The sequence below is a fragment of the Manihot esculenta genome, chromosome 12 (assembly GCF_001659605.2).
Source record: "Manihot esculenta cultivar AM560-2 chromosome 12, M.esculenta_v8, whole genome shotgun sequence".
Lineage (NCBI taxonomy): Eukaryota > Viridiplantae > Streptophyta > Magnoliopsida > Malpighiales > Euphorbiaceae > Manihot > Manihot esculenta.
In genome coordinates, this window is record NC_035172.2 from 28,481,179 (window position 1) to 28,553,267 (window position 72,089).

At 41.1% G+C, this 72,089-nt stretch overlaps 1 long non-coding RNA gene across 1 annotated transcript; it reads right to left on the reverse strand.

Annotated features, from left to right (window-relative positions):
• Nucleotides 1-25,159: 25,159 nt before the first annotated feature.
• LOC122721349 lies at nucleotides 25,160-30,712 on the reverse strand. The gene is made up of 3 exons (XR_006347958.1): nucleotides 30,486-30,712; nucleotides 29,481-29,666; nucleotides 25,160-29,173 (listed from the first exon to the last, which is right to left on the reverse strand). It is a non-coding gene; the product is annotated as an uncharacterized LOC122721349 (long non-coding RNA).
• Between the last annotated feature and the right edge of the window lie 41,377 nt (nucleotides 30,713-72,089).

The following is a 72,089-nucleotide window of genomic DNA, read 5'->3' on the forward strand; positions in this document are numbered from 1 at the left end:
CCTTGGTTCTTTTCTTCTCAAAACTCTTTTCATTTTACCTTGCAAACATTAAAACATACTATCGTATTTTTAGAAAACATACATTTTACCCTTCTATAGATTCCGACATCCGGGATTCTACCGGATGACAGGAATTTCAATGCTAGACTCTAGCCGGGTATTACAGCTCGGAGGATGGAGGCTAGTGCAATAATCGAGGGAAAAGTTAAACAGTCAGTGGCACAGCCTTTTGGTTCCAAGACCCTAGGTAGGGGAAGGTTAGACCCTTCTTCTTTGAGTTCAGGCAGTAAGAGGTGGAGCAGTACCACCAAGAAGTCAAAGAAGAACAAGTTCTGGAACAAGATCAAGTTAGGTCTGGGATTAGGAAGTGGCTCGAGCTCAGGTACAGATAATGCAGTATGTATGAAGTGTGGGAAGCCGCACAAAGGAGTATGTCGATTTGGGACGACAGCCTGCTTCAGATGTGGGCAGGAGGGACACATGGCACGGGAGTGTCCTAGAGCAGCTTTTGTGGCACAGTCCCAGCAGACAGCTTCGGGTAGTGTGGCTCAGCCAGCAGCTCCAGCCGCGACTCAGGCTAGTGGCAGAGGTAGAGGGAGAGGGGCAGCCTCTTCTTCAGCGGGTTTCAAGGGTGAAGGTCCATCAGCTCCAGCACGGATCTTCACCATGACATAGCAGGAGGCAAATGCATCAAACAACGTGGTGTCAGGTAATCTCATCATTGGTTGTTCAGATGTTTATGCCTTATTGGACCCTGGTGCATCTCATTCTTTTATTGCTCCGAGGGCCGTCGAGAGGTTGGGTTTGATGGTCTCTGGGTTAGAGTGTCCCCTATGGGTCAGTGGACCCAAGTGTGACCCGTCAGTGGCAAAGTCAGTCTACCAGTATAGTCTAGTTTTTGTTGAGGGGAGATGCCTTTCAGCCGACCTTGTGGTTCTAGATTTGACAGATTTTGACGTCATTCTAGGGATAGATTGGCTATCTACCCATGGTGCTACCTTGGACTGCAGAGACAAGGTAGTCAAGTTCAGATGTCAGGATGGGTCACAGGTTATCTTCAGAGGAGATAGGAGGGGTACACCTAGAGGTTTGATATCAGCCCTACAGGCTCGTAGGTTGCTCAGGAGGGGTTGTCAGGATTTTCTAGCTCATGTGAGAGAGCTGGATAGTCATGTTAGAGAGCCCGCCTCAGTGCCCGTGATCAGAGAGTTCTTAGATGTCTTCCCAGACGAGCTGCCAAGACTACCACCTGCTAGGGAGATAGAGTTTGAAATAGAACTGATGCCTGGAACAAGACCAATCTCTATCCCTCCCTACAGGATGGCGCCAGCAGAGTTGAAAGAACTGAAGAAGCAGTTGCAAGAGTTAGTAGACAAGGGTTTCATCCGACCGAGTACCTCACCTTGGGGTGCTACAGTGCTATTTGTGAAAAAGAAGGATGGATCCCTCAGACTTTGTATCGACTACAGGCAGTTGAACAAAGTCACTACCAAGAATAAGTATCTGTTACCTAGGATCGACGATCTATTTGACCAGCTAGGAGGAGCAGGTTGTTTCTCCAAGATAGATCTGAGATCCGGGTACCATCAGCTGAGGATAAGAGAGGAGGATGTGCCGAAGACGGCGTTCAGAACTAGATATGGGCACTATGAGTTCCTTGTGATGCCGTTCAGGTTAACCAATGCCCCTGCAGCATTCATGGATCTCATGAACAGAGTTTTCAGTCAGTATCTGGATCACTTTGTTATTGTCTTCATAGATGATATTTTAGTGTACTCCAGGAATACAGAGGAGCATGCCCATCATCTGAGGTTAGTTCTGCAGACCTTGAGGGAACATGGCTTGTATGCCAAGTTTTCCAAGTGTGAGTTCTAGTTGAGGAGCATCTCATTCTTGGGGCATGTGGTGTCAGAAAATGGAATTGAAGTGGACCCCAAGAAGGTAGAAGCTGTGGCTAACTGGCCTAGACCCACTACAGTGACAGAGATCAAGAGTTTCTTGGGTTTGGCAGGTTACTACAGGAGGTTCGTTCAGGACTTCTCTAAGATTGCAGCTCCTATGACCAGACTGACTAAGAAGAACTAGAGGTTTGTATGGACTGACCAGTGTGAAGAGAGCTTTGAGGAGCTAAAGAAGAGGTTGACTTCAGCACCGGTGTTAGCTCTGCCAACTAGTAATGAAGACTTCACAGTGTTTTGTGATGCGTCCCGTGTGGGACTGGGTTGTGTGCTGATGCAGAATGAAAGGGTGATTGCTTATGCTTCTAGGCAGTTGAAGAAGCACGAGTTGAATTACCCAACACATGACCTAGAGATGGCAGCAGTAATCTTTGCACTCAAGATGTGGAGGCATTACCTCTATGGGGTAAAATGTGAGATCTTCACAGATCATAAAAGCTTGCAGTACATCTTGAGTCAGAGAGAGTTGAATCTGAGGCAGAGAAGGTGGGTAGAACTGCTTAGTGACTATGATTGCAAAATTCAGTACCATCCGGATAAGGCGAATGTTGTGGCAGACGCCTTAAGCCGGAAATCACTTGGCAGTCTATTCCATATCATGGCAGAGAGAAGACCAGTGGAGAGGGAGTTCTTCGAGCTCCTTAATGAATGTTTGCAGTTGGAGTTGTTTGGTACAGGTGCTTTGATAGCCCAGATGAGAGTGACACCTGTGTTTTTGAAGCAGGTGGCTCAGAAACAGCACGAGGACCCAGAGTTAGTGAAGATTGCCAGGACTGTACAGTCAGGCAAGAATGAAGAGTTCAGATTTGACAGCAAGGGGATCCTCCGCTATGGGAATAGATTGTGTGTACCAGATGACATGGGTCTGAAGGGAGACATTATGAGGGAAGCTCATAATGCCAGATACAGTGTTCACTATGGAGCCACCAAAATGTATCAAGATCTGAATAGAGTTTATTGGTGGCCAACTATGAAGAGAGAAGTGGCACAGTTCGTGTCAGCCTGCGAAGTATGTCAGAGGGTGAAGCTGGAACATTAGAAGCCGGCTGGAATGCTTAACCTACTGCCGATTCCAGAGTGGAAATGGGAGAATATTGCTATGGACTTCGTAGTGGGGTTACCGGCGACGTCCAACAGATTGGACTCCATATGGGTGATTGTGGACAGACTGACCAAATCTGCTCACTTCATCCCTGTCAGGAGTGGCTATTCTGTGGACAAGTTAGCGCAGGTGTATGTTGATGAGGTTGTCAAGTTGCATGGGGTTCCTGTTTCAATAGTGTCTGATAGAGGACCCCAGTTCACCTCCAGGTTTTGGCGGAGTCTGCGGAACGCTATGGGTACTAGGTTGGATTTTAGCACTGCTTTCCATCCTCAGACTGATGGACAGTCAGAGAGGACCATCCAGACCATAGAAGATATGCTCAGAATGTGTGTGCTAGATTTTGGCGGTTCTTGGAGGCAGCATCTACCTTTGGTGGAGTTTGCCTACAATAACAACCATCATGCTAGCATAGGGATGGCTCCTGTAACGACCCGGAAATCCGAACCATTACCGGCGCTAGGATCCAGATCGGCTTAAGGCCGCCGGGACCCGTAGCAAGCCTACACACCTCCTGTGAACCTGTGGAATCCCATACATAACAACATATACATGATCTGTAAAAATTTTTCTTTTCTCTTATCCAAGCAAAACCTGTGCATGCACAAAATCATACATAAACCCCACACTGGAGTCCTCATCAAATACTCCAATGGGGTATCATCATCATACATATCAGCTTGGATAATCATGGTCATTAACATCATTACTCATTAAACACTCTGTACATAATGGGGATTCACACACCTCTAGGTCAAGCACTACTATAAACCTCAATACATCATCGAATCATTCATTACAGTACATGGTCATAAATACTCATTACATCAAGTTCATGTCCACTACTATCTATTACAACGTACAAGGCTTGACTTCACTCTAGCCGACTTCTTGATCTATCCTGTACCTGCAACTCTGGGGATAAAGGGAGTGGGGTGAGCTACTAGAGCCCAGTGAGCAGAAACTAAAAACATTTGTTTTAATTCCTCCCTTTTTAGGTATATTATTATTCATTTTATTATTATTATTTTAATTCCTCCCTTTTTAGGTATATTATTATTCATTTTATTATTATTATTATCATTTAACTTTTTCTTTCTTTTTCTTATTCATGCTTTCATGTATGCGCCATAACACAAACATTTCACAACAAGGATGAACTTGTCACCATTTAGCCCCTATCTTTCTTACTTATACATGCCGGGGGCGTAGAGCCGTAGCAGGCACACCCGGACTTTCATAATCAGTCATAGTGCCAGGGGCGTAGAGCCGTAGCAGGCACACCTGGACTCACATAGGCTATCATGACATACAAGGGCTAATGGATCATTCAACATTCATCCACATTAACAACAAAGTATGCAATGCAACATATTCGTGAATTCTAATGCATACAACCTAATATTGCATAGCATAATGATGCATGGGCAATGCTTTACGATTCATTCATTTATTCCTTTACTTTAAAGCTTAAGGGGTTGTTCCACTCACCTGGTAACTGAAGCTTTAACAACGAACTCTGAACGACTATCTCACAACCGGGGGTCTCGGTTCCTCGGGTCCGAACCTACACAGGTGGACTCAAATGAGGCACCAAACGTACATGAACATGACTCCAAAATACTCCCCAAAAACCCCCTAAAACATCCTGAAAACATCTCAGAAAATATGCATGAAATGGCTGAACAGGGCACTTTCGGCGGCACCTTCGGCGGCCGAAAGTCCTGGACAGAGACGAAACTCAGCTAGGTTCGGCGGCACCTTCGGCGGCCGAAAGTCCCAGACAGAGACGAAAGTCTCTTTTCGGGGGCACCTTCGGCAGCCGAATGCTGCCTCCACAAGAGGGGTTTGGCGGCCGAAACTTCCTTCGGCTGCCGAACCTGGTTTCTGCCAAACGGGCAGAAACTTGGTTCTCATGAACCTCCTGCCTCCCAAACCCACAAATCATGCATATACTCCAACCAAATCAGGCATACAAGTTCCTAGGGGCCTCAAACATGCTTATACCCCATCTACAACACTTCAAACAACACATTTCCAACATACATTGTTCAAAAACATACTTTATACCCATAAACATACACATAACCTAGGCATGCATTCTCACCCATATATCTTGCATAAAACTTATTTAAAACATAACAAGAGTTCAAGATCGACCCTTACCTCTTGAAGATCGAGAGGAAAACGACCTTGACTCAAAGATGGGAGGATTGAGCTCCTTGAACCTCAAAGTACTCAAACGTGCTTAAACTTGTAAATCTTCAAAACAAAGTTATAAACTTGTTAAAAACGTGAAAGATTGAAGGAAAATGCTCAAGATTGGTGAGGGGCGGCGAAGGTTCACCTTGGCTGACAACGGGGAAGAAAAGCTCGCCCGTGCGGACCAAAGAGACCCTTTTATAGTGGCTGGCCAGGCCACGTTCGGGGGCCGAATGTGCCTCCGCATGCATGCCATGTTCGGCGGCCGAACATGAGGTTCGGCGGCCGAACCTGGACTTCCCTCACTCATGCTTTCGGGGGCCTAACGTGCCTCCAAAACGCATGCATGTTCGGCGGCCGAACTTGACTTTCGGCGGCCGAACCTGGGTTTTCCTCCAGAGACTTTTCATGCAAAAACTCATTTAATTTTCTTACTTAAAAACATGAAATACATGAAAACATTTTATAAAACCATAGCTTTACCCTTCTAGAGGTTTCCGACATCCGAGGTCCCACCGGACGGTAGGGATTCCGATACCGGAGTCTAGCCGGGTATTACATCCTCCCCCCCTTAAGAACATTCGTCCCCGAATGTTCCTCAACTAACATACAAAGCATGGCATCAATCATAACATACAACACATAGAACAACTAACACTCACCTCAAAACAGATGGGGGTATTGCTGGAGCATGGACTCCCGTGTCTCCCAGGTGCATTCTTCAATATTGTGGTGGTTCCAAAGGACTTTCACCATCGGAATTTCCTTGTTCCTCAGCTTTCTGATCTGAGTGTCTAGGATCCGCACTGGCTGTTCTACATAGGTGAGATCCTCATGGATCTCCATATCAGGCTCACTAAGAACCTTACTCGGATCTGACACGTACTTCCGTAACAGAGAAACATGGAAAACCGGATGGATTCTCTCCATCGAAGCAGGCAAGTCTAGCTTGTACGACACATTACCGACCCTCTGAAGCACCTCGAAAGGACCGATGTACCATGGAGCTAACTTACCCTTCTTCCCGAACCGAACCACTCCTTTCATAGGAGACACCTTGAGTAAAACCAAATCCCCCTCCTGAAACTCTAGCTGTCTTCTGCGGATATCTGCATAACTCTTCTGCCGACTAGCAGCAGTCTTGATCCTCTCTCTGATTATGGGTACTACCCTGCTGGTAAGCTCTACTATCTCCGGACCCGCAAGAGTCCTTTCTCCTACTTCCTCCCAGCAGATAGGTGATCTGCACTTCCTCCCATACAAAGCTTCATATGGAGCCATCCCTATGCTAGCATGATAGCTGTTATTGTAGGCAAACTCCACCAAAGGTAGATGCTGCCTCCAAGAACCGCCAAAATCTAGCACACACATTCTGAGCATATCCTCTATTGTCTGGATGGTCCTCTCTGACTGTCCGTCTGTCTGTGGGTGGAAGGCAGTACTGAAGTCTAATCTGGTACCCATAGCGTTCTGCAGACTCCGCCAAAACCTGGAGGTGAACTGGGGCCCTCTATCTGACACTATAGATACCGGGACCCCATGCAGTCTGACAATCTCATCTACGTACACCTGCGCCAACTTGTCCACAGAGTAACCACTCCTGACAGGGATGAAGTGAGCAGATTTGGTGAGTCTGTCCACAATCACCCATATGGAGTCCAATCTGTTGGACGTCGCCGGTAACCCCACTACGAAGTCCATAGCTATATTCTCCCATTTCCACTCTGGAATCGGTAGTGGATTCAACATTCCAGCCGGCTTCTGATGTTCTAGTTTCACCCTCTGACACACATCGCAGGCTGACACGAACAGTGCCACGTCCTTCTGGCCACCAATACACTCTCTTCAGATCCTGATACATCTTGGTGGCTCCAGGGTGAACACTATACCTGGTATTATGGGCCTCCCCCATAATATCTCCCTTCAGACCAATGTCATCTGGCACACATAATCTGTTCCCGTAGCGGAGGATCCCCTTACCATCAAACTTGAACTCATTACTCTGGCCTGACTGAACCGTTCTGGCTATCCTGACCAGCTCTGGGTCCTCATGCTGTTTCTGAGCTACCTGCTCCAGAAACACGGGTGTCACTCTCATCTGAGCCACTAAGGCACCTGTGCCAGACAACTCCAACTGTAATCCCTCACTCATAAGTCTGTGGAACTCCTTCACCACCGGCCTCCTCTCTGCTGAAATGTGGGATAGACTGCCAAGTGATTTCCGGCTTAGGGCGTCTGCCACAACATTCGCCTTACCCGGATGGTACTGAATCTTGCAATCATAGTCACTCAACAGCTCTACCCATCTCCTCTGCCTCATGTTCAGTTCTCTCTGACTCAGGATGTACTGCAGGCTCTTATGATCTGTGAAGATCTCACACTTTACCCCATAAAGGTAATGCCTCCACATCTTGAGTGCAAAGATCACTGCTGCCATCTCTAGGTCATGTGTGGGGTAATTCAGCTCATGCTTCTTCAGCTGCCTAGAAGCATAAGCGATCACCCTCTCATTTTGCATTAGCACACAACCCAGTCCCACACGGGATGCATCACAATATACTGAGAAGTCATCATCACTTTTTGGCAGAGCTAACACCGGTGCTGAAGTCAACCTCCTCTTAAGCTCCTCAAAGCTTTCCTCACACTGATCGGTCCATATGAACTTCTGATTCTTCTTTGTCAATTTGGTCATAGGAGCAACAATCTTTGAGAAGTCCTGAACGAACCTCCTGTAGTAACCTGCTAAACCCAGAAAACTCTTGATCTCGGTCACTGTGGTGGGTCTAGGCCAGTTAGCTACAGCCTCTACCTTCTTGGGGTCTACTTCAATACCCTGTTCTGACACAATGTGCCCCAAGAATGATATGCTCCTGAGCCAAAACTCACACTTGGAGAACTTGGCATACAAGCCATGCTCTCTCAAGGTCTGCAAAACTGTTCTCAGGTGATGGGCATGCTCCTCTGCATTTCTGGAATACACTAAGATATCATCTATGAAGACAATAACGAAGTGATCCAGATACTGACTGAATACTCTGTTCATGAGGTCCATGAATGCTGCAGGGGCGTTGGTCAGCCCAAACGGCATCACAAGGAACTCATAGTGCCCATACCTGGTCCTGAAAGCTGTCTTCGGTACATCTTCATTCCTTATCCTCAACTGATGGTACCCTGATCTAAGATCTATTTTGGAGAAACAACCTGCTCCTGCTAGCTGGTCGAATAGATCGTCGATCCTCGGCAAAGGGTACTTGTTCTTGGTAGTGACCTTGTTCAACTGTCTGTAGTCGATACAAAGTCTGAGGGATCCATCCTTCTTCCTCACAAACAAAACCGGAGCACCCCAAGGTGAAGTACTCGGTCGGATGAAACCCTTATCTACCAGCTCTTGCAACTGTTCTTTCAGTTCTTTCAATTCAGCTGGTGCCATCCTGTAGGGAGGGATAGAGATCGGTCTGGTACCAGGCATTAACTCAATCTCGAACTCTATCTCCCTAGCAGGTGGTAACCCTGGCAGCTCGTCTGGGAAAACATCTAAGAACTCACTCACCACAGGCACTGAGGCGGGCTCTCTGACATGACTATCTAACTCTCTCACATGAGCTAGAAACCCCTGACATCCCCTCCTGAGCAACCTACGAGCCTGAAGAGCTGAGATCAGACCTCTAGGTGTACCCCTCTTGTCTCCTCTGAAGACGACCTCTGACCCATCCTGACCTCTGAATCTGACTACCTTGTCTCTACAGTCCAAGGTAGCACCATGGGTCGATAACCAATCCATCCCTAGAATGACGTCAAAATCTGTCAAATCTAGAACCACGAGGTCGGCGGAAAGGCATCTTCCCTCTATGAAAACTGGACTACATTGGCAGACTGCCTCTGCCACTGACGGGTCACACTTGGGTCCACTGACCCATAGGGGACACTCTAACCCAGAGACCATCAATCCTACCCTCTCCACGACTCTCGGAGCAATAAAAGAATGAGATGCACCCGGGTCCATTAAGGCATACACATCTGAACAACCAACGATGAGATTACCTGCCACCACGGTGTTGGATGTGTTGGCCTCCTGCTGAGTCATAGTGAAGATCCGTGCCGGAGCTGATGGACCTTCACCTCTGTATCCTGCTAATGAAGAGGCTGACCCTCTCCCCCTGCCTCTGCCACTGGCCTGTGTTGCGGCTGGAGCTACTGGCTGCACCACACTGTCGGAGGTTGTCTGCTGAGACGGTGCTGCAAAGGCTGCTCTAGGACAGTCTCGAGCCAAATGACCCGCCTGTCTGCATCTGAAACATGTGTTTGTCCCTGCCAGACATACTCCTTTGTGTGGTCTCCCACATCTCATACATGCTGTAACCTCTGCGCCAGAGCTGGAGCCACTGCCTAAACCCAGACCTGACTTGATCTTGTTCCAGAACTTATTCTTCTTAGATTTTCTGTGGCCTCTGTCCCACTTCTTACTGCTTGCACTCAGAGAAGAAGAGTCTAATCTTTCCCCACCTGGGGTCTTGGAACCAGAAGACTGTGCCACTGACTGTTTTACCTTCCCCTCAACGATAGCACTAGCCTCCATTCTCCTAGCCATATCCACTATGGCATGGAAACTCTCCCTCTCTGCTGACTGTACCAAAGAGGAATACCTGGAGTGCAGCCTCATAATATACCTACTTGACTTCTTTTGATTTGTGTCCAAATTCAGCCCAGCATATGGCAGCAACTCCAGGAACCTGTCTGTGTACTCCTCCACACTCATCTGATCAGTTTGCCTCAACTGCTCGAATTCTATCATCTTCTGCTCTCTAGAGCTCTCAGGGAAAGCCCATCCTGCAAACTCATTTGCGAACTCCTCCCAGGACATACTGTCCGCTCTCGGGTTCACATAGTTCTTAAACCAACTACGTGCCTTCTTGCACTCCAGTGTGAACCCAGCCATCTGAATGGCTCTACTGTCATCAGCCCCTATCTCATCTGTAATAGTCTTGACCCTGTTCAGATACTCGAATGGGTCATCACCTGCTCTGTACTGAGGAGCACCCAACTTCATGTAATCGGTCATCTTGACCTTGCTCCCTCCAGATGAGGTAGGTTTGGGTACTTGTGTTTCCGGGACAGTAGGTACTGGTGGTGGTGGTGGTGCAACATCCCCTGGGTTAGGGTTTGCTGTACTGGTATAGGGAGGTGGAGGTGGGTACATGGGGTACTGAGAGTATGGTGGGTAGTAAGGTGGGTATGGCATATGTGGAGAATAAGGGCTAAAACTGGGGTAATCCGATGTACCTCCCATCGAATACCCTGGATGGTGTGAATAGGGTGGGTAGTGATGTGGCTGGACATAACTCGAGGCCTGAGTGCCTCCTTCTGATTCTCCCATGCCCTCTTCCGGCATGCTCACACCGAGACTGCCATCCCTCCTCTGATCTACTTCCATATCCTCAGACATTCCTCCCTGCACTGTTCCCCTTACTGATCTGCTTCTACCCAGATCCAGAGACCTTCTAGGGTCTCTAGCTACTCTGTCTCTGTTGGACCTACTGGACATTGCCCTAGGCAAAGCTGAAGGACGGGCATCAGCGCCCTCGTCCTGAGGTGGCACTCCAGTCAATCGTGCAGATCGACGAGTTCCTCTCATTCTACTTTCTGAAAAACAGCACATAGCATAAACAATCATTAGCATCATATGGTTCATGTGGAAACACATGAACCCTCATCACATACATAGCATCATATCATAGCATTTATGCACATGCATATCATCATGGCATATCATATCATCATATAGACAGGACTCTACATCCTATCCTAGTGGACATGATTTTCCTAGTGTGCTTGACCTTCTAGAACATCTATGAGCCCGACACTCTAGGTCCGACCATATGAACCTAGGGCTCTGATACCACTCTTGTAACGACCCGGAAATCCGAACCATTACCGGCGCTAGGATCCAGATCGGCTTAAGGCCGCCGGGACCCGTAGCAAGCCTACACACCTCCTGTGAACCTGTGGAATCCCATACATAACAACATATACATGATCTGTAAAAATTTTTCTTTTCTCTTATCCAAGCAAAACCTGTGCATGCACAAAATCATACATAAACCCCACACTGGAGTCCTCATCAAATACTCCAATGGGGTATCATCATCATACATATCAGCTTGGATAATCATGGTCATTAACATCATTACTCATTAAACACTCTGTACATAATGGGGATTCACACACCTCTAGGTCAAGCACTACTATAAACCTCAATACATCATCGAATCATTCATTACAGTACATGGTCATAAATACTCATTACATCAAGTTCATGTCCACTACTATCTATTACAACGTACAAGGCTTGACTTCACTCTAGCCGACTTCTTGATCTATCCTGTACCTGCAACTCTGGGGATAAAGGGAGTGGGGTGAGCTACTAGAGCCCAGTGAGCAGAAACTAAAAACATTTGTTTTAATTCCTCCCTTTTTAGGTATATTATTATTCATTTTATTATTATTATTTTAATTCCTCCCTTTTTAGGTATATTATTATTCATTTTATTATTATTATTATCATTTAACTTTTTCTTTCTTTTTCTTATTCATGCTTTCATGTATGCGCCATAACACAAACATTTCACAACAAGGATGAACTTGTCACCATTTAGCCCCTATCTTTCTTACTTATACATGCCGGGGGCGTAGAGCCGTAGCAGGCACACCCGGACTTTCATAATCAGTCATAGTGCCAGGGGCGTAGAGCCGTAGCAGGCACACCTGGACTCACATAGGCTATCATGACATACAAGGGCTAATGGATCATTCAACATTCATCCACATCAACAACAAAGTATGCAATGCAACATATTCGTGAATTCTAATGCATACAACCTAATATTGCATAGCATAATGATGCATGGGCAATGCTTTACGATTCATTCATTTATTCCTTTACTTTAAAGCTTAAGGGGTTGTTCCACTCACCTGGTAACTGAAGCTTTAACAACGAACTCTGAACGACTATCTCACAACCGGGGGTCTCGGTTCCTCGGGTCCGAACCTACACAGGTGGACTCAAATGAGGCACCAAACGTACATGAACATGACTCCAAAATACTCCCCAAAAACCCCCTAAAACATCCTGAAAACATCTCAGAAAATATGCATGAAATGGCTGAACAGGGCACTTTCGGCGGCACCTTCGGCGGCCGAAAGTCCTGGACAGAGACGAAACTCAGCTAGGTTCGGCGGCACCTTCGGCGGCCGAAAGTCCCAGACAGAGACGAAAGTCTCTTTTCGGGGGCACCTTCGGCAGCCGAATGCTGCCTCCACAAGAGGGGTTCGGCGGCCGAAACTTCCTTCGGCTGCCGAACCTGGTTTCTGCCAAACGGGCAGAAACTTGGTTCTCATGAACCTCCTGCCTCCCAAACCCACAAATCATGCATATACTCCAACCAAATCAGGCATACAAGTTCCTAGGGGCCTCAAACATGCTTATACCCCATCTACAACACTTCAAACAACACATTTCCAACATACATTGTTCAAAAACATACTTTATACCCATAAACATACACATAACCTAGGCATGCATTCTCACCCATAGATCTTGCATAAAACTTATTTAAAACATAACAAGAGTTCAAGATCGACCCTTACCTCTTGAAGATCAAGAGGAAAACGACCTTGACTCAAAGATGGGAGGATTGAGCTCCTTGAACCTCAAAGTACTCAAACGTGCTTAAACTTGTAAATCTTCAAAACAAAGTTATAAACTTGTTAAAAACGTGAAAGATTGAAGGAAAATGCTCAAGATTGGTGAGGGGCGGCGAAGGTTCACCTTGGCTGACAACGGGGAAGAAAAGCTCGCCCGTGCGGACCAAAGAGACCCTTTTATAGTGGCTGGCCAGGCCACGTTCGGGGGCCGAATGTGCCTCCGCATGCATGCCATGTTCGGCGGCCGAACATGAGGTTCGGCGGCCGAACCTGGACTTCCCTCACTCATGCTTTCGGGGGCCTAACGTGCCTCCAAAACGCATGCATGTTCGGCGGCCGAACTTGACTTTCGGCGGCCGAACCTGGGTTTTCCTCCAGAGACTTTTCATGCAAAAACTCATTTAATTTTCTTACTTAAAAACATGAAATACATGAAAACATTTTATAAAACCATAGCTTTACCCTTCTAGAGGTTTCCGACATCCGAGGTCCCACCGGACGGTAGGGATTCCGATACCGGAGTCTAGCCGGGTATTACAGCTCCATATGAAGCTTTGTATGGAAGGAAGTGCAGGTCGCCTGTCTGTTGGGAGGAAGTTGGAGAAAGGGCCTTGGCAGAGCCTGAGTTAGTAGAGATCACCAGCAGAGTGGTGCCCATAATCAGAGAAAGGATCAAGACTGTTGTGAGCAGGCAAAAGAGTTATGCAGATATCCGCAGAAGGCAAGTAGAGTTTCAGGAGGGGGATTTGGTATTGCTCAAAGTGTCTCCGATAAAAGGGGTGATTCGGTTCGGGAAGAAAGGTAAGCTAGCTCCACAGTATATCGGACCCTTTGAAATTTTGCAAAAGATTGGGAATGTATCGTACAAGTTGGACTTACCTGCTTCAATGGAGAGAATTCATCCGGTTTTCCATGTTTCCATGTTACAGAAGTTCGTGTCGGATCCGGGCAAGGTTCTTAGTGAGCTTGATCTGGAGATCCTTGGAGATCTCACCTATGTTGAGCAGCCGGTGCGGATCCTAGATACCTAGATCAGAAAGCTAAGGAGTAAGAAAATCCCGATGGTGAAAGTCCTTTGGAATCACCACAACATCGAGGAGTGTACCTGGGAGACACGGGAGTCCATGCTCCAGCAATATCCTCATCTCTTTTAAGATAAGTGTTATGTGTTTTGGATGTATGTTTATGTTTATGCTATGCATGTGCTAGTTGAGGAACATTCGGGGACGAATGTTCTTAAAGGGGGGGAGAATGTAATACCCGGCTAGACTCCGGTATCGGAATTCTTACCGTCCGGTGAAATCTCGGATGTCGGAAACCTCTAGAAGGGTAAAATCATGTTTTCATAAAATGTTTTAATGTATTTTAAGGTTTTAAGTAAGAAAGAAATTGAGTTTTGAATGAAAAAGACCATGGAGGCGTTTTCAGGTTCGGCCGCCGAACCTCAAGTTCGGCCATCGAACGTGGGATAGTTTAGGGGGGGCACGTTAGGCTTCCGAATTCCATGGAGAGAATCCATCCGGTTTTCCATGTTTCCATATTACGAAAGTTCATGTCAGATCCGGGCAAGGTTCTTAATGAGCCTGATATGGAGATCTTAGGAGATCTCACTTATGTTGAGCAGCCAGTGCGGATCATAGACACACAGATCAAAAAGCTGAGGAACAAGAAAATCCCAATGGTGAAGGTCCTTTGGAATCACCACAACATGGAAGAGTGCACCTGGGAGACACGGGAGTCCATGCTCCAGCAATACCCTTATCTCTTCTAAGGTTAGTGTTTTATGTTTTTATGTGTGCTTCCTTGTTGCTTATGTTTATTTGTTGAACATTCGGGGACGAATGTTTTTAAGGGGGAAAGAATGTAATACCCAGTTAGACTCCGGCGTCGGAATTCCAACCTTCCGACGGAATCTCCGTTAGAATCTAGAATCTCGGATGCCGGGACCTCTAGAAGGGTAAAACATGTTTTTACAAAATGTTTTTCATGATTTTAATGGTTAGTTTGAGTTAAAGTTTTAAAGAAGAAAAGAAAAGAGATTGAGGGAAGGGCCCAGGTTTGGCCGCCGAACCTCATGTTTGGCTGCCGAACATGGGGCGGATGCAGAGGCACCTTTGGCTCCCGAAGGTGGTCTGGCCAGCCATCTATAAAAGGCCCCCTGTCCGAAAATGGGCGAGTTTTCTCTCTCTGTTTTCAGGCAAGGTGAGTCTCCGCCACCCCTTGTCGATCTTGTGCTTTTCCTTCAAGTCTCTCATGATTTTTTTGAGTTTCTATCTTGTTTTTGAAGATTTTAAGCTTAATCCAAAGTTTTGAAGCTTGGAGACCTCCGGAACTCGTTTTCTCCTCATCTCCAAGTTTGGGTCGCATCTACCCTTGGTCTTCAAGAGGTAAGTGTAGATCCTCATCTTCTCTTATGTTTTTAAGTAAGTTTTATGAAGGGTTAAGGGGTATTGATGCATGTTTTGGTTAGATCTAAAATGTTAGGATTTATGTTAGCTTTATGTTAAATGTGATGCTATGTTGATGTTTGTTGGGGTTTAGGCTAGTTTTATGCCCCTATGTGCTTGAGAATGTGTTTATGCATGTTTTAGAATAATTGGATGCATGTTGTGGAGTTTTGGTGGCTTGGGGCATAATGGCAAAATCGAGTTCTGCCACCCAGGAGGGCCCAGGTTCGGCCGCAGAAGCAGGGTTCGGCCGCCGAACTTGCTAGGGGAGGCAGCTTTGGCCGCCTAAACTCGCCCCCGAAAGTTAGACTTTCGGCTCTGGAGGGGAGTTTCGGCCGCCGAACCTGCCCCCGAAGGTGGGTGACCTTCGGGTCTGTGAAGGCTTTCGGCCGCCGAACCTTGCCCCCGAAAGTGCCTGACTTTCGGATCTGTAGGGACTTTCGGATCTGTAGGGACCTTCGGCTGCCAAACCTGCCACCGAAAGTCTCCTGCCCAGCCTTCATTTGCTCATTTTCTATGCATGTTTTGTGATGTTTTAGGGGATTTTGGAGAGTTGTTTAGAGTCATGTTAGAGTATGTTTGGTCCCTCATTTGAGTCCACCCGTGTAGGATCGGACCTGAGGAACCGAGGTGATCAGCAGTGAGTTAACTGTTCCAGAGCCAGCCAGAGGTGAGTAGAACAGAACTCCTTTTATTTTTTAAAGCAATCAAATTTTAAGCATGTTCATGCATCACGATTGCCATGATTATAAGATACTTGCATTAGAATTCATGAATATGATGCATTGCATAATTTATTGTTGATGTGGATGGATGTTGGATGATCCATTAGCTCTCGATACGATATGATATGATATGGAAGTCCAGGTGTGGCCTGCACTATGCCCCTGGCACAGAGTAAGGGAAAGACTAGGTGTGGCCTGCACTACACCCCTGGCATAGTTGGACATATTATGTTATGTTTAAGCGAAAGTCCTGAGGAGCTCCCGTTGTGGGCCGGGCACATTGGATTGTGTAGAGGGTTATTGGTAACAAGTCCATCCTTGATGTGAATTGTTTGTGTAGTGATGCATTCCATGAGAGCATTTGTTTATTTAAAATATTTTTACTGTTCTGCTCACTGGACTTTAGTAGCTCACCCCTTTTCCCTAACCCCCAGGTTTGCAGGATCAGAGATAGCTCAGGAGGTCAGCAAGGGTAATGGTTATGTCTATGTAATAGATTAGTAGTGGACATGTAATGTATTGTGGATAGTATTGTGCTTCGCCCTATTGATAAATTGTAATCCCTTTTGTACATGATCTTTATGTAAATGTTTTTAATGATGAAACGTGTTGAACCAAGCTTGATGTATGAGATGTGGACCCTACTAGAGCATTTGATGAGGGCTCTAGTATGGGGTTTTTATGTTTACAGTTATGATGCATGCACATGTCAAGCTTGGTATATGAAAAGTTTAAGTTTTTATGAAAATGTATGATCATGTATGGAATTTCATAAGGTATAACAGGATGTATGTTAGGCTTGCTACGGGTTTCGACGACCTTAAGTCGATTTGAATCCTAGCGCCGGTAGCGGTCCGGTTTTCGGATCGTTACATAAATCAATAATTATAGATACTTGTTAGAGAACAAAGTATTGAATGGACCCATACTGAGATCACTACATGGGTTATTGTCATAAGTGAATATCAAGATAGTTATGTTTTAATCATTTGACTTGAGATTATTACAGTTTCCAACATAAGGATTATTATATTTTGACATAACCAAATATTGTCTTTAATCAGATAATTATAAAGATTATGATTGAGCATAATAGAAATTATGTAGAGGATATTAAACAATCAAGATATAATTTGTCATTCTCTTTGAGAGAGATATCTTCTGGGTCCCTCGATAAGTGAGATTGAGAAATGTATGGCCATGCTCAAATGAATTGAATGTGATCAATATCATTTAGTTTTATCAGTCTACTTAGAGATCGGGAAATCATAAGTTTGAACATTATAATTTTGACATTGACCATGACTTATGTTCAAACTAGATATCGTATGACAAAGGGTAATATACATGTTCTGTTTATTAGGCTTTATCGGACTATTGATCCTCATATTAATTGGGTAGTCATAACGTCTTGCTAAAGGTCACTTATAATTTATGGGTCTTATTGGACTGAGCTTATTGCCAATTAATGTGAACCTATTGGGTCACACACAATAAAACGTCATTGATGTGTTATGTCATATAAATGGGCTAAGAGCCTGTTAGCATAATTAATAATAATATTAATAAAGATGTTATTATTATTAATATTAATTATTTGTAATTATTATAAGATAATAATATCTGCAGCCTATCTGTAACAGTTACAGATAAAAAGTATTTTCGTTTTCTTTTGCAAAGAACTTATTGCACAGATATATTGGTATCTGAGATTGTGTACCGGTTACGATTATCACAACTCCTTATGAAAAGAAAAGTGTGAAAATGAAAAGTTTTTGAGAGGAAACGAGTGAATAAAAAACACTTTCTTTGAAAACTTTATAAAAAGTATGAGGAAGGTTTTTGTGATCATTTTCTGTGTTGCAGATTTGGAGCACATAGTTAATCTATCCGTTTAGAGAGCTAGTACTCCAGACGGAAACGTTCGTGTGAATACCATTAAGGGTGTTCGTTTCAGAAGCAGCACCATTAGTGCTAATAGGATTTTTCAAATCTAAAAGGTTAGTTTCTTTATCATCTCTTTCGAATTAAACGAAACACTCAGATCTCGAAAGGAGAAACAAAGATCTTTATTTTTTCGCTGCATGGGATGCAGTGATCTCTAGGCTTTCTTACACTCCGAACCAAGAGGAAACACACGGCCTCTGGACAGGTCGGCTTCAGATCGGACAGACTCACCCTCTCAAACATCAGGGTGAGTCTCCATAAGGAAGTTACCACTAAACACCTACAATCCAGAAGATTCCCCTTTACGCCTGCGATCACTGGGTTCTCTACCAATTAGCCAGTGAAAATTCCTTACCAATAAACTGGCCACATATTGCCGGATCATCAGAAAAAACTATATTTATTTTCACCTTCTTGCAATATAAAAGGAAAACGATCACAAAAGTAAAGGTACGCTATTCTCTCACACCAATACTTTGAATTCTAAACAATTTTTTACTCCCGCTTTGTTTTTCAGTTTACTGACTTGAATGTCGGAGTAGCTGCCGTAGACGCCAACCACCTCACTTTCTTCTTTTTGTAGGTTTAACCAATCACAGTACAGTTCCGATCCGGTCATGTTATAATTTTAGTTCCAGTAACATCAATATCTAAATTTATTTCAATAAAATTCAATCAGATCTAATATATGAAAATATCATATTGCTGCTAGATAGAGTCTGAAATTTAGGATAACTCTAATATATTGAATTTTAGCATCATCATTTTCCATGTTACCTGCTATTACAAAGTGATAAAAAGATATAGATTTTGTTGGGATGAGATAAATTAAAATAAAGTAAAATTTCAAATGATATTTTTTTTACATTTTAAAAATTTATATAGTATATAATTTCTTTAAAAAAATCTTTAAACATAAAGATTTTGAAAAGAAAATTTTATCAACTCACTAACTTAATCCATTAGAAAAATATAGATTTCATAAAATTTGAAAGCATACATTTTTTTCCAGTGGGCCGGAGCCTCCGGAGTCCTTAGAGTGCACTGGGTACGAGCGTGGAAGTACTGTAGGCTTCCCTTTGCACCACAGGTCATTAACAGCGCTCACCTCTGCACTCTGGCTTCTAGGAGTGTGATTCGGGCGAAGGTCTCAATCTGTCCCTGAACTTTGAAGTATGAATTGGCGGGAGAGTTTGCAGCGGACAAGGCTCTGAGCTCATCTTCCCTGCTTTTAACTCACTAAGAATGCAAATGGTTGAACAAAGGCTTTGGGTTTTGTTGGGCACTGGGCAAAAGAAAACACTTGTCTTTTGAAGAAACTAGTATTGGGTGATAACTCCGATTTGATGAACATGATTCACATTCTCAATCGAAGTTACCTAGTTTTCTCTCTATATTCTCTCTTGATGATTTTATGCCCATGTGCACAAGGGTCACAAATGTTTGGGCTATAGATACAGAACCAGTGTTCTATTGCATTCCATTTTATAAGATTTTTAGTTTTTCCAAATTTGTTCCTCTAACCTTTCCCTTCAAATAAAGAAATCAGCTAAACTTGATGTGCAGATATTGGTGGATCATGCTTCACTCTTGGTGACCCAAATTGCCACCAGCATCTGTATGTTTGCATTCGCATGGACTGCATCTAATTTAATTGAAATCAAGGCTGTCAAGATTCTAATTCCTCCTGGACACAACGCATCCGCCGTTATCAATTGGTGAGTAGAACTAAAGAAAAAGATGTTGTGTGCTTGTTCTTTTTTGTCCGGTGAATGTAGCTGTATCATGCTCGTGGATGTGAATATTTTTATCAGGCTTTTGCACGTGCAAAGAAAACAGGAAACCACTCTATCTAATGGTAATCTTAATATAATTATTGCATGCATGCATTCAAGATCATGCCAATTAATTTGATGTTGATCTCTTTGTTGGGACCTTGGAGACACAGTACCTGTATTTCATAAATTTCTAGGATCAACTTGCTTAATCACAGCACAACATTGATGAGAACTTGGAATATGACAACCAATATAGATCAAGGAGATGAAATTCTTTATGTTCTATTGCACTTATATATATAGCAGGTCAAATTCAGTGGGTTAAACACAACCAAGACAACCTGTGTATTGACATTAACTATCTTCTGCATAAGTGGAAAAAATGGCTTCTTGTCATATCCGTTCATTGAGTTTACCTTCCAGATCTCATCCTCTAATTGTTAGTATTAAGGAGAAGTTGCGCAAATTGAAGGCATCTCAGTCCTCATCAATGAGCTGCAAATTGAATAGCCTAAAGAGTTTGTTCGAGTTCATTGATGATTTGCTTCAAATGCCAGTGGCTCAACAAACCCTCTCCCATGAAAGGCAAGGCCAGCGTGTAGAAAATGTATTGAATGGATCTCTAGCGTTGTTGGATTTATGTGATTCCACAAGAGATCTTTTCTCACGGATGAAGGATTGTGTGCAAGAACTTGAATTATCTCTCCACAGAAGAAAAGGCAAAGACTTTGGCATCACAGCTGAAGTTGAGGCTTACATGGTATCTAGAAAGAAGTTGAGCAAAGTTATTTGCAAATATCTGAAAATTTTGAAGAGAAAGGAGAGAAATTGCACAACAGAAGCCTTGGACAACACATCTGACTTAACAAACATGATTAGCATGCTAAAAAGGGTCCAGGAAATTAGTCTTATTGAGTTCAAGTCGATCTTATCTTTCATTTCTCAGCCAAAGGCAAAACCAAAGCTCTCTGGCTGGTCTATCATCTCAAAAACACTACAATCTAAGCGCGTAACATGTGAGGTAGAAATTGAAGTAAATGAAGTAGCGAAGGTTGATGCTGAATTGCTTATCTTAAAGTCAAGCAAAGACATCAGTATTTCACAACTTCAAAACCTTCTTAAAGGATTGGAGGCTTTGGGGTCGAGCATTCAAGAAGCTGAGGAGGAGCTAGAATGTATTTATAGGCAATTGGTGAAAACTAGAGTATCCCTTTTTAACATCCTGAATCATTAGTGGAGTTGTTTCCTCAAACTCCCCTAAACAATTTTGTATCATGCAAGTTCTATTCCAAATTGTAGATATGTATATATACACAGAGGGAAATTAAATCAAAGATTTATATACTCAGATTCAGAACATCTCCCTCAATTTACGCACTTTCTCCTCTTAATATACATTTTCTTCAAAATTTTATATTATGTTTCAGTGCAAAAGGAGCTCAAAGAATGTTTATATAGCTGAATTTAGGGGAATCAACATATGTTTTTTAATAGGATCTCGAGAAACACTGGAAGCAAGGAGATGTGAACTTAGTGTCTTAAACATGTTTCTGCTGCTTATGGGGAAATCATGACAATTTTTAGGCACCGTCTTACATTAGGTGGAAATGATATCTGGTTTGTAAGTATAGCTATCAAAATTATCCTGAGATTATCTGAAAAATGAGAATTTGGAAAACAAATCTTGGAATTGATTTCTGTTTCATTTCTAAGGGAATTAAAGAAGACCTTCTGTTCATCTGTAAATTCTGCTAGAGTTAAAACTTGATCATTCCATGTAAGTATGTCAAACTGGCCTTTAGTCAATGTAGATGCTAATCAACGTGTATAGATCAATGTGATGCGTAGGCTAGTTTGTCTAATAACTTGGATAAGCCAAGGCTTTGAAGATTCTTGTTGCTCCATAATCAATTAGTATTCGAAAGCTAAAAGACAATAAACAATTATTGTGAGCTGCTGCATCCCCCTCGTGCGTGTACATAATTTATTAGAGTTATGCATGTGAAGTAGGAAGCAATATAAGAAACCTGAATGAAGTTATTTAATAATCACATCTTAAATTATTGGAATTGGGGTTCATGCATGGTCTAATTTGTTCAATAATAACATAATGATATATTGTGCATGTATCAGCTCAAAGCTGTGCAATTTGAAGGAGATCTCTGTCTGCAGCCATTGAAGCAGATACTGAACTTGAAAAATATTATAATGGATCAGGAATTGCTTTTATGTGTTAGTCTTAATTATTGTTGCACGAAAATGATGAGGCGTTAGTGGGGATTGTCACAAAACTCGGAACATGACAACTAAAATAGATTTAGAAATAGTGTATTGCGTATGTTCCTTTGCTCTTGTAGCTCCATCATATATAAAAGGTATGATAAGGTGATCTGAACAACAAGACGACTTCATATTCTTGATAAGATTTCTCCTGCAGAAAAGAAAAATGGCTGCTTTACATGTTCGTTCAATCAGTTTTCCCTCTAGATCTCATCCTCTATATGTAAGTATAGAAGAGCATCTGTACGAGCTGAAGGCATCACAGTCCTCATCCATAGGCCACAAGTTGGCTGCTCTGAAAGAGTTGTATGTAGATGATTTTCTTCAACTGTCATTCACCCAGCAAACTTTCTGCCATGAAGGACAAAATCAAACCGTAGAGGAGGCACTTAATGGATCTTTGGGATTGTTAGATGTTTGCAGCACCACAATAGATCTTTTTCACAGATGAGAGAATGTGTACAGGGTCTTGAATCATCTATCCGAAGAAAAAGAGTGGGAGAATCTGGCTTTAATGAAGTTGATGTATACATGGTATCTAAAAAACGATCGATCAAAGTGATAGGCAAGTACCTGAGAAATTTCTGCAGAACAACAACCTTGGATGAGAACTTCGATTTGGTAAACATGATTAATCTATTAAAATGTGCTGAGGAAATTAGTCTTGCTGTGTTCGAGTCCATCTTATCTTTCATTTCTGACAAAGGGAAGAACAAAGCTCTCCGGTTGGTTTGTTGTCTCAAAATTATGGCAACCCAAGAATGGGGAAGTTGAAGCCAATGAAGTGGAGAATATTGATGATGCTTTACTTGTCTTGAAGTCCAGCAAAGGCATCAATCAAGAGTTAGATTGTGTGTATAGAAGATTGGTGAAAACCAGAGTTACTCTTATCAATATTTTGAATAATTAGTGGGTGTTACCCCTAAAACACAATTTTGTATCATGCAATTTTGTTATTGTATATATCATTCATATACAAGTAAATCCAAGTGATTACTAAATTCTGCTCAAAACATTTCCCTCGGTTAGCTTCCTATCAATATGTATTTTCCCTTTCATGGTTTTATGGTTCAAAAGAAAAAGAAAAATCTTGTTAAATTTACACGAGATATTGAGTAGCTATTGGTAAGTGGATGGCCATAGATCCTGCACCTGTAAAATGCACATATAAATTTTCCGGTGACTCAGTTGGATTTTTAACCAAATTTCAAATGACCTTGAGCGCAAATATACATGGGAAAATGCAAAAAAACAGTCTTTTGTCCCACGAAGGTGCAAAAGCAGCAAATTGAGCCACTATCTTTTGGGGGATTTGTTGGTAACAATTCCTTTCTGAAGGACTTCCTCTAGTGTAGGGCAATAATAATGGACGTGGGAAAAGTTAATTTATAGATAAAAATAGAATTTATAAGTTGGACTCATAAACAACCTAGCAAAATCCATACAATAAAGAGAAAATAAGTCCAAATTTAAATAATATCTTAAACTATATGGGTCTAGCGGATTTGACTAAGCAAATATGAGAATACAAGAAATCGCATGCATACAACACCGCATCTCCTTCAACAACTGACCCACGATATTAGATTGAAAGCCGATAAAACTCTAAAACTAAAAGTTAGAAGAACTCTAAGTGGAGGTTTAGAAAAAAAAAAAGTAAAATAATCAATTCTAAAAACACATTAAACTATTAAATAAAGAAATAAAGAGAAACCATAAATTAACATAGTAACCGGTGAAAATAGAATGGATAAAACTTTTTAACATCTATCTTATGCCTTTCGAAACAATTATATTTTCGATAAGATGCCACCAACAATAAATTAATAAGACAAAAATCTGAACCCTTATCAAACTTGTCGAACAAAACAAATATCAGCACTACAAACTACCTAAAAGAGGAGCCGTAGGCCACAACTAGTGGATCTCATGCATGTTTTCTCCCAAAAGCACAAATATTCGCAAATAACCATAAAACTAATGAAAAAAAGCATTCACAACACAACTAATCATAAAATTAATAAAAAAAATGTTAACCAGGAACCAACTATTGATTTTTCTGTCTAAAAAACGTAAAAAAAAGTCATTAAGAATAAAAACTCTAGTTACTTTTAAAAGAAAAAAATTTTAAAAAAAAATTCTTTCTCTAGTTCTCTAGAGAGAATAAAAAAAATCCAAATTGAAATATTTTAATAACAATGAAATTCTCTTCGAAGTTGGCAAATTTATAATCTATTGTCGGTATCATAGTAACTCCAAGTTTTTTTAAACCTTAGAAACATGGAACATAGGATGTATTATAATGGTATTATAAATCTATAAAAATATTTAAAAAAAGGTGAGAACTAAAATTGGTCTAAAATTTGCTGCCGTTTGGTGGTCTATTATACTGCCATTTGGCGCTGTATTTTATTGCCATGTATTACTCCACTTCCACCAACGGTTTGAACTTCAATTTTCTGCATTCCGTAACTATGCTTTCTCCGTGTTGTCTTCCCCTTAACGTTTTGAGCTCATCTTAAGTTCTCTGCTTTCAATTATTGTGGCTTCCTCTTTCATTTTTCAACCCAGACTCCACATCCTTATGTTTCAATTAATATCCCTTTAATTTTTGCAAGTATTTTCAGACTCATTGCTTAACATGTTTGAATCATTACTTCAATTTCATCCCTGTAACATGTTTCTCTGTTTCATGGTACAAATTTGGTTATGAAATATTATAATGGCGATAGATACTTGTGGGCTTCATCTAGAATGCCTAGAATGTATTTGCAGAAAGTTTCTCTCTTTTCATGGTATAAAATCGAACACCAAATGTTGTAATGGAGACTACGGGTTGCAATCTAAAAATTTGCAAATCATGCCGACATCATCTCACCAGGTACCATGCAGGAGCTTACTTTCATCAAATTCATTCATTTAGATTTTCTTTTTCTTTTAGTATAAGATTATTACATATTTGTTGAAATGCACTGCCATACCTTGTTTTATTGCATTTTCTGAAATCGGATTTGTTGCATTCTTTAATTGCAAATGCTTTCATCTGTCTCAAGTTGTTGAATATCTATTATCCCGTGCCTATCAATATGGTGCTTCTAGGAGTTTCCATTTGTATCAGTTTCAAGTCTTACCTAGAAAAAAAAATTGAGATAATGCTTCATACCACTCCTCCTTGGTGGAAATCTGGCACTTCAGGGTATCTGGGAAAGTGGTAGTAAAACACAGCTGTGATTAGGCAATTAATAGAAAGGAGAAACGGAGAATGGCCAAATACATACTATTTGAGATTATTCCATTTAACACTCGAACTAAAGTTGTAAACTATTGAACACATGAACTCAAAAGAATCATAACCATTAAATAAATATTAACCTTGTCATTGATGACTCGTAAGAAAGGCTATTTTTGACTAGTCTCTTTTATTGCTGATTATGTTCTAATTTTGCTTATTGCACTCTAAATTTTCATAAAATGAAGAGAATGGAATTCCATTATCTCCCCGGGACAGTAAAGGACAGGACAAAGTTGCTGCAAATGTTATGCCTATCAACTCTTTTCATAAATGGACATCCTCTGTCCTTAGACCGAAAAGCTTTAGAGATATATGCATTTGCATGGCCCTATTGCTGAAGAACTGCTCCTATACATCAATTAATAGCCTCAATTTCCACTATAAAGGGTTTGGAAAAATCAAGAATTTCCTAAACAAGAGCCTGAGCCATGGAATTTTAGATGGATTCGAGAGCCTATTGAGATGACTCATTCCAATGGAAAGACTCATTCTTAATTAAGTTTGCAAAGGGCTTACTAATGACCCAGTAGTGATGAAAAAACAGTCTATAGTAATTGGTAAGGCCTAGAAATCTTCTAAGTTTGTTTGCTAAAGTTGGAGTGAAGCAAGAAACCATTGCTTGCAATTTCTTAGGATCTGTGGACATCCCTTTGCCAGAAATTCAATTTCCTTTTGACCAAAAGTACACTAAGATCTCCTTGTATAGAGTTGTTGGGCTCGCAAAATCTTAAACACCTCCAAATGCTACATTTGAGATTTGAGGTCAAGTCTGTAAATTAAAATATCATTGAAAACACAAGAAAAAAAAAATCCTAAGGTGATGTTGGAAAATGATTCTTGAGTTCTTGAAAAGTAGAAAAAGCATTAGTGAGGCCAAAGAGCATAACAATAAACTCAAAGTGGCCATGATGAGTTCTAAATGCAGTCTTAAGAATATAATGAACTTATCTTTTACGGCATGGTCATTTAACTTCCTATAATCCTCATAAAATCACCATATCCCATCTTTTTTCTTGACTTACAAAACATAGAAGGAAGCAAGGGCTATTGCTTGGTGAATAGTAGAGGAAGCTAGCGTTTTATGACCAACTCTTCTGTCTTTCTCTTTTGGGAGTGAAGATACCTATATGGTCTATGATTAATAGGCAGAGTAGACGGCAGAAATGGAATGGAATGGTTATGGTTCCTAAAAGGAGTTGTTTTAGGTTCTTCAAAAGTGGTATGATATTTGTCCAACGAAGATGCAGATTGATACCTGTTGTGCTGTGACCAACAACATTGTTACTCTGTTCCTGCTGCGACTGAATAACATAATGAATAGAGGAGATTGAAAATCCACCCCCTTTTTACGCCAAATTTTCCAGTAACCTTCACCAGCTCTTATGATATGAAATTATAAAAGAATCAGAAATTCCCCAAATTTTAATTCTGCTTAAAGCTCAGTTGAAAGTAACATCGGAGACTTGAAAGAATTGGATTGAAGCTTCTCATCCAATCCACTCTCAAAATGATTTTCTTGCTAATGCAACACTTTGAGGTTGTAATGTAACTGATGTGTTCCAGCTAAAGTCTTTACACAGGTGGGTGGTAATGATCCTCCTGCCATCTGCTACTGCAATTGCAGTGGCTGAAATTTGCATTAATGGTAATTTTAGCTCTTCAGCTACCTCTTATCCATGAAGCTATTGGTACTATCACTGTCAAATAGGATTACCAAATACCAGTTGCCTGTTTTTGTGAGTTCCTAGAACCTTGATTGATCATACAACCTGGCTGCCTTCAACAGCATGGACTAAAGAGAATCATTACCTTCAAATTAGCCAGTTCCTCCATTGCATCTGAAACCTCATGCCATTCTTCCCCCACTTCCTCTGGCTCACATACTTGCATATCTAACTTGGTTTTGAGTTTACAATGGTGGACTGGGAAGTACTTTTCTCCACACTTGAGACAAGGCTTTAGTTGTTCTTAAATATTTGACTTGGTTTGTTAACATTTCTAGAGATTGATTGGCTGCTGACGAGCTCATGTTGGCTTATGCTAGTGATACTGGCAGTTGAGACTTGAGAGTTTGATCTGGTGAAGTTGGTTGGTGACTTCTGATTAAAGCGGGGGTGTTTACATGCCCATGGAAACACTGGTTCATTGGAAAAGGCTTACTGGTCTGTAATGAGGCACTACTGGTAGACGTACGTCTGTAAACAGTGAATATGTGTTGAATGCTTGTCTGAATTTCCTGTAATTTCTTGCAATCTTGCTGTTTCAAAGGCTTGGTATAAAGTTCCTAGTTTCATCATCCTTACCATGGATCTGATTTCATCCTGGAAACCGTCAGTACATCCAAATAAAAGTAGGCTTCACCTAACTCTGGTAAAAACCCTCTCCATTCTGATCCAGAGATCCTCAGAACAATGTCCTTCTTGTCTCGTCCTCATAAGCTCTTCAGCAATGTCCTTTAGCCCTTGATCTTCAAATCTAGCGTATAACTAAAAATCAGCTTGCAATCCCTACCCTTTGCTCCCTTGGAACTCCAGAAACCTCAAAGTACTTGACACACTTCCAAAAATAAGAAATCTTGCCAAACCTCAAAGTACTTTTTGTCCAATTTCAAAGATAACAAATATTTCTCCCATTGTTGGTTTCAAATAAAGATATCAACTACACATGATCTGCAGCCATATGAGTGGATCATGCTTCACTCTTGTCAGACCTGATAGTCATGAGCACATGTATGATTGCATTATTAATTTCATATGTATTTCCATAAACAACGCATGGACTGTGAGTAATTTAATTGAAATCAAGCCTGTCCAGATTCTAGTTGCTCCTCAATACCAGGCATCCCAGCCAGAGTAGTTCAACACTCATTGTCAATTGGTGTGCACAAACTAAAGAAAAAGGAACTGTTATATGCTTGTTCTTTTCTGTTTCATGAATGTAGCTGAGTCATGCTCGTGGATGTGAATACTTTATCAATCTTCTGCACATGCAAGCATAGCAGGAAACAACTTTTATCAGATAAATAAATCATTATTTATCTTAACATCTGTGACTATATTTTAATCATTATTATTGCATGCATGCCTTCAAGATCAGTGCTATATGTCCTGATGGTGATCTCTGTGTTGGAACCTTGGAGGCACTGCACCTATGTGTGACTATATTTTAAGCATTCATCATAAATTTTTATGATATAGCACAACATTGATGAGACACTTGGAACATGACAACCAATATAGATGTAGAAGATCAAATTCTTTATGTTCTATTGCACTTCTATATATAAGAGGCTCATTCAGTGGGATCAACACAACCAAGACCACCTGTACATTCAGTGTTTCCAAACTATCTTCTGCATACGGAAAAAAATGGCTTCTTGTCATATCCGTTCATTCAGTTTACCTTCCAGATCTCATCCTCTAATTGTTACTATTGAGGAGCAGTTGTGCAAATTGAAGGCGTCTCAGTTCTCAACAATGAGCTGCAAATTGAATGGCCTAAAGAATTTGTTCGAGTGCACTGATGATTTGCTTCAAATGCCTGTGGCTCAACAGACTCTCTCCCATGAAAGTCAAAGCCAGTGTGTAGAAGATGCATTGAGTGGATCTCTGGATCTGCTGGATTTGTGTGATTCCATAAGAGACTTTTTCTCACAGATGAAGGAATGTGTGCAAGAACTTGAATTCTCTCTCGGTAGAAGAAAACGTGGCATCACATCTGAAGTTGAGGTTTACATGGAATCTAGAAAGAAGTTGAGCAAAGTTATTATCAAATATCTGAGGTATTTGAAGAGAAAGGAGAGGAATAGCACATCAGAAGCCATGGACAATAACTCCAACTTGACAAACATGATTAGCATATTAACAAGAGTCCAAGAAATTAGCCTTGGAGAGTTCCAGTCAATATTATCTTTCATTTCTCAGCCAAAGGCAAAATCAAAGCCCTTTGGCTGGTCCATCATCTCAAAAGCATTGCAATCAAAGCGGGTATCATGTGAAGTGGAAACTGAAGTGAATGAAGTAGAGAAGCTTGACGCTGAATTGCTTACCCTGAAGTCAAGCAAAGACATCAGTATTTCACAACTTCAAAGCCTTCTTAAAGGATTGGAGGCTTTGGGGTCAAGCATTCAAGAAGCTGAGGAGGAGCTAGAATGTATTTACAGGCTATTGGTGAAAACTAGAGTATCCCTTCTCAACATCCTCAACCATTAGTGGGGTTGCTTCCACAAACTCCCCTACACAATTTGTATCAGACAAATTCAGTTCCCAATTGTAGATATGTATACACACAGAAAATGAAAGCAAAGATTTCTATATTCAGATTCAGAACATCTCCAATTTGCTCACTTTCTCCTCTTTATATTATATTCAACTGCTAAAGTAGCTCAAAGAATTTTTACAAAGTTAGATTTAGAAGAATCAACATAGTATTCTAACAAGATCTTGAGAAGCACTGTTTATATCTATAGCCAGGGGAATCAACATGTTTTCTGCTGCTTGGAGTTGGTTAACCTGAGATGGAAAAAGAATAAATTGCAGGATGAATAATTTTAATTTAGTGGAAAATGCTATCCTTTGTAAAAATTTTCAAAATTATCATTAAGATTTTATAACTTAAACCATCTGAAAAAAAAAAAAAAATGGAAAGTAAACCCTGAAAGGACTTTTGTTTCATTTCCAAGGAAGTTAAACAAGGCCTTTTGTTCACCCATGAATTGGTACAAGTATTGCTAAATGTGATGCATAGACTATTTTGTCTAATAATTTAGACAAGGCTGTCAAGATTCTTGCTGCTTCATAATCAATTGGTATTCAAGTAATAAAAGAAATTGAACAATTATTGTGAGCTAATGCATCCCCTTTTGGGTCAAATTATTCTAGTCATGCAAATGAAGTAGGTAATATTTTCAGAAACCTGAAGGAAATTATCTAATAATTACATCTTAAATTATTGAAGTTGGGTTCATGCATGGGCTATTTGTCCACTAATAACGGTATGATTACTTGCGCATGTTCAAACTTAAAGCTGTTCAATTTGAGGGAGATCTCTCTACCTGGAGTCATGGCAGCAGATACTGAACCTGAAAAATTATAATCAATCAGGCTTGGACAGCAAGACCATTTGCATATTCATATTTTTTATTAGACTTCCCTGCAGATAAGAAAAATGGCATCATCTCCCTTGGACTGCAAAGAACAAGAAAAGCAGGTCTTCTTGACAGTGCATTTGTCATCCAATTTTCAACTTGTATTTATGATCTTGTAATCCAACCCTAACAGGGTGGAGATTCCTTTTTTGTTGCAAGTCAGTGTGGAGTCTTTGTTAAATAGAATTTTGATCAGTTAGATAAAAAAAACAACTAGCCCTTCTCTTGATTGGTTACTGCAAACAATGGCCAACAACTCTTATTCATAAATTATCCTCTGCCCTCGAGTCCCGGAAACTTTAGAAATATATACAATTAGTCGTTTGCCGTACGTTACGTGGTTATTAAAATATTTTCATTCCTATTATACGAAAGAGTTAATTCGAAAAAAATATCGTATTTTTAATTTTTCTGCAATTATATTTTTTTTTTTTTCGATTAAACTCTAATTTTTTAAAATTACTCTAAATATATAACTCTTATTCTACCATTAGAAAACTAATATATTTTTTTTTTCGATTAAACTTTAATTTTTACCATTAAAAAACTAATAAAATTAGCAGGTCACTCGCTAAGTGAACGCTATATTCACGACAATAAAATTTAAAATTAATCCCTAAAAAAACTGTACACTTTAATTTTGTGATAATTCTATATTACATTTTTATTTTTTGCCAATTAAATTCTATTTTTATATTTAACCAAATGCACCCTTCAATTATTTCTATACTGTGAGAATTACAAAAAATCAAGTTATCCTTTTTCGCTATTAAATGTTTTTAAATATTACTATTTATATTATTATTTATTTATTTTTATTTTTATCATATAATTTAATAGTAATAAATTATTTTATCTTATTAATATAATTTAATAGTAATATTCCTTTAATCTTATTAATTATTATTTAGCATTGCTTTTAAAAATATCATTAAAAAAATAATCTTATTAAATATATTAGCTATAAAATATTAACAAATAATTTACAATAATAATTAATATGATTCAATTAAAATATAAAAATTAATAAAATAATTTTTAGAATATTTTTTAAATTATTTTTTTATAATTTAGAATGAATTTCAAAAAATTAATAATATATAAATTAAATATTTAATTGTTTAAATTTGATTTGATTAAGAGGTTAAAAGAATATACAATTCATATGAAATTATAGATTTTCCTCTGTTTTCTAAAAAAATTATTAATAAAATAAATTATTTTTTTAAAAAATTTATATTTTAAATTTTATTAAAAATATATTCTAAATTTTTAAATTATTATCAATTTTATCTGAAATTTGCTGATGTGATATGCTAAATAGAATTGACATAATAAATGACGTAACGATTTCATTTGTTTTTAATGGCATAAATAATAACAATTGAAATAAATTTAAAATATCAAAATTTAATTGATAAAAAAAATAAGTGTAATTACAACAAAATAGAGTTTTTTTTAACTATTAATTCTATATAAAATATTATAAAATTATTTTATAAAAGAAAAAAATTACTTTTTAACCTTTGGAGTATAACATAATTAATAAATACATTCTTCTATTTTTACTATTAAAAAGGAGTTTTGATTTCACACATATTTTCTATTAAATCAACAGAGCCCACGTAGTAGTCAGAGGTGAGATATTATATTTTATTTTCTAAAATGCACTCCTCCTCCTTCGCTCCAAGCCATGGCCAACAATTAGTAATAAATCCTTAATTTAGGACGAGCTTTAGATTCATCGTGGGTCTTCATCGTGTGCCTTCATCATCGACTGGCTTTACCGATTGGCTTCTTCGCCTAACTCATTGCCATAATCTAAGATCATCTTCAGCAAATCTACCACTGTATTCTTCATTGTGCGCATCTTGTTGCACATCAGTTGAGAATGAAAATCTCTTATCTACTATTGATTACAGGGTTTGTCCAAAGAAATATTTTTAGCTGTGAAGTGCTTGATTCATGTGGAATTGATTTTTTTTTCTTTTGAATTTTGCGGAACTGTTTTTTTGGTAAGAAAGTGAAAATATCGATACAGTGCAACCATGGAAAATATTAAAACAGAGTTTTTATTTTCATGGAAATTGGATTTTCATTTCGCGTTTCACAACTTTCGTTTTGCTTGCAATGCTTTCTTTGCTACATTAAAAAATCTGTATTTTCCTTTTTATCCCTCTTTTTGCTTATCATTTCCTTATTATCTGATATATTGTATACTTTATTGAAGAATGTTTATTTCTATTGAGCAATTTCAATCTCAAAATTAATGGTGGACAAAAAGTAGCTTTAATTAGTTAGAGTTTCAGACTCTGCCCGAAAAGCTCACTATAATATTTTTAATAAATTGATTGGTTTTCAAGAAATTATTTAAATTAACGATAGTAGTCATTTCATATTTTATTTACGATCTTAATCGAGAGAAATTCTATTATTTAAAGGTGAAGGTGTTAAATTTTAAAAGTAGAGAGATAAATTTATTAATTATGTTATTTTTGGATTAAAACGTATTTTTTTTATTTTATAGAATATATTTTTTTTATGAATTCATACTACTTATCAAAAGGAGAAAAATATATTTTTTTCTATATTTAAATTTCAAATTTGAAACTATTGATTAATAGAAAATAAATTATAAATATTTTATTTACGATCTTAACCGAGAGAAATTCTATTATTTAAAGGTGAGGGTGTTAAATTCTAAAAGTAGAAATAAATTTATTAATTATGTTATTTTTGGATTAAAAAGTATTTTTTTTATTTTATAGAATATATTTTTTTATGAATTCATACCACTTATCAAAAGAGAAAAATATATCTTTTTCTATATTTAAATTTCAAATTTAAAATTATTAATTAATAGAAAATAAATTATAAATATTTTATTTTATTTTATTTTTTGAAATTCAAAATAATAAGAAAAAAATAATTTTTCACATAATAAAATGTTAATTTTATTAATATTTCTTATTTATATATTGATTAAATACATAATTTATTGTTATAAAACAAACAAGACAACCCAACTTAGAAATTCAACTAATATGCATTATTTTTAATTTTAGAATAAGAAATTTAAAAACTATAAAACTATGCATGAACAAATATAACTGTATAAAAAAAATTAAAAATTTTAATAGTTACCATTATATATTATTAATATCTAATAAGAAATTTTATTTAAGAAATCATATTTTTAGGAAAGTAAAGTTTATTAAGTTTCAATGGTGGATGGCGATGATAGTAGCAAATGGAGGAGAAAAATCATTTGAATAAAAAATATCCTAATATTTTAAATATGAAGTATTTAAAAATGAAATAGAAATAGAGCTGCGTGAGTTATACGGAGCAAAGAGACTAAAATTATTATAATTATTAATATAATAAATTATTAATAATTTGATTAATCAAAATTTATAATTATAAATAATATTTTAATTTTATTATATTTTAATAATTTATATCTATTTATTTTTTATAGTTATTTAAATTAAATAAAATTTTAATTTGATAATATTTTATGTGATTAGTTTATTAATTCATCAATTGTTTTATGCTTGATTATAATTAATATTTTTTATAATAATTTAATGGATTATATATATATTTATTCTATATAGTTATTCACATTAAAGAAATAAAAACATATAGCAGTTATTAATTATATTATATTAAATATAATTTTAAAAATTTGTGAAATCAATAAATTAATACTACAGTGAAATAGTAAAAAAAATTTTATATAGTATTTTGTAATAAAATTATTATTTATGTGTATATATATATATATTTTGACAATAATTTTTTTATTATTTAAATTTTTTTATATAATAGTTACTCAATTTTTAATTTTTTTTATATAATAAGTATAATTTATTATATTGTTCGTTACTATTATGTAATTTTTGGATTTTTTTTACCTTTTTTAATATAATATAATATATTATTAATATTATTAATATATGAATTTTAGATTTTCTACTATTTTTTATGTAATAAATATAATTTATTATATTAATTGTTAATGTTATGTAATCTTTTGATTTTATATTATTTTTTAATATAAAATAAAAAATATAATAAAATTTTTATTATAATAAAATATAATATAACTTTTATTACAATATTAATGATATATTATATTAAAAAATAGTAGAAAATCAAAGGATTACATAACATTAACAATTAATATAATAAATTGTATTTATTATATAAAAAAATAGAAAATTCAAAAGTCATATATTAATAATATATTATATTATATTAAAAAATAATAGAAAATCAAAATAATAGTAACAATCAATATAATAAAATGTAAGTAAAAATCAGAAGTCAACCTTAATAGTGATGATAAAAATAATAAATTATACTTAACATATATATTAATTATTATTTTATATAAAAATAAAAAATATATATATATAATAAAATAATAAATTTATATTACATATGGCATAATTATATAGAGTTAATTGTACATTTAATAATATTTATAGATATTTACATAAAAATAGTGCTGTGCAATCAGTGGATTCAGTTTTAAATCGAATCGAACTGAAAAAATTAAAAATCGAATTGTAAAAATATTAAAAATAAAAAATATTAATTATAAAAATATAATCGAATTGAATTGAACCGATAAAAATCGATTCAGTTTGGTTACTTCAAACCGAATTCTGTAATTATTTTTAATTTTTTACTTTTAATTTTAATAGAATAATTTAATAAATATTTCACATAAAATTATCAATAAATATTGTCTGATGTAAAATATAAAAGTACAAATAACATGAGTGTTCTACATAATAAAAATATATATAAAATTGATTATTCGATTTGTCGATTATTTAACACGTTTAAATTAAATCAAACTAAAATCTATTTGGTTACTTCAAATCGAAATCTGTAATTTTTTTTAATTTTCTACTTTTAATTTTAATAGAATAATTCAATAAATATTTCACATAAAATTATCAATAAATATTGCCTGAATATGTAATGATAATATTTAAAAAATTCATATAAATCCATGTAAAATTTAAAAGTACGAATAAAATTAGTGTTCCACATAATAAAAATATGTATAAAATTGATTATTCAGTTTATCGATTATTTAACAACTTTAAATTAAATCGAACTAAAAATCGAATAAACTGAAAAATATTAATCGAATCGAATCGAACCTTCCAATTAACTAAATCATTAAATCGAAATTGATCAATTCGATTTGATTTTTCAGTTCAAACCCATATTCCCTCTCCCCACATAAGAGAAGGAAAATATATAGTATTAACTAATTAATAGTGTTGATCATGTTTTTTTACAGTTTATTTGTTATTAAAAATAAAAATAATATATATATTAAAATTTTTATTTTACTGTAATTAATATATTATATTAAAAAAATTATTGAAATTAAAAAATTGAGAAATTAAGAAATTAAACAATTATATATAAATTGTAATAATAAAATAATAAATTATATTTATTATGAATATATTAATTAATAATATTTAATATAAAAATAAAAATAAAAATAAGTGCCCCTTATACAAATATATAAATTTAAATACATCACTTATCATAATTACATAAATTTGAACCGTCAATCTCTCTTTAACGTATTTTAGATTTAGCTTTATATATATATATATATATATATATATATATATAGATACCATGGCCCCATTTCTGAAGAATTGCACACTAAGCCTGGAAGCTTTAGAAATACCTGTTAAGCTGACTCATTCCAATCGAAAGCATCATTCTTAAGCATGTCGTCAAAGGACTTAATAATGCGACCCCATAATGGCGGACAGGCCTAGAAATCTTCTCCGTTTTTACTGAAGTTGGATTTATCCAACTGTTCCAGGAAACCATTGCTTGCAATTTCTTAGATCTACAGGCACCCTCTTATCAAAAATTCAATTTCCCTCTGACCAACAGTACAGTTAGATCTCCTGGGATATAATTGTTGTGCCTGCAAATTCATAATAAACACTAGGAAAATATGATTCACGAGATGTTCAAAAGTAGCAGGATCATTGAACAACATTGATACAGGAGAGAGGAGATTGCAAATCCACCCTATTTCTGTGCCACAGGTGATTTTAATCTTCAAAAGCCCAACAGAAGAATCACAAATTCCCTGCAATGTAGTTGTGCTTCCAGCTCTCCTGAAAGTCATATGGGAAGCTTGAATTTGAAAGTCAAAAAGAATGTGACTGAAGCTTCTCATACAACCCACCCTCAAAATGATGTTAAAACATCCTAGTTCCAAAAAATTCAAGTAGAAATGGAACTGATAAGTCTGGATTTTCTAGCTAAAGCCTTTACAGAGATTGGTGCTACTAATCTTCCTGCTACCTGCTAGGCTGCTACTGCAATTGCAGTGGCTGGCATTTCTATTAATGATAATTTTAGTTCTTCCGCAACCCTCTTATCCAGAAACCTATTGGTACTGCCATTGTCAATTAGCACTCGTGAAATTCTTGTATGTAATATTCATCAACAGACTGCATTCAATTCCTTTCTTTTAAAAAAAATAAAAAGTCAAATTTCAAGGAATGCAAAAGCGTGTATTTATATATGCTGCTATATGATCCTCTAATCTTTCTCAATGTTGGGTTCAAATAAAGAAATCAGCTAAACTCAAACTGCAGCCACATTGGTGGTTCATGCTTCACTCTTGGTGAACCCATATTTCCATCAGAACCTGTATGATTTTTTATTAACAATGCATTTCCATACGGCACTCGTGGACTGTGTCTAATTTAATTGAAATCAAGGCTGTCAAGATTCTAATTGCTCCTGTATACAGGCATCCCAGCTAGAGTTGTTCTTGTTATCAATTAGTGTACATAAACTAAAAGGAACTGTCATATGCTGTTCTTGTTTCTCTGTTCATCATGCTCGTGGATGTAAATATTTTGTCAGGCTTTTTTCACATGCAAACGAAGCAGCAAACTACTCTATCTTAATGTAATTATTGCATTCATGCATTCAAGATCATGCTAATTAATTTGATGGTGATCCCTTTGTTGGAACCTTGGAGGCACAGTACCTGTGTGTGACTATATTTTAATCATTTATCACAAATTTCTATGATCAATTTGCTTAATTGCAACACAACATTAATGAAGCATTGCTGGGGCTGTCACAGATTTCAGAACATGACAACTAATGGAGATCAAGAAGCTGAAATTTTTTATCCTTCTATTGTACTCTATAAATAAGAGGATTAAACTTAAACACAGCCAAGACCTCCTGTACTTCACATTCTTGGTAGACTATCTTCTGTGAAAGGAAAAAAAATGGCTGCTTGTCATACCCGTTCAATCAGCTTACCTTCTAGATCTCATCCTCTAATTGTTAACATTGAGGACCAGTTGTACAAATTGAAGGCATCTTAGTCCTCATCAATGAGCTACAAATTGAATAGCCAAAAGGATTTGTTTGAGTGCATTGATGATTTGCTTCAATTGCCACTGGCCTTGCATATCATCTCCCAAGAAAAGCAAAGCCACTGTGTAGAAATGCATTGAATGGATCTCTGGAGCTGATGGATTTGTGTGATTCCACAAGAGATCTTTTCTCACAGATGAAGGAATGTGTGCAAGAACTTGAATGATCTCTCTGTAGAAGAAAAAAAAGGGTGGGGGGGAGGAAAAGAGGCCGCAACCAAAAGGGACTGAGGAGGGAATAAGGAGGCAGATTGGAGCGCCTATGAATAACAGTTCTAGTGGCATGATTAATATGATAGTGGGAGGAACCGATGGCAGGATGAGCTGGAGAGGAAAGAAGAGGGCGAGGAATGGAAATGAAAGCAGCATGGAAGTTATACAGATCGCAGAACACACTCCAACGACCATTTATTTCTCCGCAAAGGACGCACAAGGAGTATAGATGTCACATGATAATGCCCTAGTTATCAAAACAATGATCCACAATTTCGAGTTTGAAAGGTGCTAGTGGATGATGGCAATAAAGTGAATTTACTTCCATAGGTCTTCCAGCAGATGAAAATACTTAAAGAACAATTGGTGAAAGATCAAGTCTCAGTCATGAGAATAGGAGGCACCCCTGTGGTAGTAGAAGAAAAAGTGAAGGTAGCTCCACCTTGAGAGAACCTCCTCTATCTCAGACACACTACGCTGTGTTCTTGGTGGTAAAATTTCCACTAAGTTGCAATGCTATCCCGGAAACCGACAAGATATGATTTCAAGGCTGTAATAAGCATTAGATACCCGACCATGAAATTCTTAACTCACAATGGAGTCACCGTTGTTCGAGGGTGCCAGGAGGAAGCCAAGGCTGTCTATTGGGCCACGATAGAAGAGCAGATTGCCAAGGAAGAAGAGATTAACCCTAAGGTTATGGAGGTCCGGGATGAAGAAAAGGACGCTAGAACTAAACTTGTAGATGAGTTAGAAGCTTCTCCACTATCAGAGCAAGAGAACGATAAGGTTTTAAGTATAAGCTTAGGTTTGAAATAGAGCCAAAAGGAAACTATGAAGGGTTTGATCAGAAAGCATGTGTCAAGTGTTGCCTGGAAGCCTTCAAAAATACCAGGAATTAACCCTGAAGTAATAACTCATAAACTTAACATCTTCCCTGACGCAAAGCTAGTAAAGCAGAAGAAAAGGGTTTTTGGAAGGGAGAAGCAAGAGGCCATGAAGGAGGAAGTACAAATTTAGGGGAAGTAGGGTTCCTTAGAGAATTCATATACCCACAGTATTTAGCTTATCCTGTGCTAGTTAGGAAGGCCAATGAGAAATATAGAATGTGTATAGATTTCACTGATCTAAATCAGACATGTCCTAAAGATTATTATCCACTTCCAAACATTAATAAATTGGTCAACTCCACAGCTAGCTTTGATTACTTACCATCTTTGGATGCCATGTCTAATTACCACCAAATTAAAAATAGATAAAAGTGACGAAGAGAAAACTTCTTTTATTACAGAAGATGGGACATATTAGTATAGAGTCATGCCTTTCGGCTTAAAGAATGCAGGAGTCACCAACGTTTGATGAATAAAATCTTTAAAAGTCAAAGAAGGAAAAGTGTGGAGGTATATGTTGAAAACATGGTAGTCCAGAGCTAAACCTTCGAATAACACTTAGCCAACCTGGAGGAAGTGTTCTTGGTGTTCAACAATATCAGATGAGGTTGAACCTGGCAAAATGTGCATTTTTCATCAGAAGAGAAAAGTTCTTAGAATATATGGTCAGCAGAAAGAGCATGGAGCATGGTTTTAAATACGTAACATAACGGTCATTATATAACAATATCAAGGGGGTTGTTATCCATTAAGCCATTACCCAATGGCCCCCTTGAGTTGCAGTCGTAATGACCATTACGGCTGCTATATAATGGTAACAACCGTTACCGACAGTGATATAACAGTAACGGCCATTACTTTAACACAAAATTCAGAATTCAGAGAATCTTTTCAGGTTTTTCTGCTGGAGAACCATTGACCATTATCTTTTCAGGTTTCAAAAAAAAAATCTTTTCAAGGTTTCAAAAAAAAAATAAAGTCACCATAGATCCAGTTTCAATGGTTGAACGACTATGAACAGAGCTAGTAGCCACTTGGACAGGTGACCAACTGAGTAACTGGGGGTGGGTATCACCAATATGTACCTTCACGTTAAAAGGTTGGTGACTTTTCAAGCAAGATCTAAGTGCAAAAGACTGAATAAAGTACTTCAAGGTAAGGGCAAGTCAATCCGTTAGCTAAAGAGATTCTTATCTGAACAAATAATATGTGCATGTATGACCTCTCTCTTGAGTAAAACATATCCTAGCCATGGTAAGTAAAGGGAAATAAAGAAAGAAGGTGAGTAATCTTCATGCATATATTCTTCACTGCAATGATTCAAAATAGGTGTCTAGAGTAAGAGTTTAAGTGGAAATAAGGATCAAGTAGCAAAGAGAGCTTATTTGATTATGTTTATTTGCTTGAGGACAAGCAAAAGGCTAGGTATGGGGTATTTGATAGAACATATTTTAGTCCATTTTATCTTGATATTATTGATGATTATTTACATGATTTCTGCTTAATTTAGTGCTCTTGACATTATTTTGCAGAAAATGGTGAAAAAGGACATTTTGGAGAAAATACCCTTAAAACTGCCTTAAATAGAGCAAAGGAGAGCAAGCCTGCCAAGTTGGAATTAAGTGAAGCTAAATAAGGAAAGTTCTAAATAAGGAAAGTGGCAAAGAAGGAAAGAACATTCCGCCAAAGCAATTTGAAATTCAAATTTCAAATCTCCAAGTAGCCCCTTCCTTGTTCAAGAAGCTAAATCTCAAGTTGCCATAAGTGAAGAGCCAAATAAGGAAAGTATTTTGAATTTCAAATCTTCAAGATTCATATTCAAATTTTGAAATTCAAAATCCAGCTTATCAAGGAAGCCAAATCCAAAGATCATATGCTTGCCACCTCATGCCTTGCACATTCAAAATTAAAATTGCAAAAGGAGGCTTCACCTTCCTTATTAGTGCATGGGCGGCAAGGAGAGTGTGAAGGAAAGTCTTGGGCACCTTGGGCAGTATCTTGAAGACACTTGGGCAGCAAGCAAAGACCAAAAGACCCACTCTTGCACAAGCCACACATGCCACACGCCTCCTTCCTACACACATGTGCATGGGCGGCAAGGTAAAGAGCAAACAAAGACCAAGGGCATTTTAGGCAGCCTCTTAAAGATTCATGGACAGCAAAGAAACCCTAAGACAGCACCTCAAGACATATTTAAACTCTTCTAAAGGCCAGCCAACCAGCACTCTCCATCCCTCCCATTCGGCCAAGGCAAGCCGCACCAAGCTTCTCCACCATTCAGTTCCTCTTCTCTTGTTCTTTCCTCTTATTTTCTGTTTTGTTTCAGCCATGAGTGGCTGAAATCTTTTATTCTAGTTGAAGATTGGTTGAAACTAAGGTTATTTTATGGATTGTGAGATCTGAACATAAACTGTTTGCCTTTGGTTTGTTCAATATTCATACAGTTCATGCTTCATTCTATTATTGCTTTGTTATTTTGATCAAATTGGCCACTTGATTCTTGATTGCAAGGTAATTGGTTGTTAGTTTGGGTAATTTTTAGTTCGTAATTGCTGGAATTATTCAAACATAAGAACACTTGGTGTAACAACTAAGAAATTGTATGATCTAGCAACATCTCCATGCGTTTGGGTAGCTAGGATTGGATCTCTCTATTTCTTCATGCAATTGACAATTGTTTTGTGCCTAAGGCCCAAGGACGTTCCTTGACAATTTGTTAATTAATAATTGATTAGAGGACGTTCCCTAATTAATTTAATCATAAGAAGAGACATGGCGGTGAGAAGCGTTTTCCATCTCCATAACTAATCTATTGAATCAATCAAGAGAATATAAGTTTCAATGATCAATCCAAACAACCAAGGTGGATTCATCTCTTCAACTAGACCTTTCTCATATTAGATCTCTCTTTTATTTTAATTACTTGCTCATTTAATTGCTTTCAGTAATTCGCTAATCAAATTAATCTCAAAACCTCCTTTTTACTTTTATTGCACTTTACTTTTGTTCCGCTTTTAGTTACTTGCTTTCGGTTTCTCATTCAGTTAATTCTCTTGGTCTTGTTGAGAAAAATAGATAAGTTTTCAATTCTCTGTGGATTCGATCCTTTACCACTATCTGCAGTAGTAATATTGTTGATAACCGGAAAGGTTATTTTTTACCGGTTTCGACAACTGCGAGTCAATATGTTCAAATCAAAGCAATAGATAATGAGCAAATATGGACAAGCAACAAGTGGTCTAGCGCATGAAGTCAAGAAAATTGTGCTGGGCTTAGACAGCGAAGGAAGAAACTTTTAGGATAGGGTGCTGGGCTTAGACAGCGAAAGAAGAAACTTTTGGGAGAGGGAACAATAAATAATGAAAGTTCAAGAACCTCTTCTGAAGGTTTTAAGATTAGTTGATGGGGATGACAAGACAATAATGGGATTTATATATGAGGCAATGGGGCGAGCAAAGTTGGCTATTTAAAAAATTTCAAGATCATAAATGAAATTTTCAATTGCATCATGATTTATATGCCGCTGGTAAGAACATTGTATTATAATTTGATAGTTTAGAAAATTAAATTATTAAATTAAGATATAACTTATTATCTATTTTTATATTTTATTTTGCAGGGTATTTTCTAAATCCTTAATATCAATATGGCCCACATGATATTGAAAATGATAATGAGATCATATTGGATCTCAAAAATATGATTCAACGTCTAGAGGAAGATTTAATAAACCAAGAAAAAATATTAAATCAAGTAAGTAACAAGCTAATTCTCAAGTGTTACTGTATTAGTGTAGTTGAAATTTGAACCGTTGCTCTTGAACTTGAAGTTAACTTATTGGAATTTGGAACATATAGGCCCTACTTTTTTTGGGACAAAATAAAGAGTTTAGGAACAATTTTAGCGCAAAAGGCAATTAATTTCACTAATTTAAGTACTAAGTTTATAAAATAAGTATAAATTATTTTTGTTCATTCATTTTTATACAATAAATTTATTAAAATAATAAAAATTTAAAAATATTTTGCAGCTGAGTGTTGGACTAATTATGGAGAAAATGTTCTTGAGTTAAGAAAAATCACTATCAAAGTGTTGAGCCAAACAACTTCGACTTCAAAGTGCGAGAGAAATTGGAGCACATTTTCTCTCATTCACACAAAGAAAATAAACAGAATGAAGTATAAAAAATTACATGCACTTGTCTTTGTGCACTATAACATGAGGCTGAAAGTTAGAAATGTGACAAGAAAAAGCCAACAAGAATTAGATAGGAGCTATAATCCAATTAATTTGTATTATATTTTTCAAAAAGATAATCCATTAACTCTTAGTTGGAGGACAGAGAATCACCATTACTTGATGGGCAACCAAATCCATGGTTGGATGATGAAGAGGCGGGTATTGATAACAATGCTCCATCACAGTTTGAATCTACACCTCAAACTCAAGAACAACAAGGTGGTGCTGGTGATGATGATTCTTTTATTTTATCCAGCTCTATTAGTGATGACGATGGTGGTGGTGATTAAGGTGGAGGAGGAATCACAGTTGAAGAAGGTGGTAGTCATAGTTCACAAGATCACTTAGTCAAAGACAAAGTGAAATTAGAATTGCTTCTGAATTATTTTCAGTATATATATATCAAAGATCATGAGGCTCTCATAGTTCTGATACTGGTGGTGCTAAAACATTCCAAACAAGGGGTAAGTATATTGCATATAAGGAGAAAAGGCCAATTGATTCATCAAATTATGGATATGACTTTGGCACATATAATCCAAATTTTATGTATGGTGGTGGACCTGGTTATCATCAATGGAAGATACTTCTTCATCAAATTATGAGTTCCATTGTAATACCCGGCGAGACTCCGGTATCGGAATTCCTACCGTCCGGTGAAATCTCGGGTGTCGGAGACTTCTAGAAGGGTAAAACCATGTTTTTATAAAATGTTTTAATGCATTTTATGTTTTTAAGCAAGAAAGAAAATGAGTTTTTGCATGAAAATAGCTTTGGAGGAAAACTCGGGTTCGGCCGCCGAACCTCAAGTTCGGCCGCCGAACATGCATGCGCTTCGGGAGTGCTTTAGGCCCCTGAAGGCATAAGTGAGGGAAGTCCAGGTTCGGCCGCTGAACCTTATGTTCGGCCGCCGAACATGGCATGCATACGGAGGCACGTTAGGCCCCCGAAAGTGGCCTGGCCAGCCACCTATAAAGGGGTCCCCATGTCCGAACGGGTGAGCTTTTTCTCCCCATTTTCGGCCAAGGTGAGTCTCCGCCGCCCTCATGCCGATCTTGAGTTCTTCCTTCAAATCTTTCATGATTTTTATGAGTTTTCACCTTTATTTTGAAGATTTTTAAGCAAATAGCAAGTTTTGGAGCTTGGATGTAATACCCGGCTAGACTCCGGTATCGGAATTCCTATTGTCCGGTGGAATCTCGGATGTCGGAAACCTCTAGAAGGGTAAAAGCATATTTTTATAAAATATTTTGATGTATTTCATGGGTTTAAACAAGAAAGAAATTAAGTTTTGAATGAAAATAGTCTTGAGAAGAAGACTCAGGTTCAGCCGCCGAACATGCATGCACTTCGGGAGTGCTTTAGGCCCCCGAAGGCATAAGTGAGGGAAGTCCAGGTTCGGCCGCCGAACATGGCATGCATGCGGAGACACGTTAGGCCCCCGAAAGTGGCCTGGCCAGCCACCTATAAAAGGGTCCCCTTGTCCGAATGGGCGAGCTTTTCTCCCCATTTTCGGCCAAGGTGAGTTCTCCGCCGTCCCTCGCCGATTTTGAGTCTCTTCCTACAAATCTTTTATGATTTTCATGAGATTTTACTTTGTTTTGAAGATTTGTGAGCATTTAAGCAAGTTTGGAGGCTTGGAAGACTCAGGAACTCTTTTCCTTGGTTCTCCAAGTTTAGGTCGTCTCTCTCTCGATCTTCAAGAGGTAAGAGCCGATCTTGAGCTCATTGTGTGTTTTAAACAAGTTTTAAGTTGATCTATGGGGTAGAAATGCATGTTTAGGTTAGTTGAACTTTGTTAGGTTTTATGTGATTATATAGACAATGTATGTTGGATATACATGTTTGATGTGTTGTAGATGGGGTTTATGATAGTTTGAAGCCCCTAGGAACTTGTATGCTTGAGTATGCATGTTGTAGAATAGGATAATGCATGATTGGATGAGTTGGGAGGCGTTTATGCATGTTGAGCTGAGTTTCTGCCCTTTTGGGAGAAACCAGGTTCGGCAGCCGAAAGGACTTTCGGCCGCTGAACCTGTATGTGAGGCAAGCATTTCGGCTGCCGAACCCTGCCCCCGAAAGAGGACTTTCGGCTCTGGAAGGGAGTTTCGGCCGCCGAAGGTGCCGCTGAACATGCATGAGTTTCGTCTCTGGAGGGAACCTTCGGCCGCCGAAAGTGCCGCCGAAGGTGCATGACTTTCGGCTCTGGAGGGCCTTTCGGCCGCCGAACCTGCCGCCGAAAGTGCCCTGTTCAGCCCTCCTTTGCATGTTTTCTATGATTGTTTTAAGGTGTTTTAGGGGGTTTTTGGGAAGTATTTTAGAGTCATGTTCATGTTTATTAGGTCCCTCATTTGAGTCCACCTGTGTAGGTTCGGACCCGAGGAACCGAGGACCCCTGCAGTGAGATAGCTGCTTTCGAGTCTTGTTAGAGCTAGCCAGAGGTGAGTGGAATAACTCTCTATGTTTTCAAGTAAATAATGAACGTTTTAGCATGATTCACGCATCATGAATGCCATGAGATATATTAGGGTGCTTTCATTAGAATTCACGAATATGTCGCATTGCACATTATGTTGTTGATGCGGATGAATGTTGAATGATCCATTAGCCCTTATATGGTATGACATGACAGACTATGTGTAACGATCCGGAAACCGATACCCCTCTGTAACGGTCTGAATCGCCACCGGCGCTAGGATCCATATCGGCTTAAGGCCGCCGGGACCCGTAGCAAGCCAAACATACCTCCTATCACCTGGTCAAATCCCATACATGATCAAAACTTTAACATAAAAACTGAAACATCTGATGTAAATACCGAGCTTGACCTGTATGCAACATAACTGGAAACATAAAGAACCCCCCTACTAGAGCCCTCATCAAAACTCTAGCTGGGTCAACACAACATACAACAAGCCGGAGTCACATCCAAAGAACTAGAACCTAACCTGTGCATGCATCAAACCACAAACATAAGACCTCCACTAGGGTCCTCATCAAACACTAGCGTGGTAAACAACACATGCCACCAGTTTAGTTCAACACAACTCAACATTAAAACATTACATACATTATGTATTAAACAGGGACTAACCAAGTCTTAGGGCCAAGCACAGTACTAATCCATAAACATAACTCTACTTTACGTTACATTACATTTCATTATCTTACAATACATTAAATCAATTTACATTACATGTCCACACTAAACGTACTAATCTACTACTATTACAAGACTTTTACCCTTGACGTCTTCCTGGCCTACCTCTGACCTGCAAAACTGGGGTTAGGGGAGAGGGGTGAGCTAAAAAGCCCAGTGAGTAGAAACAGGAAAAACAGTTCATTAATTACATGCTTTTATGAAATGCGTCACTGCACAAACAATTAACATCACGGATTGGACCTGACCACCAAACTCCCTCCAGTGTCAGTATGCCCGGCCTGGCCAGGTCTTACAACATCTCAGTATGTCTGGCCCGACCAGGTCTTACAACATCTCAGTATGCCTGGCCCGGCCAGGTCTTACAACATATCTAGGGCGATTGGGGTCGCCTTGGTCCATCCACATCATCATATTCATCATAATATGCAATGCAACATATTTGTGAACTCTAATGCAAACAACCTATTACATATAAACATGATGCATGAGCATACTTTAGGCATATGATTTCGTGAAATAAAAGCTTAAGTGTCGTTCTACTCACTTCTGGCAGACGCTGAACTAACTTTGCAACTGCTAACACTGATGGCCTCCTCGGTCCCTCGGGTCCAATCCTACACGGGTGGACTCGAATGAGGTGCCAAACACACTCTAAACAACTCATAAACAACTCCCCAAAAACCCCCTAAAACATCACCAAAGCATGCATAGAAAACAACCATGAAAAGGCTGGACAGGGAACTTTCGGCGGCACCTTCGGCGGCCGAACCCTCTCTCCAGAGACAAAACTCGGGCTCTTTCGGCGGCACCTTCGGCGGCCGAAAGTCCCTCTCCAGAGATGAAAGTCAGGCACTTTCGGCGGCCGAACTTTCCTTCGGCGGCCGAAAGTCTGCTTTCAAGCCAAAACTCCACTTTCGGGGGCAAGGTTAGGCGGCCAATCCATGCATCCAAAGGCAGGTTCGGCGGCCGAAGCTACTTTCGGCGGCCGAACCTGAGTTCTTCCCAGAAGGGCAGAACTCAACTTCTCATGCATTCAAGCCTCCCAAACCTTCCAAACACCCCAAAAAAAGCACCCAACTATACCAAAACATGCATAAACCTTTAACCATGCACAAAGGAGCTTAAACAAGCTTAAACTCCAACAAAGAACATTCTAAGGCATACATAAAGAGCTTATGACCCACATAAGCCAAAACCATAAAAAATACTCAAAACCTCACTTGCTCTCTCCCAATCATGCATACTCTCTCCCACATGCATAAAGGAGCATAAACTAACATAAACTCCTCAACACAAACATCACATAACATACATTGGGCATAAAACCCACATAAACCTAAACATGCATATCTACCCATACTCAACCATTAAAACCTCTTAAAACTTCATTAAAACCTAAAGAAAAGCAAAGATCTACACTTACCTCTTGGAGATCGAGGGTTGGTGTGATCCCTAACTTGGAGATGGGAGGAAACTACTCCTTGGGTCTCCAAGCTCCCAAAACTTAGATTTAGGCTTGAAAACTCTTCAAAACAACCATGAAACTCATAAAGACATGAAGGAAATGAAGAAAAACATGAAAACGGCCAAGGGAGGACAAAAACTCACCTGAGCTCAAGAATGGGGAGAAAACTCGCCCATTTCCGATGTGAGGGCTCTTTATAGGTGGCCTGGTCAAAGACCTTCGGCAGCCTAATGTGCCCGCTAAACTCATGCATGTTCGGCGGCCGAACTTGAGGTTCGGCGGCCGAACCTTGGCTCGTTCAAACAAGACTTTCGGAGGCCAAAGGCGCTCTCGAAGCCTTCCCATATTCGGCGGCCGAACTTCACTTTCGGTGGCCGAACCTGGCAAATGCCTCCTTGGTCTTTTCTTTTCAAAACTCAATTCTTTTCCATTTAAAACCATGAAATCATGTGAAAACATTTTAGAAACACATTTTACCCCTCTAGAAGCCTCTGGCATCTTCAGAATTCCAGATTCCAACGGAGATTCCGCCGGAAGGTAGGGATTCCTATGCCGGAATCTAGCCGGGTATTACATTCTTCCTCCCTTTAAGAACATTCGTCCCCGAATGTTCAACAAACAAACAGGCATCTCAAACATAACATCAATCATACGCGAACAAGCAAGCAAACCAAGCATGCAAAACTTAAAACCTCTCTCCTAAAAGAGAGACACAGGCACTGCTGGAGTAAGCACTCCCGGGTCTTCCAAACGCACCTTTCCATACTGTGGTGATTCCAAAGGAGTCACACCATCAGGATTCCTTGTTCCTCAACTTCCTGACTTATGTGTCCATGATCCGCACTAACTGCTCAACATAGGTGAGATCCCTTGAGATCTCCACCTCTGGTCCTTTAAGAACCTCACTTGGATCTGACACAAGCTTCCATAACACAGGAATCTGAAAATCCGAATGGACTTTCTCCATAGGAAATCAGCCTTCCCAAAAGAAACACCTTAGCAATACCCAACCTTCTCCTGAAACTCAACACGCTTCCAAAGCGCTACTCTGATCCTTTCTCTTCTCTCTTCATCTTTACTAACTGGCTCCTTCTCACTGCTAACCCAAAACTATCTCTAACTCTCACAGGTAGTACCCGGATTTCAGATCTATCTTGGAAAACAAACAGCTCCTACTAGCTGTCCCAATAGATCATCCATCCTGCATGGGAATACCTGCCCTTGGTAGTGACCTTGATCCACTGTTCACAGTCGTTACAAAGTCTCAAGGATCCATCCTTCGTTTCCCACCACAACACCGGAACACTCCAGGGTGAGGTACTAGGTCGGATAAAACTCCTTTTCTACCAAACTCTCGCCACTACTCTACTGCTACCTCTCTCTACAACTGGTACTGAGGCTGGTTCCCTGACTTGACGGCTAAACTCTCAAACAAGAGCTAGAACCCTCTGACAACCCCTCCTACGCACCCTACGAACCTGACAGGTTGACATCAAACCTCTAGGCATCCCTACTGTGTTCCCTCAGAAGACTACCTCTGACCCATCCTGTCTTCTGAACCTTACTACCTTGTCTCTGCGGACCAAGATAGCACCACCAGTAGAAAAACCCAATCCAACCCTAAACTAACGTCCAGACAGTCCAGTCTAGAACCTCTGAGTCGGGTGGAAGGCATCTACCCTCAACAGTCACAGAACTGGACTGGCAGACTGACTCTGACACAGATGGATCACACTCGGGCCACAGACCCAAAGGGAACACACTATCCCAGAAGTTATCAATCCAACCCCTCTACGGCTCCTAGAGTAACTAAAGAAAGAGAACCACCAGAGTTCACAAAAACATACACATCAGAACGTTCAAAAGTGAGCGTACCTGACACCACCATGTTCGATGTGTCTGCCTCCTGCTGAGCTTGGGTGAAGATCTGAGCTGCAGCTGACGGACCTTCTCCGCGGGAACCTTCAGAAGAAAAGGCTGACCCTCTTCCTCTGCCTCGACCACTAACCTGAGCCACGACTGGAGCTGCTGGCTGGGCCGCTCTACCTGAAGCTGCTTGCTGGGACTGAACCATCCAGGGCGCAATGGGACACTCACGAACCATGTGCCCTTCCTGACCGCATCTGAAACATGTTGTCGTCCCCGCGAGACAGACTCCCTTATGCGGCCTACCGCACCTCAAGCACCTTGAACTGCCTGAGCCAGAGCTTGAGCCACCAAAACCCAGACTAGCCTTCAACCGATTCCACAACTTGCTCTTCTTTGACCTTCTCAGGCCTCTGTTCCCCTTTTTAGTGGTGTTTCCCCACCTTTTATCTCTTGAGGCAGTTGTACTCAGAGTGGAGGGATCAATCCCTCCTGAACCTGAGATTCTGGAATCCTGAGTCTGAGCATCCTCCTGAGAATCTCCCATACCTTCTTCAGGTACTCTGACTCCCAAACTGACATCTCTTCTCTGAACATCCATCTCTACTTCCCTCATACTAGCTGACATCCTTCTTGGAGCCATTCCTTCTTGGAGCCATTCCTTCTCTGCTTACATCAAAAGACCTTCCAGGGTCCCTTGATGTTCCCCATCTGCTGACTCCCCACGACTGTGCTCTTGGCAGAGCAGGGGGAAAGGTGTCCATACCTTCCCTCTCAGATGGAACTCCAGTCAATTCCACAGATCGACGAGCACCTCGCATTCTGGCTCCTCTGAAGAACAACACACAAGCATACAAACAATCATTAGCATCATACGATTCAGGTGGAAACACATGAACCTGCAACATACATAGCATACATAACATAACATACATAACATTAATGCTCATGCATAAAATCATGGCATTTCACATCATCATTCAAGACAGGACTCTACATCCTATCCTAGTGGACATGATTCCTCCTATTGTGCTTGCCCTTCTATGACCTCTAAACCAACCTCTTTCCGATGTGGGATAACTCTAATCCTTGAGCATCTTTGCTCAGTACACCGTACTGATGAGGCCCTATGCTCTGATACCACTCTGTAACGACCCAGAAATCGATACCCCTCTATAACGGTTCGAACCGCCACCGGCGCTAGGATCCAGATCGGCTTAAGGCCGCCGGGACCCGTAGCAAGCCAAACATACCTCCTATCACCTGGTCAAATCCCATACATGATCAAAACTTTAACATAAAAACTGAAACATCTGATGTAAATACCGAGCTTGACTTGTATGCAACATAACTGGAAACATAAAGAACCCCCCTACTAGAGCCCTCATCAAAACTCTAGCTGGGTCAACACAACATACAACAAGCCGGAGTCACATCCAAAGAACTAGAACCTAACCTGTGCATGCATCAAACCACAAACATAAGACCTCCACTAGGGTCCTCATCAAACACTAGCGTGGTAAACAACACATGCCACCAGTTTAGTTCAACACAACTCAACATTAAAACATTACATACATCATGTATTAAACATGGACTAACCAAGTCTTAGGGCCAAGCACAGTACTAATCCATAAACATAACTCTACTTTACGTTACATTACATTTCATTATCTTACAATACATTAAATCAATTTACATTACATGTCCACACTAAACGTACTAATCTACTACTATTACAAGACTTTTACCCTTGACGTCTTCCTGGCCTACCTCTGACCTGCAAAACTGGGGTTAGGGGAGGGGGTGAGCTAAAAAGCCCAGTGAGTAGAAACAGGGAAAACAGTTCATTAATTACATGCTTTTATGAAATGCGTCACTGCACAAATAATTAACATCACGGATTGGACCTGACCACCAAACTCCCTCCAGTGTCAGTATGCCCGGCCCGGCCAAGTCTTACAACATCTCAGTATGCCTGGCCCGGTCAGGTCTTACAACACCTCAGTATGCCTGGCCCGGCCAGGTCTTACAACATATCTAGGGCGATTGGGGTCGCCTTGGTCCATCCACATCATCATATTCATCATAATATGCAATGCAACATATTCGTGAACTCTAATGCAAACAACCTATTACATATAAACATGATGCATGAACATGCTTTAGGCATATGATTTCGTGAAATAAAAGCTTAAGTGTCGTTCTACTCACTTCTGGCAAACGCTGAACTAACTCTGCAACTGCTAACACTGATGGCCTCCTCGGTCCCTCGGGTCCAATCCTGCACAGGTGGACTCGAATGAGGTGCCAAACACACTCTAAATAACTCATAAACAACTCCCCAAAAACCCCCTAAAACATCACCAAAGCATGCATAGAAAACAACCATGAAAAGGCTGGACAGGGCACTTTCGGCGACACCTTCGGCGGCCGAACCCTCTCTCCAGAGACGAAACTCGGGCTCTTTCAGGGGCACCTTCGGCGGCCGAAAGTCCCTCTCCAGAGACGAAAGTCAGGCACTTTCGGCGGCCGAACTTTCCTTCGGCGGCCGAAAGTCTGCTTTCAAGCCAAAACTCCACTTTCGGGGGAAAGGTTAGGCGGCCAATCCATGCATCCAAAGGCAGGTTCGGCGGCCGAAGCTACTTTCGGCGGCCGAACCTGAGTTCTTCCCAGAAGGGCAGAACTCAGCTTCTCATGCATTCAAGCCTCCCAAACCTTCCAAACACCCCCAAAACAAGCACCCAACTATACCAAAACATACATAAACCTTTAACCATGCGCAAAGGAGCTTAAACAAGCTTAAACTCCAACAAAGAACATCCTAAGGCATACATAAAGAGCTTATGACCCACATAAGCCAAAACCATAAAAAATACTCAAAACCTCACTTGCTCTCTCCCAATCATGTATACTCTCTCCCACATGCATAAAGGAGCATAAACTAACATAAACTCCTCAACACAAACATCACATAACATACATTGGGCATAAAACCCACATAAACCTAAACATGCATATCTACCCATACTTAACCATTAAAACCTCTTAAAACTTCATTAAAACCTAAAGGAAAGCAAAGATCTACACTTACCTCTTGGAGATCGAGGGTTGGTGTGATCCCTAACTTGGAGATGGGAGGAAACTACTCCTTGGGTCTCCAAGCTCCCAAAACTTAGATCTAGGCTTGAAAACTCTTCAAAACAACCATGAAACTCATAAAGACATGAAGGAAATGAAGAAAAGCATGAAAACGGCCAAGGGAGGACAAAAACTCACCTGAGCTCGAGAATGGGGAGAAAACTCACCAATTTTCGATCTGAGGGCTCTTTATAGGTGGCCTGGTCAAAGACCTTCGGCAGCCTAACGTGCCCCCTAAACTCATGCATGTTCGGCGGCCGAACTTGAGGTTCGGCGGCTGAACCTTGGCTCGCTCAAACAAGACTTTCGGAGGCCAAAGGCGCTCCCAAAGCCTTCCCATATTCGGCGGCTGAACTTCACTTTCGGCGGCCGAACCTGTCAAATGCCTCCTTGGTCTTTTCTTTTCAAAACTCAATTATTTTCCATTTAAAACCATGAAATCATGTGAAAATATTTTAGAAACACATTTTACCCCTCTAGAAGCCTCTGGCATCTTTAGAATTCCAGATTCCAACGGATATTTTGTCGGAAGGTAGGGATTCCGATGCCGGAATCTAGCCGGGTATTACACTATGGAAGTCCGGGTGAGCCTGCACTACGCCCCCGACATGATTGGATATGTATGGTATGCTATGGAAGTCCAGGCGAGCCTGGACTACGCCCCTGGCATAATCAGACTGTATAGAGGGCTAAGTGGTGACAAGTTCATCCTTGATGTGAAATGTTTATGCTATGATGCATTCCATGATATCATATGTTTTAAATACTATGTTTTATTATTATGCTCACTGGGCTTTAATAGCTCACCCCTCTCCCTCAACCCCTAGGTTTGCAGGTACAGGGTAGACCAAGAGGTCAGCAAGAGTAGAGTTATGTTGTATGTAATAGCTAGATGTGGACATGAAGCAGATCAGTGAGGGGAACAGTGCAAGGGGATATGTCAGAGGATGTGGGGGATTAGATGGATGTGGATCAGAGGAGGGATGGCAGTCTCGGAGTAAGTATGTCGGAAGAGGGAATGGGAGAGTCCCAAGGAGGCACTCAGGCCTCGGGATTTGTTCAGCCACCTTACTACCCACCCTTTTCACATAATCATGGGTATTCGATGGGAGGTACATCGGATTACCCTAGTTTTAACCCTTATCACTCTCAGATGCCATACCCACCTTTCTACCCACCGTACCCACAGTACCCCATGTATCCACCCCCAGCCTACCATCCAGGTACAGCAAACCCTACCCCAGGGGATGCTGCACCTCTTCCACCTCCAGCAGCACCTACTGTCCCGAAAACCCAAATGCCTAAACCTAGCTCATCTGGGGGAGCAAGATCAAGATGACCGACTACATGAAGCTGGATGCTCCCGAGTTTGAAACCGGTGATGACCCGTTTGTGTACCTTGAGAGGGTCAAGACAATTACAGATGAGATAGGAGCTGATGACAGTAGAGCCATTCAGATGGCTGGGTTCACATTAAAATGCAAGAAGGCCCGTGAGTGGTTTAAGAACTATGTGAACCCGAGGTTGGACAGCCTATCCTGGGAGGAGTTTGCCAATGAGTTTGCAGGATGGGCTTTCCTTGACAGTTCCAGGGAGCTGAAAATGATTGAATTCGAGCAGCTGAGGCAGACGGATGAGATGAGTGTGGATGAGTGTGGATGAGTATACAGACAGATTCTTGGAGCTGTTGCCGTTTGCTGGGCAGAATCTGGATACAGATCAGAGGAAGTCAAGGAGGTATATCATGAAGCTCCATTCCAGGTATTCCTCCTTGATTCAGTCAACAGAGAGGGAGAGTTTCCATGCCATAGTGGATATGGCTCGGAGGATGGAGGCTAGTGCAATAATCGAGGGAAGGGTTAAACAGTCAGTGGCACAGCCTTCTGGTTCCAAGACCCCAGGAGGGGGTAGGTTAGACCCTTCTTCTCTGAGTTCAAGCAGTAAGAAGTGGGACAGAGGCTCCCGGAAGTCCAAGAAGAACAAGTTCTGGAGCAAGATCAAGTCAGGTCTGGGATTAGGAAGTGGCTCGAGCTCGGGTGCAGGTATTACAGCATGTATGAAGTGTGGGAAGCCGCACAAGGGAGTATGTCTGGTTGGGAAAACAGCCTGCTTCAGATGTGGGCAGGAGGGACACATGGCACGGGAGTGTCCTAGAGTAGCTTCTATGGAACAGTCTCAGCAAACAACTTTTGGTAGTGTGGCTCAGCCAGTAGCTCCAGCCGCGACTCAGGCTAGTGGCAGAAGCAGAGGAAGAGGGGCAGCCTCTTCTTCAACAGGTTTCAGGGGTAAGGGTCCGTCAGCTCCAGCACGGATCTTCACCATGACTCAGCAGGAGGCAAACACATCCAACACCGTGGTGTCATGTAATCTCATCATTGGTTGTTCTGATGTGTATGCATTAATGGACCCTAGTGCATCTCATTCTTTCATTGCTCCGAGGGCCGTCGAGAGGTTGGGATTGATGGTCTCTGGGTTAGAGTGTCCCCTATGGGTCAGTGGACCCAAGTGTGACCCGTCAGTGGCAGAGTCAGTCTGCCAGTGTAGTCCAGTTTTTATGGAGGGAAGATGCCTGTCCGCCGACCTTGTGGTTCTAGATTTGACAGATTTTGACGTCATTCTAGGGATGGATTGGCTATCTACCCATGGTGCTACCTTGGACTGCAGAGACAAGGTAGTTGAGTTTAGATGTCAGGATGGGTCAGAGGTTGTCTTCAGAGGAGACAGGGGGAGTACACCTAGAGGTTTGATATCAGCCCTGCAGGCTCGTAGGCTACTCAGGAGGGGTTGTCAGGGTTTTCTAGCTCATGTGAGGGAGCTGGATAGTCATGTTAGAGAGCCCGCCTCAGTGCCTGTGGTCAGTGAGTTCTTAGACGTTTTCCCAAACGAGCTGCCAGGTTTACCGCCCGCTAGGGAGATAGAGTTCGAAATTGAATTGATGCCTGGAACTAGACCGATCTCTATTCCTCCCTATAGGATGGCACCAGCAGAATTGAAGGAGCTTAAGGAGCAGTTGCAAGAGTTGGTAGATAGAGGATTCATCCGACCAAGTACCTCACCTTGGGGTGCTCCAGTGCTATTTGTGAAAAAGAAGGATGGATCTCTCAGACTTTGTATCGACTACAGGCAGTTGAACAAGGTCACTACCAAGAATAAGTACCCGTTGCCAAGGATCGACGATCTATTCGACCAGTTAGCAGGAGCAGGTTGTTTCTCCAAAATAGATCTGAGATCGGGGTATCATCAGCTAAGGATAAGAGAAGAGGATGTGCCGAAGACAGCCTTCAGGACTAGATATGGGCATTATGAGTTCCTTGTAATGCCGTTCGGGTTAACCAATGCCCCTGCAGCATTTATGGATCTCATGAACAAAGTGTTTAGCCAGTACCTGGATCACTTTGTTATTGTCTTCATAGATGATATCTTAGTGTATTCCAGGAATGCAGAGGAGCATGCCCATCATTTGAGGTTGGTTTTGCAGACCTTGAGGGAACATGGCTTGTATGCCAAATTCTCCAAGTGTGAGTTCTGGCTGAGGAGCATTTCATTCTTGGGACATGTGGTGTCAGAAAATGGAATCGAGGTAGACCCCAAGAAAGTGGAAGCTGTAGCAAACTGGCCTAGACCCACTACTGTGATAGAGATCAAGAGCTTATTGGGTTTAGCAAGTTATTACAGGAGGTTCGTTCAGGACTTCTCAAAAATTGCAGCTCCCATGACCAGACTGACTAAGAAGAACCAGAGGTTTGTGTGGACCGACCAGTGTGAGGAGAGCTTTGAGGAGCTAAAGAAGTGGTTGACTTCAGCACCAGTGTTAGCTCTGCCAGCTAGTAATGAAGACTTCTCAGTGTTTTGTGATGCGTCCCGTGTGGGACTGGGTTGTGTGCTAATGCAGAATGAAAGGGTGATTGCTTATGCTTCTAGGCAGCTGAAGAAGCACGAGTTGAATTACCCTACACATGACCTAGAAATGGCAGCAGTAATCTTTGCACTCAAGATGTGGAGGCACTACCTTTATGGGGTTAAATGTGAGATCTTCACAGATCATAAGAGCCTGCTGTAACGACCCGAAAATCGGACTGCCACTGGCGCTAGGATTCAGGTCGACTTAAGGTCGCCGAAACCCGTAGCAAGCCTGCTATACTCTTTGTGTACCTGTAAATCCCATACATGATCATACATTTTATGTGAAAATATTAAAAACTTTCCTCTGTACCAAGGCTCAACCTGTGCATGCACTATCTATGTACACAGACCTCCTTGCCAGAGCACTCATCGCTCTAGCTGAGTCCACACAGTATATGTTAAACCTGGTCAATCATACTCATCAACTAGACATATACATAAAAATAGACCATGTGTACAAAAGGATTTACAATACAAAATAACTAAGTCAAGCACAACAACTAGTACATCTCTTTAATATTACATGTCCACACTCTCTTATTACACAACTCTGTTTTCTTCCTGTACCCTGCTGGACTTCCCCTGTACACTGATCCTGCAAAACTGGGGTTAAGGGAGTGGGATGAGCTCTATAGCCCAGTGAGTAGAACACTAAAACAAGTCATGAAAACATGATCTTATGGAATGCATCATATCACAGAAAATTCACATCAAGGGTAAACCCGTCACCACATAGTCCCAATATCTGTTCCGTGCCAGGCCGTAAAATGGGGTCCTGGTCTTCCTGTACTGTATATGTATACATGTATATAACACCTGTACTTACCATTTGCCAGGGCGTAGACTGAGCACCTGGTCTTTCTATACCTACTAGGGCGTAGACTGGGCACCTGGACTTTACTATACCTGCCAGGGCGTAGACTGGGCACCTGGACTTCCTGTCTGGAACTATTGGATCATTCAGTATTCACCCACATCAACAAATAAGTATGCAATGCAACATCTTCGTGGATTCTAATGCAATCAACCTATTGCATAATCATGGTGCATGAAAGATGCTAAAAGCATTCAATGTCTCAATTAAAACGAGTATTAAGTTTAGTTCCACTCACCTCTGGCTATCTCTGGACTGACTCTGCAAACTCTGAAGCAGTACTCACTGCTGCTCTCTTTGGTTCCTCTGGTCTGCGCCTACACAGATGGACTCAAATGAGGGACCAAACTAGCTCAAAAACACCTCTATAAAACTCCCCAAGAATTCCCTTAGACACCTTAAAACAATCATGCAAAACATACAAAGGAAGGCTGGATAGGGCACTTTCGGCAGCAAGTTCGGCGGCCGAAAGTCTTCTCCAGAGCCGAAACTCATGCACCTTCGGCGGTCGAATCTCTTCTTTCGGCAGCCGAATCCTTTCGGGGGCAAGTTTCGGGGGCTGAAAGCCACTCCAGAGACGAAAGTCCATAACCTTCGGCGGTACCTTCGGCGGCCGAACCTCCCCTCCAGAGCCGAAAGTCCAAACTCTCGGGGCAAGCTTAGGCAACCGAAGCCACCTCCTCAGCACATTCGGCAGCCGAACCTTTCTTCGGCTGCCGAAGCTGGGTTCATCAGCAAGGCAGAAGCTTGCTCTGCCTCATGCCAAAACACACCAACTCTTCCAAACTGAAACATCTTAATTCCTCAACATGCATACACCCTAGTATATGCACAAAGGGGTCACAAACTACCTAAAACCCCAACTCAAACATAACACAACACACATAAACATGCTTTTATCAACAAAACTCCAAAAAACCCTATTCATGCAACTCTACCCCAAAACTCCATAAAACTTCCATAAAACAGGAAAAGAAGCTCAGGATCTTCACTTACCTCTTGAAAACAAGAAGATGAACGATCCCAACATGGAGATATGGAGCAACTCTCCTTCAAACTCTCCAAACTTCAAATCTTGGGTTTTTAACTCAAAACCTTCAAAATAACATGAAAATCAATAAAAACTTTGTAAGATTTGATGAAAACATGAAGAAACTCCAAGAAAGAGATGGTCTCACCTCTGGAAAGTGAAAGAAAAGGCAGATGCTTATCCTTCCACCGCTTGAGGGCCTTTTATAGGTGGCTGGCCAGACCACCTTCGGCGGCCTAACGTGAAACCAAAAGCCATGCATGTTCGGAGGCCGAACTTTCACCTTCGGCGGCCGAACCTGGCTTTTCTGCCTTGGTTCTTTTCTTTCAAACACTCTTTTCATTTCAACTTAAAAACATTAAAACATACTATATTACTTTCGAAACACATAAATCTCACCCTTCTACCGATTCCGACATCCTGAATTCCACCGGACGACAGGAATTCCGATGCCAGACTCTAGCCGGGTATTACATTCTCCCCCCCTTAAGAACATTCGTCCTCGAATGGTCCGTAAACAAACAAATAAACACAGAAAAGGAGGAAAACTAACCTCAAAACAAATATGGATACTGTTGGAGCATAGACTCCCGCGTCTCCCAGGTGCATTCTTCTCGATTATGGTGGTTCCACTGAACTTTCACCATCGGAATTTCCTTGTTTCTTAGCTGTCTAATCTGTGTGTCCAGAATCCGTACTGGCTGCTCGATATAAGTGAGATTCCCTAGATTCACTAATAACCTGACCCGGATCTGACACAAACTGTCGTAGCATAGAAACATGGAATACCGGGTGAATTCTCTCCATAGAAACAGGTAAATCCAGCTTATACGACACATTCCCGATCCTCTGTAAGATCTCAAAGGGTCCAATGTATCGTGGAGCTAACTTACCCTTTCTTCCAAAACGAACCACTCCTTTCATTGGAGACACCTTTAGCAATACCATACTACCCTCCTGAAACTCTATCTGCTTCCTGCGTACATCTGCATAGCTTTTCTGCCTGCTCTGAGCAGTTCTAATCCTCTCTCTGATCACGAGCACCACTCTACTGGTAATCTCTACTAACTCTGGCCCTGCAAGAGCCTTCTCTCCTTCCCAGCAAACAGGTGATCTGCACTTCCTCCCATACAACGCTTCATAAGGAGCCATCCCGATGCTAGCATGATGACTGTTATTGTAGGCAAACTCCACCAGAGGTAGATGCTGCCTCCAAGAACCGCCAAAGTCTAACACACACATTCTGAGCATATCTTCTATGGTCTGGATGGTCCTCTTTGACTGTCCATCAGTCTGTGGATGGAAAGCAGTGCTAAAATCTAATCGCGTGCCCATTGCACTCTGCAAACTTCGCCAAAATCTGGAGGTGAACTGAGGTCCTCTGTCTGAAACTATAGACACTGGGATGCCATGTAACCGTACTATCTCGTCCACATAAACCTGTGCCAACTTATCCACAGAATAGTTACTCCTAACTGGAATGAAATGAGCAGATTTCGTGAGTCTGTCCACAATCACCCATATGGAGTCTATCCTGTTGGACGCTGCCGGTAAACCTACTACAAAATCCATAGCTATGTTCTCCCATTTCCATTCTGGAATCGGTAGTGGGTGAAGCATTCCAACCGGCTTCTGATGTTCTAGTTTCACCCGTTGACAAGTTCCACAGGCTGACACGAACTGTGCCTGTAATACCCGGCTAGACTCCGATATCGGAATTCCAACCGTCCGGTGGAATCTCGGATGTCGGAAACCTCTAGAAGGGAAAAAAATCAGGTTTTTATAAAATGTTTTTATGTTTTTAATGGTTTTAAGTATGAAATTAAATGAGTTTTTGCATGAAAAGTCTTTGGAGGAAAACCCAGGTTCGGCCGCCGAAAGTCAAGTTCGGCCGCCGAACATGCATGCGTTTTGGAGGCACGTTAGGCCCCCGAAAGCATGAGTGAGGGAAGTCCAGGTTCGGCCGCCGAAAGTCAAGTTCGGCCGCCGAACATTGCATGGATTCGGAGGCACATTCGGCCCCCGAACGTGGCCTGGCCAGCCACCTATAAAAAGGGGACTTAGCCGAAATGGGTGAGTTTTCTCCCATTTTCGGCCACAGCTAGCTTCCAACCTCCCTCTCCCAAATCTTTTGTCCTTCCTCCAAATCCCCACCATTTTTCTTAAGTTTTGAGCTTGCATTGAAGGTTTTGAGCTTTTAAAACAAGTTTTGGAGCTTGGGAGACTCAGGAGCCCATTTGCTTGGATCTCCGAGTTTAGGTCGTCTCTCTCTCGATCTTCAAGAGGTAAGAGCCGATCTTGAGCTCAATGTATGTTTTTAACAAGTTTTAAGTAGATTTATGGGGTAGAAATGCATATTAGGGTTATTTGAATATTTGGGTTTATATTATGATTTTGAACAATGTATCTGGGTTTTTGTGTGTTTGAAGTGTTGTAGTTGGGGTATATGATAGTTTGAGACCCCTAGGTGTGATGTATGATGAGTATACATGTTTTAGAACTAGTTTTTGCATGATTTGAGCTTGGGAGGTGAAATGTGCATAGAGGAGCTGAGTTTCTGCCCTTCGGGAGAAGCTCAGGTTCGGCCGCCGAAGTGACTTTCGGCCGCCGAACCCCCTTTGTGGAGGCAGCATTCGGCTGCCGAAGTTGCCCCCGAAAAGAGACTTTCGTCTCTGTCTGGGACTTTCGGCCGCCGAAGGTGCCGCCGAAAGTGCCTGACTTTCGGCTCTGGAGGGACTTTCGGCCGCCGAACCTGCCGCCGAAAGTGCCCTGTTCAGCCATTTCATGCATGTGATTCTATGATTATTTCAGGATGTTCTAAGGGGTTTTTGGGGAGTCTATTAGAGTTATGTTTATGTATGTTTGGTCCCTCATTGGAGTCCACCTGTGTAGGTACGGACCCGAGGAACCGAGGACCCCAGCAGTGAGATAGCTGCTTCAGAGTCTGTAGAGCTTCAGCCAGAGGTGAGTGGAATGAACCTTAAGTTTTTAAATAAATGAAATATAACTTTTTGGAGCACGTTCATGCATCATATATGCCATGTGATATTAGGTTGTTTGCATTAGTGTTCACGAATATGTTGCATTGCATAATATGATGTGGATGCGGATTGGCTATTGGATGATCCTCTAGTCCTCCTATGGTATGATATGATGACGATACGGTACGGATTACCAGTGAGGCCCATTCTACACCCCTGGACTATGTTAAGAGAAAGACCAGTGAGGCCCATTCTACGCCCCTGGCACAGTTGGAATGTTATGTTATGTTATGTATGTAAGAGAAAGACCAGTGAGGCCCATTCTACGCCCCTAGCACGATTGGACTATGTTGAGGACTATAGGTGACAATACCATCCTTACGTGATATGTTTGTGATGTGTTGCATTTCATGGAAGCATGAAATATTTTAATATATGTTTTCTCTATTCTGCTCACTGGGCTTTTTAGCTCACCCCCCTCCCCTTATATCAGATGTGCAGGTACAGGGTAGACCAGGAGGTCAGCCAGAGTTATGAAGTCATAGATAGATTGTGGACATGACAAATGATTATGATGTAATGTAAAGTCTAGTACAGTTATGTATTTTCAAGTTATGATATTGAGGATAGAGTTGTGCTTGACCAATACAGATTGTTAATCCCACTTGTATGTACATGGTCTTTATGATATGAGATATGAGGTTATGTTTCAACCAAGCTTATGTATGATGAGATACCCCATTGGAGCATTGGATGAGGGCTCCAGTGGAGGTTTATGTTATGTTTATGTTCATGTACAGGTTGAGCTTGGTTGTTATATGAAAATGTTTATAGGTTTATGAGTATTGTTGATCATGTATGGGATTAAACAGGATTACAGGTTATGTCAGGCTTGCTACGGTTCCCGGCGGCCTTATGCCGATCTGGATCCTAGCGCCGGTAACGGTCCGGATTCCCGGGTCATTACAGAGTGGTATCAGAGCCCTAGGTTCATATGGTCGGACCTAGAGTGTCGGGCTCATAGAGGTTATAGCAGGTCAAGCACAATAGGAAAGGTCATGTCCACTAGGATAGGATGTGGAGTCCTGTCTTACATGATGATGTGATATGCCATGATTATATGCATGTGCATAAATAATATGTTATGTATGCGATGTATGTGATGAGGGTTCATGTGTGCCCACATGAACCATATGATGCTGATGTTTGTGCTATGTGTGGTTTTTCAGAAAACAGGATGAGAGGAACCCGTCGATCTGCAAGATTGACTGGAGTGCCACCTGAGGATGAGGGCATGAGCGCCCGTCCTCCAACATTGCCTAGGGCAATGTCTAACAGGTCCAACAGGGACCGAGCAGTGAGAGACCCTAGAAGATCTTTAGATCTGGGAAGAAGCAGATCGGTACGAGGGACAGTTCAAGGTGGCATGTCAGAAGATGTGGGAGATGACATGGATGTAGACTAGAGGAGGGATGGCAGTTTGGGGATGAGTATGTCAGAGGAAGGTATGGGAGAATCCCAAGGAGGCACTCAGGTCTCGGGTTTTGTTCAGCCACCTCATTACCCACCTTTCTCACAGAATCCCGGGTATTCGATGGGAGGTACATCGGATTACCCTAGTTTTAACCCTTACCCCGCACAGATGCCATACCCACCATATTACCCACCATACCCACAGTATCCTATGTATCCACCACCACCCTACCATCCAAATCCCGTAAACCCTACCACAGAAAATGTTACACCTCCTCCATCACCAGCAGCACCTACTGTCCCAGAAACCTAAATACCTCAACCTAGCTCATCTGGAGGGAGCAAGGTCAGAATGACTGATTATATGAAGTTGGGTGCTCCCCAGTTTGAAACCGGTGATGACCCGTTTGTGTACCTTGAGAGGGTCAAGGCGATAACAGATGAGATAGGAGCGGATGACAGTAGAGCCATTCAGATGGCTGGGTTTACCCTAAAGTGTAAGAAGGCCCGTGAGTGGTTCAAGAGCTATGTGAAACCGAGGGTGGATAGTCTATCATGGGAGGAGTTTGCTAATGAATTTGCAGGATGGGCTTTCCCTGATAGTTCAAGAGAATTGAAGATGATAGAATTCGAGCAGTTGAGGCAAACTGATGACATGAGTGTAGATGAATATACTGACAGGTTTATGGAGTTGCTGCCATTTGCTGGGCAGGACCTTAATACAGACCAGAAGAAGTCAAGGAGGTATATCATGAAGCTCCATTCCAGGTATTCCTCCTTGATACAGTCAGCAGATAGAGAGAGTTTTCATGCCATAGTAGACATGGCTAGGAGGATGGAGGCTAGTGCTATCGTCGAGGGAAAAGTCAAACAGTCAGCAGCACAGCCTTCTGGTTCCAAAACCCCAGGTAAGGGAAAAGTGGATCCTTCTTCCTTAAGCTCAGGCAGTAAGAGGTGGAGCAGTACCACCAAGAAGTTTAAGAAGAACAAGTTCTGGAACAAGATCAAGTCAGGTCTGGGATTAGGAAGTGGCTCGAGCTCAGGTGCAGAGAATGCAGTATGTAAGAAATGTGGGAGACCGCACAGAGGAGTATGTCTGGTTGGGACATCAGCCTGCTTCAGATGTGGGCAGGAGGGACACATGGCACGAGAGTGTCCTAGAGCAGCTTTTGTGATACAGTCTCAGCAGACAGCTTCTGGTAGTGTGGCACAGCCAGTAGCTCCAGCCATGACACAGGCCAGTGGCAGAGGCAGAGGGAGAGGGTCAGCCTCTTCTTCAGCAGGGTTCAGAGGTGAGGGTCCGTTAGCTCCAGCAAGGATCTTCACCATGACACAGCAGGAGGCAGATGCATCTAACACCGTGGTGGCAGGTAACTTAGTCATTGGGTGTTCTGATGTGTATGCATTGATGGACCCTGGTGCATCTCATTCTTTTATTGCTCCGAGGGCCGTAGAGAGGTTGGGATTAATGGTCTCTGGGTTAGAGTGTCCTCTCTGGGTCAGTGGACCCAAGTGTGATCCATCAGTGGCAGAGTCAGTCTGTCAGTGTAGTCCAGTTTTTGTTGAGGGGAGATGCATGTCCGCCGACCTTGTGGTTCTAGAGTTGACAGATTTTGACGTCATTCTAGGGATGGACTGGTTATCTACCCATGGTGCTACCTTGGACTGCAGGGACAAGGTAGTCAGGTTCAGAGGTCAGGATGGATCAGAGGTCGTCTTCAGAGGAGGCAGGAGGGGTACACCTAGAGGTTTGATCTCATCTCTTCAGGCTCGTAGGTTGCTTAGGAGGGGATGTCAGGGGTATTTGGCTCATGTGAGAGAGCTAGACAGTCAGATTAGAGAGCCCGCCGCAGTGCCAGTGGTCAATGAGTTTTTAGATGTGTTCCCAGACGAGTTGCCAGGTTTACCACCTGTTAGGGAGATAGAGTTCGAGATTGAATTGATGCCTGGAACTAGACCGATCTCTATCCCTCCCTACAGGATGGCACCAGCTGAGTTGAAAGAATTGAAAGAACAGTTGCAAGAGTTGGTAGACAAGAGCTTCATCCGACCGAGTACCTCACCCTGGGGTGCTCCAGTGCTGTTTGTAAGAAAGAAGGATGGATCCCTTAGACTTTGTATCGACTACCGGCAGTTGAACAAAGTCACTACCAAGAATAAGTACCCATTGCCAAGGATCGACGATCTATTCGACCAGCTAGCAGGAGCGGGTTGTTTCTCCAAGATAGATCTGAGATCAGGGTACCATCAGTTGAGGATAAGGGAAGAGGATGTGCCAAAGACAGCTTTCAGGACCAGATATGGGCACTATGAGTTCCTTGTGATGCCGTTCGGGCTGACCAACGCCCCTGCAGCATTCATGGACCTCATGAACAGAGTGTTTAGACAGTACCTGGACCACTTTGTTATTGTCTTTATAGATGATATCTTAGTGTATTCCAGAAATGCAGAGGAGCATGCCCATCATCTGAGGATAGTTCTACAGACCTTGAGGGAACATGGCTTGTATGCCAAGTTCTCCAAGTGTGAGTTCTGGTTGAGGAGCATCTCGTTCTTGGGGCATGTAGTGTCAGAGAACGGAATTGAAGTAGACCCCAAGAAGATAGAGGCTGTGACTAACTGGCCTAGACCCACTTCAGTGACAGAGATCAGAAGTTTCTTGGGTTTGGCTGGTTATTACAGGAGGTTCGTTCAGGACTTCTCAAAGATTGCAGCTCCTCTAACCAGATTGACCAGAAAGAATCAGAGGTTCGAGTGGACCGATCAGTGTGAAGAAAGTTTTGAGGAGCTCAAGAAGAGGGTTAACTTCAGCACCAGTGTTAGCTCTGCCGACTAGTAATGATGACTTCACGGTGTTCTGTGATGCATCCAAAGTAGGCTTGGGTTGTGTGTTGATGCAGAATGGCAGGGTGATCGCTTACGCCTCTAGACAACTGAAGAGGCATGAGTTGAATTACCCCACACACGATCTTGAGATGGCAGCAGTCATCTTTGCACTCAAGATGTGGAGGCATTACCTCTATGGGGTAAAATGTGAGATCTTCACAGATCATAAGAGCCTGCAGCACATCTTGAGACAGAGAGATTTGAATTTGAGACAGAGAAGATGGGTAGAACTATTGAGTGACTATGATTGCAAGATCCAGTATCATCCGGGTAAGGCTAATGTAGTAGCGGACGCCTTGAGCCGGAAATCACTTGGCAGTTTATCCCACATCACGGCAGAGAGGAGACCAGTGGTGAAGGAGTTTTACAAGCTCATGAATGAAGGTCTACAGTTAGAGTTGTATGGTACAGGTGCTTTAATAGCCCAGATGAAAGTGACACCTGTGTTTCTGGAGCAGGTGGCTCAGAAACAACACGAGGACCCAGAGTTAGTGAAGATTGCCAGGACTGTTCAGTCAGGCAAGAGTGAAGAGTTCAGATTTGACAATAAGGGGATCCTCCGCTATGGGAACAGACTATGTGTACCAGATGACGTGGGATTGAAAGGAGACATTATGAGAGAAGCTCATAATGCAAGGTACAGTGTTCACCCAGGAGCCACCAAAATGTATCAGGATCTGAAGAGAGTGTATTGGTGGCCAGCTATGAAGAGGGAAGTGGCACAGTTTGTGTCAGCCTGCGAGGTATGTCAGAGGGTGAAGCTGGAACATCAGAAGCCGGCTGGGATGCTTAACCCGCTACCTATTCCAGAGTGGAAATGGGAAAATATAGCCATGGACTTCGTAGTGGGGTTACCGGCAACGTCCAACAGACTAGACTCCATATGGGTGATTGTGGACAGACTCACTAAATCTGCTCACTTCATCCCTGTTAGGAGCAACTACTCTGTGGACAAGTTAGCGCAGGTGTATGTGGATGAGATTGTCAGGCTGCATGGGGTTCCTGTTTCAATAGTATCGGATAGAGGGCCCCAGTTCACCTCCAGGTTTTGGCGGAGTCTGCAGAACGCCATGGGTACTAGATTGGAATTCAGTACTGCCTTCCACCCCCAGACTGACGGACAGTCAGAAAGGACCATCCAGACTATCGAGGATATGCTTAGAATGTGTGTGCTAGACTTTGGCGGTTCTTGGAGGCAGCATCTACCTTTGGTGGAGTTTGCCTACAATAACAGCCATCATGCTAGCATCGGGATGGCTCCATATGAAGCTTTATATGGGCGGAAGTGCAGGTCACCTGTTTGCTGGGAGGAAGTTGGAGAAAAGGCCTTGGCAGGGCCTGAGTTAGTAGAGATCACCAGCAGGGTGGTACCCATAATCAGAGAGAGAATCAAAACTGCTACAAGCAGGCAGAAGAGTTATGCAGACCTCCACAGGAAACAGGTAGAGTTTCAGGAGGGAGATCTGGTATTGCTCAAGGTGTCTCCTATGAAAGGAGTGGTTCGGTTCGGGAAGAAAGGTAAGCTGGCTCCACGGTACATTGGACCCTTTGAAGTCCTGCAAAGGATTGGGAATGTGTCGTACAAGCTGGACTTGCCTGCTTCAATGGAAAGAATCCATCCGGTTTTTCATGTTTCCATGTTGAGGAAGTTCGTGTCAGATCCGAGCAAGGTTCTTAGTGAGCCTGATGTGGAGATCCAAGACGATCTCACCTATGTTGAGTAGCCAGTGCGGATCCTAGACACTCAGATCAGAAAGTTGAGGAACAAGGAAATCCCGATGGTTAAAGTCCTTTGGAACCACCACAATATGGAAGAATGCACTTGGGAGACACGGGAGTCCATGCTCCAGCAGTACCCTCATCTCTTTTAAGGTTAGATCTCTTTGTGTTTGTATGTATGTTATGATGAATGCTATGCATGTCCTAGTTGAGGAACATTCGGGGACGAATGTTCTTAAGGGGGGGAGAATGTAATACCCGGCTAGACTCCGATATCGGAATTCCAACCGTCCGGTGGAATCTCGGATGTCGGAAACCTCTAGAAGGGAAAAAAATCAGGTTTTTATAAAATGTTTTTATGTTTTTAATGGTTTTAAGTATGAAATTAAATGAGTTTTTGCATGAAAAGTCTTTGGAGGAAAACCCAGGTTCGGCCGCCGAAAGTCAAGTTCGGCCGTCGAACATGCATGCGTTTTGGAGGCACGTTAGGCCCCCGAAAGCATGAGTGAGGGAAGTCCAGGTTCGGCCGCCGAAAGTCAAGTTCGGCCGCCGAACATTGCATGGATTCGGAGGCACATTCGGCCCCCGAACGTGGCCTGGCCAGCCACCTATAAAAAGGGGACTTAGCCGAAATGGGTGAGTTTTCTCCCATTTTCGGCCACAGCTAGCTTCCAACCTCCCTCTCCCAAATCTTTTGTCCTTCCTCCAAATCCCCACCATTTTTCTTAAGTTTTGAGCTTGCATTGAAGGTTTTGAGCTTTTAAAACAAGTTTTGGAGCTTGGGAGACTCAGGAGCCCATTTGCTTGGATCTCCGAGTTTAGGTCGTCTCTCTCTCGATCTTCAAGAGGTAAGAGCCGATCTTGAGCTCAATGTATGTTTTTAACAAGTTTTAAGTAGATTTATGGGATAGAAATGCATATTAGGGTTATTTGAATATTTGGGTTTATATTATGATTTTGAACAATGTATCTGGGTTTTTGTGTGTTTGAAGTGTTGTAGTTGGGGTATATGATAGTTTGAGACCCCTAGGTGTGATGTATGATGAGTATACATGTTTTAGAACTAGTTTTTGCATGATTTGAGCTTGGGAGGTGAAATGTGCATAGAGGAGCTGAGTTTCTGCCCTTCGGGAGAAGCTCAGGTTCGGCCGCCGAAGTGACTTTCGGCCGCCGAACCCCCTTTGTGGAGGCAGCATTCGGCTGCCGAAGTTGCCCCCGAAAAGAGACTTTCGTCTCTGTCTGGGACTTTCGGCCGCCGAAGGTGCCGCCGAAAGTGCCTGACTTTCGGCTCTGGAGGGACTTTCGGCCGCCGAACCTGCCGCCGAAAGTGCCCTGTTCAGCCATTTCATGCATGTGATTCTATGATTATTTCAGGATGTTCTAGGGGGTTTTTGGGGAGTCTATTAGAGTTATGTTTATGTATGTTTGGTCCCTCATTGGAGTCCACCTGTGTAGGTACGGACCCGAGGAACCGAGGACCCCAGCAGTGAGATAGCTGCTTCAGAGTCTGTAGAGCTTCAGCCAGAGGTGAGTGGAATGAACCTTAAGTTTTTAAATAAATGAAATATAACTTTTTGGAGCACGTTCATGCATCATATATGCCATGTGATATTAGGTTGTTTGCATTAGTGTTCACGAATATGTTGTATTGCATAATATGATGTGGATGCGGATTGGCTATTGGATGATCCTCTAGTCCTCCTATGGCATGATATGATGACGATACGGTACGGATTACCAGTGAGGCCCATTCTACGCCCCTGGCACAGTTGGAATGTTATGTTATGTTATGTATGTAAGAGAAAGACCAGTGAGGCCCATTCTACGCCCCTGGCACGATTGGACTATGTTGAGGACTATAGGTGACAATACCATCCTTACGTGATATGTTTGTGATGTGTTGCATTTCATGGAAGCATGAAATATTTTAATATATGTTTTCTCTATTCTGCTCACTGGGCTTTTTAGCTCACCCCCCTCCCCTTATATCAGATGTGCAGGTACAGGGTAGACCAGGAGGTCAGCCAGAGTTATGAAGTCATAGATAGATTGTGGACATGACAAATGATTATGATGTAATGTAAAGTCTAGTACAGTTATGTATTTTCAAGTTATGATATTGAGGATAGAGTTGTGCTTGACCAATATAGATTGTTAATCCCACTTGTATGTACATGGTCTTTATGATATGAGATATGAGGTTATGTTTCAACCAAGCTTATGTATGATGAGATACCCCATTGGAGCATTGGATGAGGGCTCCAGTGGAGGTTTATGTTATGTTTATGTTCATGTACAGGTTGAGCTTGGTTGTTATATGAAAATGTTTACAGGTTTATGAGTATTGTTGATCATGTATGGGATTAAACAGGATTACAGGTTATGTCAGGCTTGCTACGGTTCCCGGCGGCCTTATGCCGATCTGGATCCTAGCGCCGGTAACGGTCCGGATTCCCGGGTCGTTACAGTGCCACTTCTTTCTTCATAGCTGGCCACCAATACACCTTCTTCAAATCTCGATACATCTTGGTGGTTCCTAGGTGAACACTGTATCTCGCATTATGAGCTTCCCTCATAATGTCTTCTTTCAGACTGCTACTAGTTGGTACACAAAGTCGACTCCCATAGCGGAGAATCCCTTTGCTATCAAATTGAAACTCTGCACTGTTGCCTGACTGAACAGTCCTGGCAATTTTAACTAACGCAGGGTCCTCATGCTGTTTCTGAGCTACCTGCTCCAGAAACACTGGTATCACTCTCATCTGTGCTATCAACGCACCTGTACTAGACAACTCTAGTTGTAACCCGTCATCAAGGAGCTTATAAAACTCTATCACTACTGGTCTTCGCTCTGCTACTATATGGGACAAACTGCCTAGTGACTTCCGGCTTAGGGCGTCTGCCACAACATTCGCCTTACCCGGATGATACTGGATCTTACAATCATAATCACTGAGCAATTCTACCCATCTTCTCTGTCTCAAATTCAGCTCTCTCTGACTCAGGATATACTATAAACTCTTATGATTGGTGAAGATCTCACATTTAACCCCGTAGAGGTAATGTCTCCACATCTTGAGTGCAAAGATCACTGCTGCCATCTCTAGGTCATGGGTGGGGTAATTCAACTCGTGCTTCTTCAACTGTCTAGAAGCATAAGCAATCACCCTGTCCTGCTGCATCAAAACACAACCCAATCCCACTCGAGACGCATCACAAAACACTGTGAAATCCTCATTACTCATAGGCAGAGCTAACACTGGTGCTGATGTCAATCTCCTCTTGAGCTCCTCAAAGCTCCCTTCACACTGGTCCGACCAGACAAACTTCTGGTTCTTTTGAGTCAGTTTGGTCATAGGAGCAGCTAGTTTTGAGAAGTCCTGAATGAACCTCCTGTAGTAACCTGCCAGTCCCAGAAAGCTTTTAATCTCAGTCACTGTGGTGGGTCTGGGCCAGTTAGCTACAGCCTCTATCTTCTTGGGGTCTACCTCAATCCCTTCTGCTGATACTACATGTCCCAATAAGGAAATGCTCCTTAACCAAAACTCACACTTTGAGAACTTGGCATATAAACCATGCTCTCTCAGTGTCTGCAGAACTATCCTCAGATGCTGGGCATGCTCCTCTGCATCTCTGGAGTACACTAAGATATCATCGATAAAAACAATGACAAAGTGATCCAGAAACTCGCTAAAAACTCTGTTCATGAGATCCATGAATGCTGCAGGGGCGTTAGTCAACCCGAACGGCATCACTAAGAACTCATAATGCCCATATCTGGTCCTGAAAGCTGTCTTTGGCACATCTGCCTCTTTGACTCGTAACTGATGATACCCGGATCTTAGATCTATTTTAGAGAAACAACCTGCTCCAGCTAGCTGGTCGAATAGATCGTCAATCCTCTGTAAAGGATACCTATTCTTGGTAGTGACCTTGTTCAACTGTCTATAGTCGATACAAATTCTGAGGGATCCATCCTTCTTTCTGACAAAGAGCACTGGAGCACCCCAAGGTGAGGTACTAGGGCAGATGAAACCCTTATCTACCAAATCCTGCAACTGTTCTTTCAACTCCTTTAACTCTGCTGGCGCCATCCTGTAGGGAGGAATAGAGATAGGTCTGGTACCAGGCAGCAAGTCAATTTCAAACTCTATCTCCCTACTAGGCGGTAGTCCTGGAAGTTCGTCTGGGAAAACATCTAAAAA